Raw genomic sequence first — 72089 nt, forward strand, 5'->3', positions numbered from 1 at the left:
TAAATTAATAGTCTCACTTATGGAGTTCTCTAGATAAGATATATATATTCTTATATATTCTGTCCGGCAGAAGTGTGGCTAGTTGAGCACGACAGCACAATATTACTGCGGAGATCAAGCTGTGACACTGATGAGCAGTGCCATAAAAGCAGGGTGACCCGAGCGGGGGAGTTTTGCGTGTCACCGCTTACAGTATTACACTGCTGCTGGGGGTTTGCTTCCATCCTGGCCGCAAATAACGTGACTGCTTGTAAGGCACGTCTAACTGCGTTTGACAGCGGGTCTCTGCCAGCCAAGGCGTGCTGCTGAATATCACAGGGCCCCCAAACATGGTGCGTCTTGTCATATCTCCCACCTTAGTTAGCACCCTAGAAGAAAACATCAGGGAAAACCCACGTGCACTTAATTTTTCGCCGTCTGAATCTACAGTGAACCAATGCCCCAACTATTAATCTCTTGTAACGGTTCATACGCCCGTCATATATTTGTAAATATTTTGCGAGGCACACATTTCGTTTCAAGGAATATCTGACCACTTATCCAGCTGTGTATTTTTCCCTTTATGAAAGCAAGACACCATAGTAAAAATCTCGAGACTTCTGGAGGTATCGGTAGCGAAGGTGCCCCAAGGAGACAGCCCTCCTTTGACTTCTGGCTTTCCCCCGTTTGCCCGGCCAGCACGGCTGCGGAGAGCAGCAGCAGAGTGGCCACCGCGCGGCCGCATCCCAGACTCCATCTCAGGTGCACTGGCACCGCCATAATCAACTTCATTATTCCTCAGTCAGGTGGCATCACTCCAAGCGAATGAAGTAATCGTGTAAAGGGACAGTTTGATGGGGCCTGCAGTAAATATATTCTCAGGCCCGATGGTGGAGGCCTCAGGACCCGTGCTCAGGTTTCACCCTTCTCCTCCCTGATGAATAGCAACAGCCGAGAAAACCTTGTTCTCCTCCTGGAGGATAAAGTCTAGCTGCCTGACTAAGTGCATTACTTACAAGTATGTTGTACCTTTCACAGCCTCAAGGAAATACCAGATATACATTCCTGAGCTCTCCTTCCTGCCCCTTCAGTAACCCTTGTACCCAGCTGGTTTTTTTATGTGATATTTAATTTACCATTTGACCAAAAGACAAGCTGAAATTCAAAGTAAATGTTAAACACTTGCAAAAAATATGCATAACTGAGGTTAGGGAGCAAACTCCCTCCTGACTTAGTTTTGCTAAGAAATGGTCTAAATGTTATTCCTACTAGTGGGAGATTTTGGATATATTTTCTCAAGAGTGGCAGCAGCCAAAGCCCCGTGAGAACCCACTGAGAAGGACCCGATGCTCCCAACTCACTGAGGTCCTTCTGGAAATGGAACTCATTTTTTATTAGATTCTTCTCATAAGCAAAGAAATTAATTTCCCCCCTGTTTTCATAGTATAAACTTTGACCATTAGCCAGAAGCTAATGTGAAGGTCATACTGACAAGATTTGTCTTCCCAGGTATGGGTAACAAGATATGCTTGGAAAGACAGCCATGGTAGATACCACGGAAAGAGAGTTTCTCGTTGCATGTCTATGAGCTCTAAGGTATCCCAGTCCTAAATCTATGAAATCAATCACAAGTTCTCCTCTAAAAGTAGAGTTTCAATGTGACAGGCAAGGTGTGTCTCCAAAGCTGTGACCCTTAGCAACAGCAAATTGCCAGGACACTCAAGACATGATTGGAGGAAAGCTAAATTATTTCAGTTATGATTGAGGAATTATTTTTATTTAATTTTAGATTAAAATCATTTTTTACTATATAATTACAATGTGGAGAAATGGGAAAAAAATAGCAAGCAAGATAATTTGAAAATGAAATCTCTATTTCACATAGAAAGTAAGTTAGTTGAAATCATGAGGTGATTGGAAGATGTCAGCTTTCGTGACCTCAGAAATGTTTGTTTTTTGATTGATCAATACGCATTCTAAAATACGCTTATTTGTCAAACCAACATTCCAAAAAAAACATGTGATAGCACATACCTTTATAAAAGAGAACCCAGCATGTTCACTTTTACTTTATCCCCATCATGAGGGGCTTGATATTAGCCCTGGTTTTAACCCTGGCGGGTAAGTAACTTATCTGCTTTGATGAACTTAAAATAATAGATTCAGAAAGAGGTTTCAGAATCTTAATATGCTTTGATTACAAACATGAACTTTAACATTGTATAGAAAAAATTTATGACAATTTTTTTTGTTGTTTAGGGAAAAAAGGCTTTTGGCTATGTGCTGAACTAAAAGTAAAGTTAATTAGGAAGAGTTATGCCATATGTACAAGATGAGATATAGCCTCTCATACTAAAATACATTAACATTTTGTGGCTTTTTTTTTGCTTTGTCATTTCATTACTCTTTTTTTTTTTATTCCTTTTCAGGGAGCCAGCATCTTAATTACCGTAAGTAATTTTTCTATCAGCTAATATAATTATAATGAGTGAAATTCAAAATAGAATCTGAAAAGTATATCGATGTTTAATATAATTTTACAACAGCTAATTTTGTTCAGGTACAATACAAAAATGAACAAATTCATCTTTTTTGTTCCATACATTCTAATACAGGTACTTTAATATGTTCTGTACAATCTCTATAATGTTTTATGGGAACTATTTCTTTGCAGAACCCGATTTCAGTGAAAACAAGGTTTATACATTTAATTATGAAAGCGTGCTTCTCAGTGGACTTCCAGAGAAAGGACTTGCAAGAGCTGGAATAAGAATAAAAAGTAAAGTGGAAATTAGTGGTATTGGGCCAAAACTTTGTCTTATTAGGGTAAGAAAATCTATTCCATTTGAATGGTAAAATTCTCTTCATACTTGACTTTTTTTAAGCTTTTGGGAAGTAATTAAGTTTCATCATGTGTTGTGCTTAGTCAGGGAGAATGTAACTAACACTATTATTTTTATGCACTGCCCTAAACTCTATTTGCACTTTGCCAGGTAATTCTCAGCTCAAGCCAACCTTGGGCTTGAAGGATTTCTTCTGCTTTGTGGTCAGGGAGACAATAGAATGTAATTTGAAATGCACAATAATTTATTACTGGATCAATCCAATTGTTCCAAACTGTACAACCTAGGATTATTTAATCAACTGATTTCATGACCAGCAAACGAAAGGCAATAAAACATGCGACAGTATCTGGATGTGATTCAATATTTAGCATAATTAATGTCATCTGGTGGCTTCTTTTTCTGCAGGGTCCCGAATGACATTCTTTGTTATACTCAATTCTATATTTTTACTCCATGCTGAGTATTTACTAAGAGTTCTGATTATGTGAAAAACATTTTTGCCTTTAACAGAAGCGTATATGTGCTTCTAATGAATGTATTGAAACGCACTCCTCAATTGCTTTACATGAACTCCACTTAGTCTTGTGTATATGTGGAAGAAAAATGATCTTTTTAAAAGCTTTTATTTGGCAAATTGAAAACTGCAGATTAAAAAGACTGGTGACTGTCTAATAAATGTTTGTAAATGCTGTAGCCTCCAGCCTGAATTAGCCTTCTGTTACCAGGTATTTTTATAAGTTCAAACTATAATAGATCTGGACAGGAAACATTGCTTTTCCATGACCTTTGCAAATGGCTGGATATTTTTGCAAAAAAAACAAGGAAATAAGAGCCACGCATCTGCACTGGTGAGGAGAAGGCTTCCCTGGCAGGGAGGAGGCAGAAGCAGTCTTGTCTTCGCCCCACAACCCACCCCATTCCCACCGAAACAGCTCTTGGTCCGCCAGCGTGAGTCTTCACCGAAAATTTACTCCTGTTCCCTAAACTTTCCAACACTGCTTCACCTGCTCTCGTGCATTTGGGGAAAAGTTTCATTTTCAAAAATAAATACAGAAAGAATTTCAGGCAAGAAAAAGAAGAGAAGAGAAAAGAAAATCACGAGATTTGGGGGCAAGTTCTAAGCGAAAGGTAACAATACATTTATTCCCTTCTCCTCTGGGAGAAGTGTATTTTGCTGCTGTTATATTTAAATGAGGCAGTTCGGAGGGATGGTTCAGGGAATTAATCTTTCATCTGTAGCCTCCTAGTTTGCATGCAGCCCCAGCAAAAAGCCGCGCTCCCTGGGCGGTTTCCAGCTGACAATTTTTTCATCGCAAAGCCACAAGTAAGAATTGCCAGCTGTGTTCAAAACCTAGCAGACAGCGTAAGTCCTGACGGGGCCCCGAGGGCTGGGGAGAACTCCCTCGCCCCGACCCTGCAGAGCAGTCCCAAACCTGCCCGTACGCAATATGCCAGAAGCATGTCCGAGAGGCGGCATGAGGGATTTGCTCCCTAACAGCCTCCCCTGTAAGCTTCAGTTACTGGGGTTGGCAGTGATCTCCACCAACAATAACAAAAATAAATATGAAAGTGCAGTCTCCCGCGGTTTGCTGTATGAGGATTTAGTTTGTGTGGCTTTTTGAGAAATTAATCCACGTCTTGCATCACATCGCCAGCCTGAGGTGTCAGAGAAAAGTCTCTTTAAATTGTCAAAATATATAGAAGGGAAGGGTCCTCGGAGAAACTAAGCTAAACATTCCCCATTCCCGTGAGGTAGAAACCATTCGAGTTATCCATAGCTTAGCACAACTTTCTACTTGCTTGGATGTGCCCCGGGTTGAGGCTGGAGCGTGAAGTGCAGAGCGGGGTTGGAGGCAGGGCCTGAGCCTTCGGCTCCCCAGCGAAACCTGTAGGGAAGGACAATTGTAACCTGCTCTCCACTGCTCAGACTAATTACGACTATCTGGCCGGCCCAGCAGCCACGTTGTTACTGGTTTCTGACTGCTGCCTGTGCTCTGCGACCCCAGCGAGGGAGACGACAGAGTTCACAACAGGAGTTAATGATGCTTTATGCAGCATTAACTTTCTCCTGCAATTTCCTGCATGCTATTTCCTTCCATACTGCTTTTGGGTAGCAACCTGCTTCGTGCAGCTCTTCTCTGGCTCATTTCTTCATACAAGTCAACCTTCGGCAATATGGATTATCTACGAAACAGAACAGAGTGCAGTGACTGCGGAAATACCACAGTCATTTGCATTACTCTCTTTCCTTTTATATATGGAAATATGTATATCGATACTAACTACGTTAAATGACAAATTTTAAGTTTCCCCGTTGAAGAGGCTTCGCGTTATTTTAAAGCGTATTTTTGACGTGAGTAAAGTTTCCGTGCATTGAAAAAAGTTAACTGAAAAAATTAAAGAGAAATTATATTCCCCCTTTGTTCTAGGTTCACTCAATCGAAGCAGCAGAGTACAATGGTGTCTGGCCTACAAGCTCGTTCTCTCGGTCACTCAAACTGACCCAGGTGCTAACCGGGCAACTTAGCAATCCCATCAAGTTTGAGTATAGCAATGGCCACGTTGGAAACCTTATGGCTCCCGATTCTGTCTCGGATGACGGTCTGAACATCTACAGAGGGATTCTGAACGTGCTGGAGTTAAGCTTAAAGAAGATGCAGCATTCATACAGCTTACAGGAGGTGAGTTTTTTGTGTTGGCCATTGTGGTCGCTTTGTAAATGAACAAGCCTTCTCTTCAGATTCCTCTACCGCCTTTTCTGAATTTGTCCTTGACACAAACTTCACTAAGAAGAAACACCTACGCTTGGGAAATCGTCATTAAGTTGTTCTTATGGGACCACGTTTGACAGAGCAGTAGCTAGGCAGGACAACAGAATAGCAGATTTTTAATCTGGCTGATCAAAATATTTCAGAAAATACATTTGCAGTATTAGGCACCCTAGAAAATCTGGCTTGGGATTCTAGAGCAAGTAAATTCCTGTGAAAACTGAAGCCTACATAAAATTTGAATACTGTATTAAAACAAGCTTAAACATACAGCACAAGATTAAAGCTAAAATAACAGTAATTTAATTTTTTTACCAATCGTATATGCTTTAATCTCTCCTAGCTCCTCTTTTAGGAGGAAAACATTACATATGCCATGACATTACTGTAATAGCTTTGACAGTTGCAGTTGATGCTCTATTGGAATTTCCACTGTTTTTCAGGTTTTAATATCTTAGTCAAGGTAAATCATCTGGTATTACTATTCACCACAGAAATTGCAATGTGTTTAGTTCCTGTGAAACCATATTTACATTGATTAGACTACATCCGATTCAGAGATCAGCAAAAACCTTGAAATTATTATACTTTCATGTTATTTTTATTGAAAATGCGGACCAGAGTAACTTTAATTTTTAAAAATTTATTTTTATGTAAGTAGAGTTGTTTTGGGGAAAGGAACTATATAATTTAATATTTTCACGCTGCTTGTTGCGCATAAAAACCTGGGAGGTGATGTCGCATATTCTGCAGTGCTATTTTCTCCTATCTAGTTTTAAATCTTCATTCTTTCTAATTCAGTTAGCAATATGTCCTGCTCTCGCTGCTGAGCAATATATGGGACTTCACCTCCTAGCTGCTCTTCTGAGTTTTCTTTGCTTTTCTCAGACAGCAACTGATTAATGACCATTGGCATCCTTGCTTGACAATCTCAAGTCGCTCTGTAAAGGAAGATAAGTGTTATTAGTCCCAAAATCTGAGCTGCAGAGGGGTTTAAAGGACTAATTTGGGAAAGTCTACGTAACATCCTACAGGGTGTAGGGCAAGGGTAGCTGAGCTAGCCAGGAGCAGCACACAGCGAGGAAGCCCAGTGAGGAAGGAGGCGACTTCATCCTCCTGAGCCCGGTGGGCCGGACATTCCCATTCAAAATCTAGATGTCTCTACCACACCCTGCAGAGGAGCCCCACACCTGTATTTGCAGAGTACAAGTCTTTCAGAGAGCTTGGGCAATTCTTATTTCCAGCCCTTACCAAAGCCACGGTGTCTTCAGGAACACTGCTAAGCTGAAGATGAAGTGGGTATGTCTCGCCTCCCAGCCACCACATGACCGTTTTGCTGCTCTGACATAGCCCAGAGCTGCTCTCTGGAACAGCTATGCTATCAATAACAATAAAAAAATCATGAAAATAACCCTTCCTCCTAAAATGCAATCAAATATTTTCCTCTCCAAAAATCTCCTCACTGACTGAGGAGATTTAAGAGCTCTTATAAATATATATGCTTGAAATATTATTGAAGATCTGAGCTAAAACTGCCAACTCAAGAAAACCCACAATCAAAACCCTGCCATCCTGAAATTCTTTTTAATTATTACTGTGCGTATTGTGACAGATCATCTGATATTGCAAGGCCTGTTCCATAGGCATTTATAAGCTGTCTAGAAAAGCAAATTTGAAGGGCAGAATGTCATCTCCAACCTTAAAATACTTTGCTGTTGAGATTTTATTCTGACTGATCAAATTATTTTGGCACTTTTTATTAATATTCCTTAAATCGTATTTCATAATCGACAGGTCTACCTGGAAATTGTTACTTTCCTTTTCTGAGCCTCCAAATCTTGTCTCAGTGAAACTCTTGAGAATTCTGGTTCTCTCAGTGAAACCATGATTTGGCTTACTGGAAACCTGTACTTGTAAAAAAGAGATGAAAGTAACAATTATCCCCATTTTGCTTCTGGAGAGTACCATAAATATAAAAGCATTTATTTCTATCAGGAATTCTGAAAATACGGAATTAAACAGGAAAGCCTGTGTGGGGAACTGATGAAGCTCTGCATAGGTGTGGACTTCTCTGATCACGTTCTCACTTTTGCCAGGCTGGGATCGGAGGTATTTGCAACACAACATACGCAATCCAGGAAAACAAGAGAGCAAACTTAGTCTATGTGACCAAATCCAAGGACCTCAACAGTTGTGAAGAGAAAGTTCAAATGGCCACAGGTTCAGCATACACTCATCCGTGCCAGACCTGCCAGCAGGTAAATTAAAGTGGTATTATACGTATTTTATATTCATATACAGGGAGCCATTTAGCATCCAGGTTATCTCTTGCTTTGTTACGTTTAAAATGAGAGAAGAGCTAGACCTTCTGTATCTAGTTATCAACATTTTATTTCTGTATGAAAATCAGATCCACAGAGCATCAGAAGGCTGTGCTGCAGACTGTCATGTACTGCAGATGCACTTCAACTGTCTTAAATTTGCTGGCTTGGAAACTGTTAATTATCAGCATGAGTTAATTCACCTACTCCGTTGAGTAAAAAAGATAGTCACCATGTCCAGTTTCTGCTATTCAAGATAGGTACTGCAGCATCTTATTATAATCCTGTCTTTGAAATAAGAAATCGCGTGGCTTATGCTGCTCCTCTCCTCAGAATCTGTGTCTCCTTCTCAAGGGAATAACCAATTACTTATACTTGGGGAAGGGAAAAACCAGCTAACACTTCTTAGCGGTAAACGTAACGGAGCCAGGCAGCGTGCCTGACCTCTCCCATGGAAGTGTGCGCGCAGAATTCACATTAACTGCTCATATGGCCAATGAACAAAAGGCCCTGGAAAATAAGTGGGTTGAACGGGTGATGTAATATCTTCTCGTCACAGAATTTAGGAGTTCAATGACTTTCTATTTGCTTTGTTTCTTTGCTTTTTTTATATTATAAAGAGAAACAAGAATTCCCGGGCAACTGCTACTTACAATTACAAAATTAAATATACACGTAATGAAGCTGTAATTACACAAGCTGATGTTGAGGAAATCCACCAGTTTGCACCCTTCAATGAGATAACAGGAGGAAATGCTATAGTAGAAGCAAGGTACTGTACATATGCCTTTAATTCAGCTACTAACTCAGCATCTCGGTAATCTGGTCAGACTCCATAACTGAAATAAATCCTTTACTTCCACAGCCTATTGTTTGCCAGTATTTAATTACATAAAATCCCAAACAGTTCATAAAAACAACCTTCACCGTGCGTTGTAAATCTGAAACATGCACATCACTATCCAAATTTTGTTAGCTAAACTTGGCAGGGTTTGACTATTTTATTTCTCAGGGATATTTGATTTATGTCATAAAAGCCAAAACAAATGTAATTCCATCTGAAAAATTGTGAACTAATATATTTGCAGCAAAATACTTTGAAAGACAGTTACTCACTGAAAGAGAGTTCCCTGGAAAATAATAACGCAGTAAGAGACCCTGGAGACCAGTTCACAAGAAACCTAGATAGGACTTTAGATTCCGATACACTTCCTAAGTACAGAGGGCTGCTTGTAAATCCCCCATCAAAACAGTTTCTTGGTAGGAAATTGGGTTTTATTGCAAAAAGATTGGGCACAAAACATGTAAAATGTATATGCTTTTCCACAGCAAATTTTGCATATTTCTTTAGCAAGTTTGGGGCAAAATGAGAATATGGTTGTCTAGGAAATTATCCCCCTGCTCGTTTTTAGTTCAAGCCCCAAACTTGCAGTGTTTGAGAGTTTTTTCATCTGCTTCAAAATCGTCTATTGAAAAAATTTTTAGTTACCTGCTTTAGCGATGGACTCTGTAGACAGGGGCGCCCTACTGAAGAGGGAGGCTTTTTGCATAAAGGTCACTGTACAGAAGATATACCTCAGTCCCACTCCAGCTGCTGTAATCTTGCATTGCCCCACTAGCTTCTACAAGAATCTATTGGTATAATATAGTTTTGGAAACAGCAACATCAGAAATTTCATGTCAATAAATTGCTGATTAACTTCATTGGTATGATCAACATGTTCAGTTTGGCTAACCAGAAAAAAAAAAAGAGAACTGTAAAGGTGAGTGTGGCTTTACCATCTCACGCAATCAAGGTGGAGATAGATACAACTGGAGTGCTTTTCTCAAATCATAGGTTGTTGTGAGTGAGCATTAGTCTTGAGCCAATGGGCTGTTGCTGATTTAAGCTGTCCTGCAAGCCTGCACAGGCTGTCTTCCTTACTGTTCTCCCTCAGGTACTGAGCCCCCAGAAAGGGTAGTGCCTTTACTTTCCCACCTTTTCTCTAGATCTTTTGCATTGCCCAGCAGACGGGGCCAAATATAAGATAGCTGGGAAGATGCAGATGTGTCACACAAGTCTTCAGAAGTTATTTCTACAATGCACTTTCGGTGTTAAAAAAAAAAAAAAAAGAAAGAGAGAAAAATCTAACATGAAGGACTTAAGACATTTGGAGCTGAGTTTTCAGACCTATTCAGCGTAAGCCTCTTGCAGCACCTTTCAAAGCCAAGAGAGGTTTTACTATTGTTTCACCATTTTAATCCTATCTTTAGTATTCATTTGCTCTTCTCTTCAGCGTATAACATTTTCCCATCTCTTCTAGACAGATATATCTCTTCCCAAAACAATGATGATAAAGACATAATAGATTCACCATGTTCCGGAATGGGGACTTAAATCTGTCCAAGTGTACCTGATGTTATACTTTTTGACCCAAATGCCCTTTCAATAATATTGTATAAAATTTCAAGAGAGAAAAAATCTCTGCTGATTCTGTAGTGATTTATATTCAAATTCCAGTGGCTTGTCTGCGAAGCAGTTATATACTATTTTCTGCAGCAGTTTTCTGCAATCCATATGGAAGGAGTGGATAGAAATGATACAGAAGATCGTCGTAGAGATTCCAAAATAAACACGCCAATTTTTTACAGAGATTTTGAGATACTGTGTAGTACAACAATATTGCTTTTGGACTGTTTTCAGTTGTTCAGTACAAATGCCTAACTTTATTATAGGGTCCTAAACGACCTATTTTAAACATTATTGGTGGGATAGGATGCATCCCTTTTGCTGAAAATGTAGCAAAGATAGAAAATGTTTACAAAGAGAGTCTCTCATTGGAGTTATTCTTAATAACAAAGGTTTGGTGCTCTTTGAAAAATTTCCAAAAACTTGGGTATTTTCCGAAGACTGATCCTGAATTTATCTTGCCCTTTTTGTATGGGAAATCTAGTTTGAAACTTCATGGGAATCTTTTATCTTCTGCATTCCCCAGGACATTCAGCTTGCCTTCTCAGAGTATGGTTCTGATCATCGTCTCAAAATGTACCTATTTGTAAATATCTTTGCCCCTTGATAACAAAACCTCTTCAAAACAATTGTAGTTGTATTGCAACACAGGGAGGCAGAAACGCTGTTCTCTTTCTAGTTTGTACCCTGCATCTAGTGATGTTATCTCCCTGGATTCCTCCATTCCAGACAGAAACTTGCTTTGACTGATGTGCAAAAGCACATGGCAGAGGTCCCACCAAAAGAATTCCAGAATCGTGGGTCGCTTCAGTACCAGTTTGGCAGTGAATTGCTTCAGCTTCCTGTCCACTTATTCAGAATAAAAAATGTGGAAAGCCAGGTAAAGTTCAGCCACTGGACGGACTCTTTGTTGGGGGTTGGAATCGGTGCATGGGAGAAACAATGTGTGTGAGCTTCGTGCATTTGAATCTTCTTGCAGATAGAGGAAAGCCTGCAAGACCTCGTAGAGACCACGTCTGAACAGCTTGCCAGTGATGCACCAGCAAAAGCCCTCAAGCTTATGCACCTCTTCCGTGCAGCGAATGAGGAGAATTACGAGTCAGTGTGGAAGCAGTTCTCCAGTCGGCCAGCGTACAGGTACAAGCAATTCAAGTGGTGATTCTTCTGCTGGTAACGCTCTGTTGGAGACCATCTGGGATGACTGTGTTCGAATGCAGACCTGGAAAATGGTCCTTGCCTTTCCCATTTACAGGCGCTACATTTTGGATATAATTCCTGCCGTTGCCAGTCACCGTGCACTTAGGTTCTTGAGGCATAAAATGGAAAGGCAAGAACTCACCAACTGGGAGGCAGCTCAGACGGTGCTTGTGGCTCTGCACTCAAGCGCACCAACTCAGGACGTGATGGAGGAAGCAACGGTAGGATTCTCCAAACACTCTCAAACAGCTCTTTACTGATTTCGGCATCATATGTCACATTTATTCCTTTGACAAGACTGCAAAGGTTTTGAAAACATAAAGGTTTTATATCCTCTAGTGAGGTTGAAAGGAGTTTATTTCCTGACTGTCTTAAGGGGAGGAGAATGCAAATCAAAAGGGCAAAAATGAATCCAGAATGAAACAGGAAAGAGTAAAATACCTCTCAGTGACAGAGATTGTTGCTGCAAACAGTGGTTTCCAGTCTTCCTTTGTCCAAATGTACTTTATAGTTACATTAGATTAAATCTCTAACTGAGTGTCTACAAAGACTGGCAGTAAGAAATACATATTTGTTGTATCTGTGTATTCGTCCAGACTGACCTAGCAGGATGCGTGTAAGTCAGAGCAGGTCTATCAAAACCAAGGGAATTATGCCTCTGTGGAGGCAACATAGGAGAAAGTCTCATGATTTTTACAATTTTTTCCTATTCTGCAGGGTCAGATTCTACCCTCAGATGCAGGAACTTATCTCTGCCTAGCCTAGGTAGAGACCACAAATCTCAGAGCAGAGTTTTGCCCTCTGTGAAAGCTGTGACAGCCCGGCTCTTACTGCGCGGTAATGCTCTGCTTCCCACGCGAGGAAGCAGTGGGCTGGTGCCTCCTGTCAGCTCCTACATTTATATGAAATATTCCTGTCTGTCCAAAGTACTGAGGTCCATTCACAACGTATCTCAAGTTTTTTGTACCTATAGCTGAGGCAATTATAAAACAATGATGACTGTTTCTTGAATAATGTGTGTTTTTCCATTCCATAACTGGGCGATTTCCTCCCTTTGGATTACAGCCTATGCCAAATTTAAATCTGAAATGCTATAAAAGCAACAGATCTGCCTTCCAGATGTTACGTGGAATTACTTTACGATTGCATTGTCAAACACAGTAATATCCACTGATTAACAATAAATCCATCGATACAAAAATATCAAAAGCCTGGTTTTGCCTTGCATTTGGCAGAAACATGTTTTTTAATATTGTTGCCCCTTATTAATGGTGGTAATGAACAACTGCTTTCTTCCCAGCTCATCGTGAAAAAACATTGCCCACGCTCAAGTACTGTGCTTGGAAAGGTTTGCCATCTCAGCTACGCGTCACTCTGCCACAAACAGTGCTCTTCATCAGACTCCTGCTCTGAATGTCTCCAGGTAACCACATTGTTATTTATCGTTTAAAAGAAAAATTAAGCCTTGAGTTCTTTCTTCATTATTCAGAAACCTGTATTTCAGTTCACTACAGTGTTTCCTTTGGGAAAGGAACCCCAGTTGGTTAAATACAGCATTTTATCTTTAGATTAACACACGAAAGAGAGTGAAAAGAAGCAGCATATAATTCATAGCACTTTCTATCTGAGTATCTCTGAGTGTTTTATTGCCAATTATTAATGAAGTCCCATGGCACTGCTCTGAAATACTTTAAATATAGGTACTTATATGTACTTATAAATAAACTAAGTGACACAAAAGCCCATTTTTTTTCCCAAAGTCATGTAGCCTAGCCATTCCTTAGCCAGAAGCAGAGCCCAGTCATCCACGTAGACTATAAGCTTTTAACAATATTCTGCACTGCTTTTAATCAGCGGGCCTGAAAACAGTTTAAATAGGCGGTAAATAACATTTCCACCTTCTAGAGATGCATGTCATGGTTCACAGAGGTCGGCCACTCAGCCAGTGATAAAGAGGGAAAGAGAAATAACTGTTTTCAGTCTTCAACACTGGTTAGTCCACCATCCCCAGTGAGAGCAGGGTGTTCCCAACACGGTGTGTGCCTGCCATGACTTTTCTCCTGTAGTACACAGGCATGGCCGACATTCTGACGTGCATCTCCTGTGTTACAACTGCCACCAATGCTCTTGAGCTAATTAAATCTGAGAAGCCCAGTGCCAGGGAATGGAAATTCTTTCCCAAAGCAAATGATTGTATGGACTTATTCAATGCATTTCAAATGTCCATTCATTCAATTAGTAATATCAAATGGAATGTTTCTGCACCATCAATGGGTCTCAAATGTGATATTTGAAAGCATGGGAACTGCATTGAAGTTATTCTACAACTTCTCAGAGTTTCTATTAGGATGTACTTCTTTTCTCATATTCAGCCTTCAGACAAGTATTTGTAATCTTGCCACGTAAATGTAAGTGTGATCCAGTTGCTTACAACGAAGGCTATGAAACGGCCTGGTGATCTCATTGCCACCTATTAATCCACACTTAAAAGTGGCTGTTAGAGCTGAAGTTAAGAGCACCACCACTAGCCATATCTTCGGGAATCTTATTTAAGGGTCTGAAGAATTTAACTGTATCTGTCTTTTGCACCTGTCTTCAACCGTTAGACAGAGATATTACTGCGGGTTTCCCAACTCGCCCTGAAAGGCGGTGGGAACGAGGTGCTAGCCATTACTTTTTCTTTTAAAAATCTTACTTGATAACTTTAAGGCATAGTGATGAAGAAGCTGTTCATCGCAGCTTTCTTGGCTATGCTTGTTCTATGAATAAAATGTCCTATTCATGAGGACAAAAAGAATTCGAAAATATTTAAAATAAGTGAATTGAACAAACTGAAATTATCGAAGCCAAACCTCAGAATAGACTGGGGGATGGGATATAGATAAGAGCTGGAATTGAACTCACCAGAAGATTTGTTTTCTCTTTTCAGTTACTTCATGGCTTTGCAGGAGAGGCATTGAGCAAGTCTAACACAGAAGAAATTTCCCTGGCTTTGAAAGCCCTTGGGAATGTAGGACATCCAGCCAGCATCAAGCACATCAAGAAATTTTTGCCAGGCTATGCAGCCGGTGCCTCAGACCTGCCACTCAAGGTCCATGCGACTGCTGTGATGGCCCTGAAAAACATAGGCATGAAAGACCCGAAAATGGTAAGGCAACAAAGCTGCCTCCTTTGCACTTAGGATGTCCCAACACAAGGCTTCTAATCGATGATCAGTGATGAGGGGGAAGCAGACCTTTTTTTCAAATATGGCTGTAATATCTGGAGGCTTTTAAATACTTAACCATTCCTTAGTTGGCATGTCTTATTCCATTTGACATTAAGCTATAGTATTTCAGACTGCAACAAAAATCCCATTAAAAGGTTACACTCGTTACCCTATTACCCTGTTGTTGAAGACAAATCAGTATTTCCATTGCAAACATTTATTTTCCAAGGACATTAGACAGAAAGCTAAATTATTGACCAAAATGTGTTTAGCGCTACTTCAACTTTGGTATGTGAGAGAACGACAAAACAAGGTTTTCAGAGAATTGACATTTAATACTGAGTGTCACATCTAATCGTAATTCAAGACCAGATCTTATTGTAAATAGATACTAGAGGTTTGCATCCTAATTACAAATTTACAGACATTGTGTGGGTTTAAGTCATAAACAGAACATTTACTAAATGTGACTTTTGTCCCTGAACAAGATAATGATTAGATATCACGGACAATGGTTACACAGGCATAGTCTCATCCACCACAGACATCACTTTACAATCATTTTCACCTTAAAGCAATCTACTTCTAATAGGAAACCTTGCATTTTCAAGATTTTTTTTTCCTGGTACTGAATTTTTTTGTTTTATATAAGACTATTCTTAATCTAAAAAGTAAAATAAAAGCTTTCATTAAGTATTCTCCTACTAATCTGTACCAGTTTTTCCATTATACTTATTTTTTGCATATGACTTCCAGTTTGAGTGCACATATTGATCCACAGACAATAGTGTGACAGGGTATGCTTTTAAGCAAAAGAATAAAGAAACAATTTACTAGAGTGCAGGAGCTAGATGGGGAAAAGCGGGGGGGGGGGGGGGGGGGGGGAGGAGAGAATAGCAAGGGTAGGAGTTAAGATATTTGCTGGGGAAGAAAAAAGCCAATCTGGTGTTTGACAACAATGCTGTGTCTCTGATTGCCCTTTGGCCCAGCTTTTCACATGCGACCCAGACCACTGTTTGGTTCTATCTTCTATGCATTTGCTTTGGAGAAAATCAATCTGGAGCAAGTCAATGACTGTCGCCAGATTTTTCACTGCTCAAAAACCAGTTTAATGCCTGGTTTGCAGCTAGGTACACACCTATATTTGCATTAAACAGACTTAATATGTGGTCTGTCTTTTTTATTGTTTAATTTGAAAAGGTAGTTACATTTAGAAAGAGGCTACTGCATCCTTGTCACCCTTTTTACCTTGATATCTGATGATCAACATACTCAAATTAGTGAAAACAATCAGGGCATTTCCAAAGTTCATTGAAGTTGTCTGGATCAGACTGTTCATTAGAGACCATGGACGTGCGCCGTCCCAGGCAGGACGGGACTGTGCAGAGGGGCTGCCAGAACGGTGTTACACCATCCACGTCCATTTTGAAGTTGGGGTCAAAGGCTTCAGTGCAGCTCATGGAAGCTGGAAAGGTTCCAGTACAAAACTAGTCTTGATACTGAATATTGCTGGGGTCAAGCACATTGGTCACAAGTAGTACTGTGGAAATTATATTTGTTGCATGAACTTTCAGTTTTAAACTGCCTACATGACATAGGGATTTCTGGTAGTAAATTGGTTTTTTGTTCTAGCAGAAAGGGCTTCAGGAGATCAAATGGTTGGAAATAAGGCATACCTTTATGGGTAGGGAGAAGTGATCACTGAAACCACTTCTCAGGTATGTGATAGATCCATGAAATCTTTTACCTGGAGTGGTTCTGCTACAGGTATATTTTGCTATAGCTTAAAAAGGGATAATAGACTTGATGTAGAAGTCATCCAATGAAGTTCCTTGGCTTTGATTGTGTAGAAATTCAGACTACGTTACCATAATGCCCCTTCCAGCCCTCAGACTATGAAAACAAGAAAGTTGTTGCCATAATAATTGAATAATGCAAATTTTGACTGCACTAATGATGAAGAGATCATTCCTTGGTGATGAATGGTTATTAGCAAAATGTTCAAACATACTGTAAATTTGAATATATCTATCATATGCAGGTCCAGGCTATTACCCTTGAGATTTTTCTGAATCACAAAATCCATCCTCGGCTCCGAATGCTGGCTGCAGTGGTTTTGCTTGAAACCAAGCCAAGTCTTCCAATACTGATGACATTAGCCGATGCTGTGCTGAAGGAACCTAGCATGCAAGTGGCAAGTTTCATCTACTCTCACCTGAGGGCCCTGGGTAGAAGCACAGCTCCAGATCTTCAAGTGATGTAAGGAAATGCTGCATCCCTTCCTTAGATGAAAAACTTGTTGCAAACTAATTGAGGCGTTAATGTGCTCACGGAATTTTTCAGGGCTTCTGCCTGCAGAATGGCTATCAGAGCATTAAGTCCCAAATTTGACAGATCTGGATATCAGTTCAGCAAGGTTTTCCGCTTCAGTATGTTTAAAGGTAAGATTCCATAGATTTTGTAGAGAAATATATGCAGGTCAATGTGTGAAAAAAATTGTACGGTATGAGAACCCAAATCTCCTGGTCTCCAAGCCAGCTGGTGAGCTGCATGTTGTTCCTCCATATTCTCCTATGTTCAGTGAAAAAAAAAAAAAAAAAAATCTCAGTCTCTCCATTTGGAGAGTGTTTAGGTCCCTCTGCGTTTTGCATTGTACGCTGCCAGCATGAAATTACCGGAGGGCTTGTGGGGCTCTAACCCTCCGTTTTCATTAGCTGGTGAGGCACATGCTCCTGTATCAAATGCCGTAGACTCAGCGGTGCTTAACAATTTCATACCATTGTTCAGCACCAAACAAACAGAAGGGACCTAAATTACTGCTGAAGCGGATTAATTTCTGCCGGTGTTGAACACCTACAACTCTTGCCGAATTCAAATGCGATGCTAAATACTCTTCACCCCAACAGTAGTGCCCGGTGAAACAGCAAACTCTGAAAAGATTCAAGTGTGGCAATTCATTGCACCCATGAGCAGTTAACTCAGGCTTATTACCTAAAGACTTTTCTTGCACCTTCCTATCAGGATTCTTCACTGGAATGAGCAGATCCACGCATGGGATCTGGAGGCTGACCAGTTACATCAGCGGGTGTTGCATAAAAACATAGTCAGAGTAGTGGGGACCAGATTAGAAGACAGCTCTCGCTGGGCTAAAATGTAGCTATTTCCTTTTTCCATGTATGTTGTTTTTCTCAGTAGAGATTTTTTAAGCCACTCACCTATGTAAATGACCGTGACAGCCTCAGTGATTTGGCATATGTAGCTTAGCTGGCAGACTAGGGAGATTTTATCTGCAAACACAGCCTCCCTACACATGCTGTTTATCTCGGAGGACTTGGATGTTTTTAGCACTTTTGTTATTCACTGCTACATGTAAAGATTCTTTTCAAAGTAATCAAACAGAAAAGGAGACACTGAAATATCTGAAATCCACCGTGCTAGGTGCACAAGTACTTTTGCCTTCTTTTTGGAGGGGGGGAGTGGTTTGAAAGACTTTTGTGGATCTTATAGTTGCCCTGCTCCTGTTTCACATTTTTATATAACCATTTAATCTGCTTTATAATAAAAATAAATATAATGCATACCACAACAACCTCAGTAATATATGATACACATGCTTGCTGCCTCAGAGAGGGAGACGGAGAGTGCCCAAAGAAATACAGCCACCAATATGTACTGTATGAGCTTTTGTACCATTTAAAATGCATTCAGGGAGAGATACATTTTCCAGTAATAACGCAGATATGTGTTTCTAGTTTTAGGTACTCGTTTTCTCCTCTTGTTTTTGCTTTTAAAATGAAGCTATCTGAATTTTTGCACGGTGTGAAAAAAAGGGTGCAGTACGCATGAGGGTAGCTGGCAGAGGGCTGTGTGAAACGGATGACTTTGTTCTGGCTGTAGCCTGGAAATACAGCACGTCAGTCAATTGCTGTTACCCCTTGGTGAACACCAATGTCAGAAATTTGGTTACCATGCATATGTAACCTTTAAACCTCTCATCCTGAAGAATAAGTAGCAAGGTCCTTCTCTCACACGTGCTAATCTTAGATTTGGGTAACTCAGTTAACTAAATGAAGTCAATCCTCTATTACACTGGTGTGGGAGGAGGATCCATCCTCCAGGTTTCTGATTTGATTTGTCTCCACTAGCCACAGATGAAATGTGTTTCCGTAAGTCCATTCTGGAGGAGTTACCATAGTGACGGCTGTAATGCAGTACCTATTTCCTTGCTAAAAACAAAAATGTGCCCTCAGCATCACAGATCTTTGTGGTGCTAGATGCTGAATTTTTAATGGCCGGCAGTAATGTCAGCTGAATCTCTCTCTAATCTGGAATCTGTCACACTTGGCCACCACAAATAGCGCTTCATGCTCTATACGCTGCTACTATAATCAAAGGGATGACCCAGGTTCTGCTCGATGCGAGGACTGACAGAATCTGCCTCTTAATATGCAGAAATTCATATAATTAAACATGTATACTAATGTTCATAGGTAGCAAAGACTGCTGTCTTTGATCACTGATTTTTCTTTCCTCTTCCTTGGGTTAAGACTTTAGTCAGAGATATGCAGGTGCCATCACACTGTCACAGTGAAGTGGCTCCAGTGCATCATCTGACCACGTCAGTAAGATTTTTCATTGGTAAATATTTTCTTAGAGCATTAGAGCTATGTAATGCCTGAGGTATGGAAAATATCCCTGCTCTCTTCAAGTCGATTAATTCTGTATAATCATTTAATCATTTATGAGCAACACTTCTTATTAAGTATCAGTAGGTACCATGGGTTATTTTTTAACTAACAGTTTTCATAGATTAGAACACACAAAAAAAAAAAACCCACCACCTTAACAAATTCACGGAAAGTACTGTGTCTTATTGTAATGTTCAGTCCACGTATCACCTATGACTGTTTTGGCTAAGCTCATCAGAGAAAAAGTATTTTTCACATTTCCAAGTCTCAAGTTAGCTTATTAGTAATGCCTCGGTCTGGCATCACTTTGCTTTCTATTTTCTATAAGATCAGCATTAAAATGTGAGCTTTTGTCATGTCTCTTTGCTATCTGTTGAAGATTCTCCACTGATTCCTCTGTGATCAGCGGGGTGGCATAAATACCTGAATTTTGATTGTAGAAGCTGTTACTGAACCACGTATGTTGTAGGTAGATAGAGCCTAGTGCTTTGGGTAGCACCAAAGCTTCATACAGCAAAAGAGTGAAGGTGATGTAATGAAATGCCAGTTCATACAGATTTAGCAGACTAAGTGGATTGCTTTTCCAACAGACTGTTTCTCAAATACATGAAGAAATTGGAATCTGTCCTGAGAAATGAGAAATCAAAATCAGTCCCGTTAATCTGATACAAAACATTTAGTGTGAAGAATAAGTGAGGGTAAATGACCCCCCATCCAGACCCCAATCTGCACACATGGATTCAAAAGAGAGTGGGAAGTTGTTGACTCACAAGTGAGATGTTTATCTGAAACACAGAGCCTGGCACTAGACAAGTAATATGGGCACGAGTATTCATAACACACTAGATTTGTGAACCAGGTGATAATACTTTCTTTAAATCTGGTCTAAATAATTTATGAGAATTTAGGCGTTCTTCTTCTGGAAAGAGGTCAAAGACTCACTCCCTCTCATAATGCTTGAAAATATATATCCTACAATTCATCAAACATTTCTCTACAGGTACTGAAATGGTTGATCTAGATCTTCCAGGGCTCTGCAGTTATCCTGGCCGTACTTGATTCCCAAAGCTGATTTCTGGTGGTGCTGGGATTTAATCAGTTTATGGTGCCTATTAACATGAGGATAGCAGAAATTTAACATAGGGACTCCTAAAATACTTCCCTCTCCTCCAACTAGTCTAGGAAGAGAAGAGAGAGGAGGGTTGGAAGAAAGGAAGCAGAACAGGGGTGCCTAAGTACCATGTCAGCCTTGTTCCTCTTGAAACCTAAGGGAACTGAGAAAAGCCTTGGGATTACTTTAACTCAGAAAAACAGGACTGTATAGACCTGTGCCAAGATCAGGAAGAATACACGACTGCGCTCTGCGCTGATTATCTGTATCAGATCATTATGGATGATAAACATAAAATAGAGAAAATAAATAGGCACAAATTATGTTTGCTCGAAGTTCACTCAATAGTTAACGATTACCTTAAGAATTAGTGCATTTCGTGTAAGGAGTTACAGCATTTGGAACTAGACGTATCAAATTGCCTCCGAGTCATTTGAGAGACCAATCTACACCTCACCATCTGTCCTTATAGGACATCTATGTCACTTTCCCTAAACTATTAGCAAAGGATGGCAGATCTGTTTCCGTTTCTGATCCCCTTTGTCAAGTTGCCCTAAATGATGTCTCATAAAAGCATTTCATGAGCTGACATTACAGAATCTGACCGGATGTAAATGATATAACAGGAGCAATTGGAAAATAGCATAACCACCATGCAATGAGCAGGGGGCTTGTAATTTTGCCCATTAATAGTTCAAAACTGCAGAATATTCTGTTTATGACTGTTTATAACATCAGTTTTATAGCTGGGTTTTCTGGCCTTTGTCATATCGTGCTGTATCAGTTGAATTATGCAATTTGTAAATTGATACAATCTGCAGACTGTGGCTTTAAAAACTAACCGTGCTGTGTTTTGCTCCCTGTTTCTCTTCAGAGCTCCTTATGAGTGGGCTGGCAGCTAAATATTTGGTTTTGAATAATGCGGGCAGCTTAATTCCAACAATGGCAGTGTCCCAGCTGCGGACACATTTCCTTGGAAGAGTGGCTGATCCCTTGGAGGTAATTGGGTCTGCCAACAATTTGCCCTCTTGTCCCTTCTTATGACCATCATCCCATTGGCATTTACACTTCTTCCCACAGGTGGGAATAGCAGTTGAAGGACTGCAGGAGATGTTTGCTAAAGGTTACTCTCCTGATGGGGACTGGGAGACTGACTATGACTTCAAGGAAATCCTGAAAACGGTAAATTCTCAGGGAAAAGAAAATCTCTAAGGTATTGCTTCCCCGAATGTTATGAAGAATCAGACTTTCTTCCTCTTCTCACACAGCTCTCTGACTGGAAGGCATTCTCCAGTGACAAACCTTTTGCATCGGGCTACCTGAAGATGTTTGGCCAGGAGTTGTTCTTTGGTGGACTTGATAAAAATGCTATCCAAAATGCATTGCAGGTATCATTTCCACAACACCCCCACCCAAGCATCAAAACCTTTAACATACTGTTTCTTTCACACATTCTCTCCCTTTTTTTTCAACTTTTTAATTCAAGAGGGGGTTTTGGCTTTAGTATTAGTCAAGGCAAATAAGGTCAAGCTTTGGTCAGGATTAGCTATAATCATCGCTGGCAGACTTTCTCCTGAGGCATAGTTAATGACGCAGATCATGATATTCAAGTTCTGCTTATTTACGCAAGTTGAATTCTGTAATTGCAGGCATGGTATGGACCTGATGAAAAAATCCCTTCGATAAGGAGAATAATCAGTAGCCTCCAAAGTGGTGTAGGGAGGCAGTGGACCAAAGCTTTACTGTCCTCTGAGATCCGTCATATTGTGCCTACCTGCACTGGGTTCCCGATGGAGACCAGCTTCTATTACTCTTCTATCACAAAAGTTGCAGGAAATGGTAACGTAGTTCAAGACGAGCAATGCAAACATGCTTGTCAGGACTGGGGGGGATTTTTAACACTTTTTTTGTGCTTTCTTTCTAATAGTTCAAGCACAGATTACACCTTCTCCAAAGTCTGATTTCAGATTCACTGAGTTCCTGAATGCCAATGTTAGGCTGCGATCCAAAATGAGTCTAAGGTAAATATTTAGTATAAAAGAATCGTATTTCCAAGTGACAGAGGCCATAAAATCTCAAGAGCTGTCTGCTGTATGAACATAATTATACCCTCATTCTACCTTTTCAGCATGGCTAAGGAGATGACCTTCGTAATGGGAATCAACACACATATGGTCCAGGCAGGGCTGGAAGCACACACCAAAATGAACGCTCACGTACCTGTGAACGTTGTTGCCACTGTCAATATGAAGGACAAAAATATCAAGATTGAAATTCCACCATGTAAAGATGAGACTAACATAATTACTGTAAGGTAAGACATAGCACTCATTATCTTTCTACGTAGCAATGCAGAGTCTTTCCAAACAAAACAGCACATTCGCTTAGGGATCTTGCCTTTGACTGGCAGCTTGGGTAACTGACAATGATCGGTGTGGTTTATTTAATTTAAATGAAATGACATGTACCAAAGCTTTGCTTGAAAATACACTTTACTTCCTGTGGTCTTCCCCTGATAACCCCCTTTAGGAATATTTTTCAGTTCTTAAGACCCATAAGCTATTTGAAACACACATGGCATAAAATTTCAATCCCAATACATATATTTGGACTGGAGACACTAGGTAAGACGTAAGCCAGCTGAATCCTATCAGTTATAACACAGAACCCATATATATTTGCATTTGATGCCTTGAAGCATAGAGGACTTGGTGTTTCTTGTGTTTTTACCTTGTTTCCCTGTGGCTGCCATTTGGTTTTCTTGCCTGTTAGGTCTGGTTGATTTATTATCAGTGCATGCAATTACAATACACTCTGGAAAACTATTGTAGCCAGATGCCAAACAAATGAAAACAGATGGAAATACAAGCACAAAGAGAGGGAGGAAACAGAAAGAGTATGTCCAAGCAATCAAAGCAGTAGACCAAAGCTTAGAAAACTTTCACACACACATGAAAAAATACTGAGAAAGACAAGCTGAAAATTCATCACAAAGGAAAAAGCGTCACTGACAAAAGAAATCAGCTATTATACAATCTGCAGAAATGTTAACAAGTTTCTGCTCTAGGAATACAGCCGTAACAAAAGAGCTCAGTCGCTCGATCCAGCTGCAATTAGCACTCATGGCTGCTGGCCCAGAGAAGCTCTGCAGGTCTCTCAGTTTAGCCACCACAGAGGCTATCATTATTCTCGCTTGCCCTTCAATGGTCACAGACCATCCTATTCGGCATCTGACATCACATCCTCATCGCTGAGATGCTTCCTCTGCTCCATAAAACGTGGCTGTAGTCAGGTTCTCCATGCAGTGGCGGGAGCGTTTCAGCAGTTCATAGAGCGTCCGTTAGCTGTGTACAAGCTGCTGGGGCGACACAGAACAAAAGTTTTGTTCACGTTCTTGTGAAGACCAAGACAGTCCGTTCCCAAGGTCATCAGGGACAGCAGGCACCTGCTCTCACTAGCTCTCACTGTTGGAGAGGGTGAGGCAGATATTAATGAACTCAATAAGGATGCCGAGCTGAAATGAGAGTACTGGATGCTGGTATGGGGTTTAGAGCCTCAAGCGGAGCTAAAAATGTTAGCAGAAGGATCCTCCCTGCGAAGCAAAATAAAAAAATATTTTCCTCGTTTGACTTAAGGGGAAATCAAATCAGACACAAAAAGGGTTAAGTGCATTGCCAGAAAACATAAAGTCAGTATCGGAGGCAGGGGATTAGAGCGGAGGAGCCCCTGAGTTCCAGCCCAAGCCCTGCGCTAGACCCTGCAGCATTATCATTTATAAAATGAAGTAGTCAGTGGGAAATGGCTCTATAATGCCAAGTGTATGAGAAAGCTAATACTCACTAGCTAACTTTTAGCACCATCAATTTTTCTCCAAAAAGTATTCCTGTTCACTGTTACAAAACAAATGGTCAGTGGAAATCACACAGAGCAATGAAACAGCAATGAAACCGCAATGAGTGCAAGTGAAGGCAAAGCAATAACTAGAGAATGTAGCGTTGAATCACATCACTGAGGAGGTCAAAGAACAAGCAAAGTAAAATCTTAAAGGTATGAAGAGAAACAAGCAGACAGGAGAGAGAGAGAAAGGATACATATCTATTCTATATAGAACGAGTCAAAACTTTTAGTTTCACATAGACTTTCTCTTCCTTTTGCATACATCCACAATAAAGAACCTATAGAATTCAATATTTTAGAGATGTTCTGACGCCTTCCCTTTTTAACTTTAAATTCCCCGTTTAAAGAAATGGCTCTAGGAAGCTGTTGCTCTTTCATTTGTTTGTGAGCTCTGTTCAAAATATTTTAGTATCGGACACTTTGTCTTGATGGTCAGTGGGTTACCGTCTATAGTATCGTGTCATTAAAGCTAGTCAGGATGTGATATTATTTTCCCCTTCATCTCTCACATCCAGACGCAGGAAGCAAAAAGTCTTCAATAGCGCTAAGTTCAGTTATATCCTGCACACCGTACAGGTTATAACCTGTCACAGCTGTGGGATTTATATAAATTTACAGGAGCTGAAGAGAAACTCAGGTGAGCAATCGCAGACTCCGACGAAAAAAATAATGAAAGCTTTGGTGATAGAGAGATTGCATTCCCAAGACAAATCGGCACGTTACAGACTCGACTTTCTTTATAGCAAAAATCAGAGCAAAATAATTAATCATACCATGGAGAGAATATATAGCATGTGTTTCAATTCAACCCTATCAAAGTTAAATTTAATTAAAAATAATAGTTATTTTTAAGGCTCTATTAACATAATTATTTAGTATACTACAGATGGCTACTTAAACATACTTTTCAACAAAATTTACAGGAAGAAGTAAAAATCAAATAAATTTCAGGGAAAATTAGAGCCCTGTGATTAAAGTATAAATATGGAGTGCTGCCAGAGAATGCACTTTGCAAATCTATCCCACATTCATAATGACAGGCTACTGGAGTATACACATAATCTTGAATAGAGCTGGTATCGCGGGGCTTTTTTGCTTGTTTTAACTGTAGGATAAGCAGAAATTGCTTCACATGGGCATCTTATTTATAAGAAGAATTATGAAATTACAGCACTCTGTGCGACATGTATACAGCACGTGTAGCAGAAAAGGCAGAAGAGCCAGCGTACGCTGTGAGCTCGCGAGGCAGCACCGTGCGTTTGGGGACAGAGAAGGGAACTAACAGGCGCTCCGAGTCTCTGTTTTTATAACACCTTTGCACCAAGGTCAGACGGATGGTGCGTAGGAAAGGCAGAAGTTTTGATTTCACCACAGCAGAAACAGAGCTAACGCTCTGGTTGGAGGGTTGTCTCTTCCTTCTCATTTATTTAGATGCGATGTCATGCTGTGCTTTAAAACCTGGAAAAATAGTTTTTCTTTTTTTTGTTGTTTTTTTTTTTGTTTTAAACAGACATCAAGCTCTTCTGTCCCCATGTTAGGGATGCGTGGAAGGCCACACTCACCGAAACATCAGCGGGCCCAACACAGCTGAATTGCTTGTCCCTTACCCCTGCAGTGAATTTGGCTTATACTATAGCACAGCTTCTTCTCTTATCCAAAAAATACACTAATACATATTGGAAAATCTCCTTTTTATTTTTTCTCCCTTGTGTGGGATCAGAGAGAACAGATTCTTTCATACCATAGCTTTAGGCCTTCTTTGTGACTGTTTTTCTTGTTAAAGCACCAGAGCTGGCTCTTGTAGCCTATTTTTACTGTGCCGTGTGATTCTGCAGACATTGACATGTGTCACCTGTGATGCAGCTACATTTGTCGGCTCTCTGCGCTCAACAGGGAGGAATCGATCCTCCACTTTCATTAGGTGGCAGGAGTAGACTATTGGCATAAAAAATACTAAAAAAAAATTGGAAAAGAAACCCCAGGGCTTTCTGCTTGGAGACCCAGCCTGCAGTTCAGTGGTCATTTGAATTATTGAATGGGATTAAAATAAAAGCCATTTCCCTTTTTGTCCCTGTGCCCAGATGAGCCATCTGAAATGCAAGTTGATTTGTATTTTCTTTTATCCCCTCAGCTTGTTAGGGAGAATATTTTATATCAGATTCCATTCTTCAAGGTTCTCCTATCACCCAGCGTGGAGCGTTGCTGTCATGTCCTTATCTAAAAAAAGAGAGAGATGGAAAAGAAAACAAAGCCCACAGGTGACACGGGTTTTATTGAGGTGTTCCACATGAAGAGCAATTGTGTGCTTTACAGTGCACACAGCACGGTAGGAGCCTTCAAGAGGAAGAGAGGGCTATCAAATGAATACAGATTCATCTTTCAAATAGGTTAGATTGGAATTGCTCAGGCTAGTACAGGGTGGACCGTATTAAAATAGAGACCATTTTGCAGACCATCTTTCCATTCACTGTCACAAAGGCCACCTCCGTCGGCAGACCACAAAAGCCCCTGGGCAAGCAGATCAACTTCGTACTTGAGAAACAGCACATGGGGAATTTTGAGCGGAATGTTAGTGCTGCTAAACAGCTAATAAGGTAGAGTTAGCGCAAGGCTTGTCGATGAGGGAAATAGGTTTTCATCTCTCAAAAGCGTTCAGCATTCAGGATGTTTCTCATAGTTATCACAGCACTGTAGCAACTTCCATGAAGAAAGTGGGGTATGGAGCCAGATGGTCAGGATATTTAGCTGTGAGAGTCTCAGTCTCATGCTGCACCTTTTATCACTCATCCTGGATCCTGACTAACACCCATAGAGTCCACAACACTGGAAACAATGTACTGAACACATTTACTTAAATAGGCTCTTAACCTTCCTACACATCTCCCTGTGATGTCTTGCCAAGCCATGGCCAACGATGAGTACCGGTGAATTTAGATCAAGCTGGAGACACTGACTTTGATGATTTCAGCCTCCTTTCTATAATTCGGCTTTCACAAAATTTGCACAGGAATCGGCATTCAGTAGCCACCAGTCCCCAAGTTATTTTTTGAAGTTACGGCACTATTTTCCCAAATATAATGTCAAAGGATATGAGAACTCGGATTAGCAGTGACCACACAGAAGATGAGGTTAAAAATTTAAAAGTCCAGAAGATCAAGATAGGAGGCTCAAAAAATTAATAATGTAAACCTCAGCCAGACTTCTAAGTGGGCTGTTCTTCAAGGTGGTAGGCATACAGAGATCCCATCAACTGCAGTGCTTTTAACCTGTACGCATGATTCGAAAAGCCTAACTGAGCTATCTGCCCCTGAGATTGGTCCATGCCTTTATTCACTCTTAGCAGTCCTTGAAAATACAACTAAGAGGAAAGATGCTGTAAATATCTGCAAAGCAATTTGCAAGCTATGATACTTGTTGCTGAGAACGTGCTACAAGGCATTATTCAGTTCTTTTCCTCAGCAGTGCTTTATCAATACAGGCTTCCTCTAATGTTTATTCTGCAGGTCTAAGACATTTGCTGTTACACGAAATATTGGGGATTTGGCTGCTAGTAAGATGACTCCAGTTCTTCTACCTGAAGCAGTGCCTGACATAATGAAAATGTCCTTCGATTCAGATTCTGCGTCAGGCGAGACTGATAACATCAGGGTAAATGATGTAGCGTCTACCTATTCTTTTTTGGGCTTTTAATCAGTGGGAAACCATTTCTTTTCTCCATAGGAAAATGTACAATTCATTTCTGACCAATGCTGCTTTGCTCAAAATAAGTCAGGTTCAGTGTAATAACACAAATAGCCCTATAGGAACATTATTTTAAAATCTGGACCGTAATACATCAGACTTGCAACACTTTTTCAAAAGCAAAAGCATTTTCTTTGGTAATTAATTTTACACTGCCATCTACAGGATAGGCCCAAAATCTTTCAAATACTTTGCAACCATTACGCAAGCATCACGTTCCTGGGGCAGCCACAAATGTTCCACAAGATGCTCCATTGCTCAACTTGTAGAGCTGAATTTAATGCTTACAAGTATCCTGATTCAAGGATGGATGGTGTGAAATCAAATGACTTCCTGTGCTACAGTTTTCCATAAAAGCCAGTACAGGCTTTCTGTGATGGGCAGCATTGCGAAAGCATCGTCGTGACAATTCATTCAGTGAAAGACTGACAGAGGTGCAAAATACACTGTCCTGTTCTGGTTTCATTGTTCTCCTGCAACTCTGAAGGGTTTTCAGATAAAATAAGAGATGAACAGAGGATGAGTACAGCACTTTCCTATGAAGAAAATAGGTAAACGTACCGTCAGTGAGAGCAGTGTCCAATATCCTGGAACAAGCAAAGTTCTTCTGCTTTGTGCCCCTGTGCTGCCCTCCTGGAAAACTCAGCACTCCACAGTTATTCTTAAATTAACAGAAACTGAAAAATGGCACTAACTGGAGCATTTCCCAGTATTATTAGAATTTCCTTTGGAAAGAAAAGATTAGCGTTAAAATTCCAGTTTTTCAGTGGTGTTCATAAAAGTTTGGAATCTTGTGAGACATGATAAACTGAGTACAAAATTAATTGCAAACCCATATTACATGTGAAACGAAAGCTTATTATTACGTGTCTTCAGCTATTTGCTTCGTTGCTCCAGGAAATCATAGTTTACATTTCATGGATTTGATTCTAATTTTAATTAATTGTAATTTGTTCTTCTGCAAGCGTTGTTCGGCACACGTAAATGACATAGTTTTGAGTGTAAATTTCTAACATCTGATATGCTTTGACCATCTAGTTGCTATAGTCTCGCATTCATGTCAGACCTGACCTGAGACAGAATTTTCGTGGACTTAGATGAAGGTTCTGTTGTTTGACCCAGTCGTAAATCAAAGGAAAGAACTCCAGTCACTCTAGAGCACACTCAGATTTATCAAGAACCTGTTAACACTGTCTAATACTCCAGGAAAACAAAATTAAATATTTGGAATTGATTTGTGATATAATTTTCCATTCTTATAGCCTGAAGCTCTTTTTACTCTGGACAGTCTAATCAAGCCATTCGGTTGGTAATTTTGTCCGATTGAAAACCAAGTTGTTATATGTCATGGCCTTCCTATCACAAATAAACTGGTTAATTTGTCCTGCAGAATACATGTAATTATGGCTGAAACAGGACTCCTAACATGCAAGTATTCCTCTCACTGTTGTCCAGTTTAACTTGTCATGTGTATTGTCTAACAGGACAGACAGTCTGCAGAAGATGTTTCATCGGGAAATTCCTTTTCCTTTGGACACTCCTCTTCCCGAAAAGAGCCATTTTTTCAGTCCATGTGCTCCAATGCAAGTACCTTTGGGATTCAAGTGTGCATTGAGAGGAAAAGCGTGCATGCGGGATTTATCAAAAACGTGCCTCTTTATTACCTAGTTGGAGAGCATGCCCTTAGGTTGAGCTTCAAGCCAGGTAAACGCAACCATGCCCAAAAAAACGAGTAATGGGTGAGTGGGTAGGAGTGCGTGTATATACACATTCATATTAGTATATGTACATCTACATCTTTCGTACCTTAAGTACGATTTAAACCACCATTAGACCTACCAGGCCTGCCAGTATTGCAGCAGGAATCCCTTTCTCCCCCACTCGTCTGAGCAGCAATTTCCCAGCTCCCAGCAATGCCACTCAGCATGGCCAGCGTCAAGCAGAGCTGATCTGTGCCTGCAGAGCGTGTCTGATGCATCCTGAATCATTGGATTTGGGATGCAAGCACAGAGCAATTGGACATGGGCAGCAGATCTGATGCAGTGTCCTGTAGCTACACTCTAAAAACCCAGACTCTAAAAGGGAATTATGGATTAACCCTGCCATGATCTAGTCCTTAATGTCTTAATCCATGATCATAAGAAGTGAAAGCACAGCAGGCCACTGAATCTAGGTCTCCTAAGCATCAATCTAATGGCCTAACCATTGGACCATTCTTTACAATTCAAGAGGTGAGCCTCAATTCCTTTCCGGTGTCTAATTCGCTGTCCCATAGTGTTATTTAGTTAAGCAAACCAATTCACTTGACTTAAATCTGCTGATCATTCAGTTTATTGACTTGAAAAGAATCTAGTATCGCGTTAATATTTGAAAATTTGGTTATTCCTATTGTGCTCTTCAGCTATTACAGAAATTTTTTAACAAAGTTGCTAAATACCAAAAATAATCAATGAGCACTTATATTTTTGATTGGGGAAGAATGGCTAAATAAACTATAGCAAAACTTGGCCTGTTCTATTATTTAGTTGCTAATACTAACAGTAATACTAATTGTTGTGCAATTTCAGTTTACACGGAGGCACCTATTGAAAAAATACAAGTCACAATTCAAGCAGGAGACCAAGCTCCTACGAAAATGGTACGTCTAGTAACATTTGAAGATCCAGAGGCACAAGTGTCTTCCAAGAAAGAAGTAATTAAAAGAGTGAAGAAAATACTTGATGATACTGATGACCAGGTACTGCTGTAAAACTCCACCTCTAGATTTGTGGGAGACATTACACAAGGCTTAGTTATTTCTATTTCTTATTTTAAGTAGCCTCCTTTGTTTAGATGGTATACAAAAATTGGAAAATAAAGACAGGCTTTTGGGTAGACAAGTCTTTCTGCAGGTCTTTTGTTTCCATTCATCTCTTCTGCAGGTGAAGGACATTGGAAAGAACAGGGCGGTTTTATAGTTTTTTCTGAAAATCCCTTGTAAGATGCAAAATAGCCATTGTGTGCCCAAAAGGTAGTCTGCTCTTTCCAAGTACTGCAACTGTAGCAAAAAGGTATGACACCTACCTACACAAATGGCCCTGAAGTAGTCACAGCTACAGCACCGTCATTACCAATATTAGTTACACGTCATTGTATGATCCACAATTTCTACACATATTCATTATCACAAAAGAGTTTGGGGTATTGATCTGCTTACGTGTGGTTTTAACACATGACTATGAGTAAGGCTGATTGTGATGTACTGCAAGAATGCCGTCAGGCCTACATCTTGTCTTCTAAAGCAGCAGAGAGATGCATACCTCTCTGTATCTGATTTTACTCACAGCCTTCTGCAGGAACACAGAACAAAAATAATTTTGTTTTCCAATGGTACCATTGACTAGGGGACAAGAAAATCCAGAAGCTCATCGTCCAGTGCCAGCAGCACCAGTGGAAGTGCGGAGAGTACAACGAGCAGCCCCTCCAGCAGCGACTCTGACAACGGAGCATCACAGGGAGGCACCCAGACAAATCTGAAAGCAAGACGGTCCAAAGTCAAAGGAAAACAATTCTACCCCTTTGGGGACAGCGACGGTAGCAGCAGTAGCAGTAGCGGCAGCAGCAGTAGCAGTAGCGGCAGCAGCAGCAGCAGCAGCAGTAGTAGCAGCAGCAAAAGCAGTAGTAGCAGCAGCAGTAGTGGTAGTAGTAGCAGCAAAAGCAGCAGTAGTAGCAGCAAAAGCAGTAGTAGCAGCAGTAGTGGTAGCAGTAGCAGCAAAAGCAGTAGGAGTAACAGTAGCAGTAGCAGCAAAAGCAGTAGTAGCAGTAGCAAAAGCAGTAGCAGTAGTAGCAGCAGCAAAGGCAGCAGCAGCGAGGACAGCAGCAGTAGCAAAGACAGCAGCAGCAGCGGCAGCAAGGGCAGCAGCGGTAGCAGCAATAGTAACAGCAAAAGCAGGAGTAACAGCGGTAAGGGCAGCAGCAGAAGCAGTAGTAGCAGCAGCAAAGGCAGCAGCGGTGGCAGCAGCAGCAGCAGCAGCAGCAGCAAAGCATCTGGTATAAAGCATAAGGCTAAGAAGCAGTCCAAGACCGCATCATTTCCACATGCCAGCGCTGCCGAAGGAGAGCAAAGAGTCCGCGAGCAGAAGCGTAAATCACAGAGCAGCAGCAGTAGCAGTGGAAGCACCAGCAGTGGCATCAGCAGCAGCAGTGAAAGCGTTGGGGCTTCCCATCGCCGCAGCAAACATGACAGACAAACTGAAACAAAACATGTCGATTCCCAATTTAACAGCCACAGTGGTTACGACGTTTCTCCGGAATGGGTAAAATTCTCTAATGCTTTGACTTGTGCTAGGAGGTGATCCTTACTGAGCTGTAGGTAATAACTTCTTTTGGAATTTTACAGGTATATCACCTTCCAAAAGTATACCGGCTCCGTTTCAGGTCTGCTCACGTCCATCGGGTAGGTCCCTAATTCAAGTGCACATTCCCTGGTGGTTGCAGTTGATATGATCAAGCATATTACTGAAGGGCTTTGGTTCGTTTCACTTGAGCGTTCCGTACTGTCCAATATCAACATTGACAATGGCCAAAATAAGCATATTGGTTACTAAAATGCTGACTATTATACTACGTCCTTCTTTTGTTGCAGCACTTGCAATCCCCAAATGTTGGTTAGGACACTTTTGGGCTAGATGCTGTACAATGCAGCCAACGTTAAGTTAATAAAGACCATGGGGTAATTACAAAACAGCATTATCGTCCAATAGGAATAGCTGCGTCCGCGGTTTTTAGGCAATCATAGCAGAATCATCATATATGTGGATTGTATCAGAAATCAGGTTTAGTATGCATTATTGCACAGAGATATTTTAAGTATATATTAGAAAGATAATAATGTTGTGGCTTTTGTAGGTGTTACCTGTAAAGTTATTATAATCCTTGCCTATGAAAGAGGAAGATGATTTACAGTGTTTTTAATTGAATTGTAATCTCTTTTTTATTTCTAAAAAATACGGATATGTTTGACCACTTATTAAGTGTCAGTTTTTATTTTCCCTAACATTAGACCTGGACAATGTGATGTTGCCATGCGCAATCACTGTTTACACAGCCTTCCTATCAGCAGAGAGGTCCGGGCGGATCCGAGGCACATTCCTACCCAACACATTTCGTGCCTGCATATGATAATAAAAATAACACTCTAGATATATCTAAGTCTGTCTGTCACCTAGAGAGGGAGGCTGATAGCTCTGTTTTTGATGTCTGCACTGTAAAACGAGAGGCCATGCCATTTTTGTTTCCTAGCACTCAGATCGGAAGGTATCAAGCAGCTCATCGTCATCTTCCTCTGAGTCGGGAAGCAGCCACAGCAACAGCAGCAGCAGTGGCAGCAGCAGCAGGAGGAGCAATCACCGCAGCGGCACCACCAGCAGCAGCAGCAGCAGCAGCCACCACCATGGAGAGGATGCTGGCCACAGCTCAAGGAGGAGCCACGTGAGCAGAGGAGTCAGCATCCACCACAGCCGCGGTTCCAGACAGACGCGCGAGGTACCGCCACCTGCGTGGTACAAAGAGCAGCCGGGCTTTGCTGGCTGCTGAGCAGCAGCTGTAGATGTGGTGGCACTCGAACCAGCTGCGGGGTTTAGGCTCAGGAAGTACGCTGCAGGTCAAGTTTGTAAATGGAAAGTCAAGTTGAGATATTTTCCCTCCACGAAAACATTTTTTTTCCAAATTCCCTTGTCTTTGAGGTTGGTTTTTTTTGCTGGTTTCTTGGGTATATTTTCCTTCATTTCTAAATGTGTTTGCAGTATGTGAAAGCCAGAGTTTGGAAATTATAAACATTTAAGGCGATGGGGTTGGAAGTCAAAGGGGAAAGAATTCTCTTTTTCCTATGAAAGCCTAAAATGCAAAATAGATTGCATTAAGGTTAAAGTGGGGAAGAAATAAGTAGGTTTTATTTAAAGATTATTTTTTTAACTTGTCGGCCTAATTATTTTAAGATGTAGACCCGAGGTCATGAGCACATGCAGAGTATAACTAAAATCAGACTCTCCACGGTCATTACTGATCAGTAAATGTAAAGTCCCATTAAGCACAGATCATCTTTATCTTTATTACACACTTAGTATCTATAATTGTACTCAGTAAAGGTATCTACATAATAATAGAACAAATAGCTCTGCAAATGCAGGCGATGTCTATGGGAACTCTGCTACTAAGGATTTCCAAATAATCAATTGGCTTGAAGTAAAATACAGTAAAATATGTTGTGAATGTGTATACTGCTATGAAGATAGCTAGTAGGTACTGTAGGCAGCTATTTGAAATATTAAAATAATGCACAAAACCTTACTGAGTGGATAAAGACAGTTTGGAAGAGTCTTGGATCCGCATCAAAACAAACGCATCTTCGAAAATTCCCGGTGGTAATGAAATAATCGAGATCCCAACCAGATTTATTCTTAAATGTTGGGGATATAGGAATACATACCACAAACTAAACAGATGAAGGACGAGGGCTTCTTCCTGCTATCAGTGCACTTAAACCGGACCGTAGGCTCTCCAGTGAATACACAGAAATACTTAAGCACAGATGGTCGGGGGTTGTTTTTCAGCGCAACTTCCTGGGAGACGTAATTCCACCTGGCATTACGATTGTGGCACAGGCAGTAAGGAGTGACAACAGAAATCAAGGTTATCAAGCTACAGCATATGTTCGTTCTGATGCTGCCAAAGTTGATGTGCAACTAGTTGTGGTTCAGCTGGCTGAAACCAATTGGAAAGCGTGTGCTGATGCTGTAGTACTGCCTCTGAAAGCACAGGTAAGCACACAGGCAGCTTCGCCCAGAGAGACATCTAAAAAGCCCAGAATTTTTTAAATAAGCCCAGAGCACCTGCTGATTAGTAGAACCCAACAGGAAAAGCATATGCATTTTGAAAGGTTTCACAAAGTTTGTGAAATTTCAGAAAATGTTCCTATCTCTCACCACTCTTTTGAATTAAAAATAAAAAATAAAAAAGTCAGCCACTTCAAAATCTGGCACGAAAAGATATTGACTTTCAAGATACATCAAAATATGACCAGTAGAAGTATAAAAAACGTTTCCAAAACTGACTGCTTCATTACTACCTATTTATTATCTGCTCTTTTCTGAGCTTGCTTGTCTGGGAATCTGGCTCATTTTCTCTATATATTCATTTCAGAAGACTCATAATTCAAATGGATTCGAAACGTTGTATTTCTTAGGATTTATATGAAAAGGTAAAAAAAGTAGAGTTGGGTAATGGGTTGATGCTTGAGAGAGCATCATAAATGAAGGAACAGGTCCTTCCTTTTCTTTTTTTTTTGCATCTCCCTGTGCTGTACTTCCCATGTACCTTTTAATACAAAAGGTCTTTGCATAACAATTTACAAATCTCTGCTTTTCGCAGCAGCAATTAACAAATTCAGCATATTTCAGTATTGAAAAAAGTGGGGTGGGGTTCAAGTCAAGAGGTATGGGAGGAGGCTAGTAGAAATTACAGTGCAGTCCTCTTCTGAAAAAAAAATACATATTGATCATGAATCCCAAGACTTGGTAACTTAAAAAATCAACGTGAAGTTGTGGGAAAGAAGAAAAACTTGCATTTTGAAATGGTCAAGGGTGGTTCTGTGTTTCTTTCCATAATTTGGGTGACTTTTTCCCTGTTTGTAAAGGCCAGACTGAGATGGGGCAAGGAGTGCCGTGACTACAGGATAGCAGCCATGGCTACCACAGGTCAACTGGCGAAGAAGCCGGCTGTGCAGCTGAAGGTGCAATGGGGAAACCTTCCATCCTGGATAAAAAAGACAAGCACAGCGTATGTAATTTGCTCTTCCCCAAGTTGTTATGTTGCATTTCCTACGCTAGTTGGCTTTATAAAAACACTGAAAGAACTGAATGAAATTTTTCAACCCAAATGTGTTTAGGGTTTGTTTTGAATAAAAAACACAAGTTCAATGGCACAAAAGCATTTTGCAAATGTGTTCCGCTTCCTCCACATGTTTCATATTAAAAGATATCCCCCAAATATTTAAGAACTTGACATGCTTAATTTTATTTTCCATATTAAGTGATTTGATATTTCAGTTCAAAATGCCTTTGTTTTGAAATGTTCTTCTATTCGGTATCAAAAAAAACCCCAACCAGTTAAAATGAGCAAAATAAAACCAATGTGTTTCCTCTGGATAAAATCAACCATTTAATTTGACCAAATGTATTATTTCTTTGACTTTTCCGTTCTTCCATTGTTTCCCTGATTTTTCAGAACTGCCAGTAGTACTCATCCTCCCACATCTGCTTGTGCTCACGTACCTGAGTTTGTCACATCTTGTTTATCTCTAGATTCATGCAATATGTTCCTGGGGCAGCGCTCGCGTTGGGCTTCTCAGAAGCACATCAGAGAAATCCATCCCATGAATTTATAGTAAGAGCAGCTGCAACATCTCCACGTACAATTGATACAGTAATTAAAGCTCCTGGGGTACGTGCCAATTTTTATGTACCTTTTGCTTACCTTGAATGGATTTTTAACTAATAACATTTTGATACTTAATGTAAAGAAAAAAAAAGCAAAGCGTTCCCTTTTAGAGAAGCTGCTATATACCTGACTATATTACATGGGTCCTGAAATACATACAAGAGTACTCTTGATTCTGTGCTGCTTTGGTGCAACGTAGCAGTAAGTTGAAAATCAGACTCTGTAGTCTATACTATTCCTATTTTCCATGCTGAGAACAGCGGTTAGGCCCACATTGTCTCAAGTATGACTGCTCTGCATTCACACCTTTGTTCATCTTACCCAGCATGACTAGTTCTGTGGGATGTATTGGGGTCTCAGAGCAGATAATGGAGGCCTTGAGAAGACCTTGCACTTTGTTGCCACATCTATCTGTGTTGGCACTCAAGTCCCACATCTGCAGTGACCATGAGACAGGTCCGAGCAAGTTATGACAGCCACGAATACAGCTCTGCGTTAACCAAGCTGGAGCGGTTGGTTACACTCTCAGAGCAGCTTGCACCGGCTGGTTCTGCAGAGTCCCACTGATTAATTGGTCCTTGTCCACCAAATCCCTACGCACCGCTTTGAAAAATTTCCCCTATGGATCTCTGGCGAATTAATAGCAGCTAGCTATTCGTACACTGAGAAATTAGTGTGTCTTTAACCTTCCGTGGTGCTTCAGTACTGCAGGATCTTTAACACGTGATAATGAAGAAGTAGGCACACTCGGCCTTAATTTGATTCTCTTGGTAAACGTAATTTGTAGCTACAGTGAGGGATCTTACCCCAATGCTCATCATGCCAGTTTTCAGCCTGTAATGGATGCTGTTCACTTTTCCAGACACAGCCATCGACTTGCTCAGTTATTTAACTTGCCACCTTATTTTTTTAAGAAGTCACTCAATTATCACTTAAACTTCATCTGTGTTGGTTACTTTCCAATGTGCTTAATAATTTCTCAAAAAGTCAAGAAGTGTGACTAGGAGAAAAGACAATGATTCCTCAACAAAAGCTTAAGGTTTGGGTACATCCCGGAGAGGCTAACACAACTGTAATTGTATAAATACATCTTCAAGATGTTTTTTTCAAGATACGAGTCTTTTTTTTGTTTGCAGTCATATCAATGTAGTTCCATTTATCTTAATGTATTTTCATTTCTGCTTTTTCAGGTAACGCTTTACTATCAGGCACTCCGAATGCCATTCACTCTGCCCTTAGGCCCATCTCCAACTTACGAGACTCGAGATATCACTGCCTGGAATGTATTTCCTGAAATAGCTTCGCAAATAGCACAAGAAGATCAATGTAAATATTACTTATATGCTTGTCTCATGAATAAGCAATGTTTGTAGATCCCTCCTCTGCCGTGACTGGGCCTTGCATTTCCTTGTAGTGGTCTTATAGGGAAGCGTAGCGTCTCTAACCCTGCTTTCTCAACAGCTCATTCCTTCACTTAAAAGCATGTTTGGTGGTAGGTGAATGAAGACACTTCAAACTGATATAAATATTCAGAGTTGAAGAATCACTCCTGTCTGCGAGCCCTAGAGGTTGTCTTTTGCCCCTTCTAAGAAGGTGCCATCTCTGCATTGAGAGGCATCAGATGATGGGTACAAGACAGACCATGTACTTTCTGCCCTGTTTATTTTCTTCAAAAAGGAGTCTTTTGAGTCATGTGAGGCTGGTGCCTAGCACTTCTGTGGGAAATGTGAACTACTTTTTATCATGGTTACTATTTTTAGTTTGTCAAGAATATGGTACTGTTCAGTCCCTGTTACCTTTAGTTACTGATCAAAATCAGCACTAATGCATCTGGTGGTTATTCTGTAGTGCTATCCTGCCCTTACGCACTCTGGTAGCATTGAAAGCTTCTGCCAGGGAGATGTTGAAGTTTCTTTCCTCTTTGCCAGGTAGTTCAATCTCACAGATGTGGCCTTCAGTACTTTGCAGCAGCACGCATGCCATGGTCACATCTGCCGTTTCTTTTCTGGTTTTGTTTTGTAGCCACATGTGAAGTCAGCGAGGGAGATTTCAAAACATTCGATCGTGTGAGCCGTACATATTCTTTCAATAAAAGCTGCAACCTGATAGTGGCCCAAGACTGTACTGAACACCCAAAGTTCATCATTACTACAAGAAAGGTTGATCCTCAGTCTTTCTCAAGAGAGGTTCACATAAATACAACCTCAGCGTAAGTGTGGTTTATCCTGAGGGCTCAGGAATTAGGTATAAAGTTTCAGGTGGTTAGTCGGGGGATGGGAGATGTCTAGCTCCTAGGTGAAGCTGGTTTGCAGTCAGATATCTGGGGAAAGCTGGGATTTCCAGAAGGAATCGTCAGCTGAGAGCCTTTGATTTGGTTGCTCTTGTCTTCAATTTCACAGCCACCGTTATCTGATAACCTGCTCATTAAGTCCCCACGCTGTCTTTTCTTTAAAGGTTGAATCGCAAAACCTAACGTCCCAATGAATTTTGCACTTTGGAAAGAAAATAGCTCCTTCATTCATTCAAAATTCAGATATTCAAATTGGTTGTCTGCTAGCTTTGGTCACAAATCTCTCTGCTTTTTACATTTTAAATTAACCTCTAGTTTCTTCTTTTTTTTGTTGTTTTTCTTTTTCTGAAGGAACATCACAATCTGTCCAGCTGCAAATTCATCTCTCCTTGTGGCATGCAACGAAGAACCAGTTCTATCGCACGGTGGAGTTTCTGAGTATGAAAAAGGTAAGCTGTGATAACCATTTTCCCAGGACTGACCTGGAAACTAAATATCTTCAAGATGTTTTTGTAAAGTCCACAGAAAAATCTCAATGTGAAGAAAATACAAATGGAATTAATTCAAGGAAAAACTAGACACTTAACTTTCTTAAGATTTGTATTCATTTTCATTTCTGTTTCCTATAGTATATACACTCTTACTTTCCCCCGCCCTAATTGACAGGTAAATAAAGCCCTTTCTTATATATATGGTATGTCCAGGTTGGTGATAGTTTAGAAAAAAAAGGGTTTGTTATAGTTACAGTTAGATGCTTTGGCTCAGCTGTTTAGCTGGAGCACCACCAATGTCATTATCATTTTGAGACTTAGCAGACTGGATGCAAAAGTCAGTTCCAACTATAGGGAACAGCAGCAGAATATTTTTACAAATAAAGAGATAATTTAATCTATTTTTGCTCTCGCTCAAAAAAAAATCCAACTGTAGCAGCAAAAATGATCATTGTGAAGGAAAATGCATTATGGTGTATTTTGTGCTACTCAGTTTCTCCATTAATTTGAAATTAGGCAGATCACCTTATGATCGTTCTGATTCACTATCTTTTTACAGACAATATTAAAATTTATAAAAATGGCACAACAGTTATCGTGGAAGCTCCAACACACGGACTGAAGAATGTGACTTTTGATGGTGTGATCCTTAAGGTATTGGGCTTACTTTCAAGGTTACTGCTTTCTTTCTGTTTAGTACCTCGGCAATGTAACAGACCAACACTTCAGTATTCACTGCAAAGATGTGCTATTTTATAGGTTACTGTTGCTTCATGGATGAGAGGAAAGACCTGTGGAGTTTGTGGAAATAATGACAGAGAAAAGCACAATGAACTCCTAATGCCAAATCATAAGCTGGCACACAGCTGTTCTGCTTTTGTTCATTCATGGGTATTGCTAGAAGAAACCTGCTCTGGTGGTGAGTAGATCTGAAAACAATTTATGCTTGGGGAAAATACAATTTCACTTTTCCTCTGCCAATAGCTAGAAAATATTTTTTTTTAAAAGCAGCAGATATCTTTTACTGAGAAAAGACAATAGCAATATATATCCACTTTAATTTCATTAACCACTGACTGTTTAAAACACTGCCTGTGAATGTAGAGAATATATACTACAGCAAAAGTCTTTGTCTCACGTGCAGTTCAATGTTAAATAATTGATTATACTATAATTTCTTACACTGAGTAGCTTTTTTCTTGGAGAGGCAAAATCGGGCCTAAGTAAGTGTGATTTTTACCACCAAATCAAAGCAGTTTCAGCTGTTGTCTGCAGATTTAATTTAATCAAAGAAGTTGCAGGCTATGAACGCGGTGTCAGATCTTAAGATTATGTAAATTTTTGGAGTGCACAACATTTTGTTTTCGTTCTGCACCAGCTGAGGGTGCAATGTCAGGGAAATATTTAGAAATACTCCTGAAGTAAAAGAGCTTCCTCTCACATGTAGCTGGAAAAATAGTGATGGTATCCCATAACATCAATACAGTTTTGTTCTGTAGGTCTCCATTTACCTTGGACCTGAGATAACTTTATTGAAGTTAATGGTTGTTTTCTCCTTGACTTCAGTGGCAGCAGAATTGTACTTATCTGTGTCAGGAAACGGAGTCATAGCTGGGATCCTGTTAAGTGACATTATACCTTTCTAGTGAGATAATTGCAGCATTATAAAAATCATCCAATACAAAAATTATCCTTGATGTTATTACATAAATGCTGCCTTTTTTTTTTTCATCCATTCACTACAGTTGACATTTTTCCTAATGCAATGAAGTAGCCATTGTGCTTGCGGTATCTATTCTTAATAGCTTTCAGACACGAGAGGTTATTTTCTGTGTATTATGTAGTTCTAAAAAACTGGGTATACATGATTCCATTTGCGTTATATTGGGCAATTAGATTTTAAAAATAGCTCCCCTTTCAGACTCTTTCCCCTATCCCCCAACTTATTATCATCCTATCTCGATAACCTCGCTACTGTGAAAATGGTTTGTCAGGCACCTGTGTTTTAATAAAAGCCGAAGAGAAAATATGGACCTTTATTATTGCGAGGATCGATTGGGATTTATTTCTACAATTTTAACTACCTTTCCTTTCCTCTTAGGGTGCAAGCTGCAGCGCGGTTATGTGAAGCTGAATCGAAATCCTACTATTGATGGAGAGGAATCTACGTGCTACTCTGTTGACCCAGTGCTGAAATGTATGAAAGACTGTACTCCAATCGAAAAAACTTCAGTTAAGGTTGGCTTTCACTGTTTCCCAAAAGGTACGATATTTTTCTCTCTCTCTGTCACGTACTGTAGGAGCTCTGTCAGAGAAGGCGAAAGAACAAAACAGCACAGCCACGCACAGACCTGTATTGCTCCAGCTCCTCTCTGAGCTGCTGTTTTTAATCCCATTAGTATTTGCCGTAACTACTGACAGTACTGGCCAGCTAAAAGCCAGTTTAGATGATGGCAGGTAGCATCATCTGAGAAAAACATTTGAGGTGGTAAAAGGGGCAGCAGTGATCGATAAAAATTTTTTCACGTTTTCAAGATCTCCATAAAGTTGAGATAAGCAACACCGAGTCCTTTTATGCACATTACAGCCTGCAATTTTGTGTAGACCAGGGCAAGCAAGGCAATTGAAAGTCAGTCAAGTAGTGTGACATGACTGCTGTGATTAGGCTGCCATGCTAGGCCGCTGTGCAATACATCAGCAAAAAACACATTGCTGAAATGCTCTCTAGATTGTTCCAAAAAATGGTTTGGTTTTGAAGGTATTTTATACACATACACTCGTGCCTCGGATCTTTAAAAATACTGGGTCTTTTTCTCCTTTCACTTCTACCAATTTGTCATGGATGTGATGCATTGTCTAACACAGGTTCACGCTGAAGTTATATCAGCGTGAGAGGAGAATCCGGGCTGGAACCTACAGATATTTCTGGTGCATTCTTTCCTATATCTTTTAACGCATTACTCAGTACGTATATACCTTAGAGGGAAACCTACCGCTAGGGAGTATCTACTGAAGTCGTCTGTTCTCTGTGTTAACCATTGTTGGCCAAATCCATTGTTAGTTGGGATAATCCAGTGTGGTTTCACTGAAGCCAACGGACACCTGTGTCGAGTAATACTGGAGAGGAGCAGAGTATTCTATGTCTGATTTTGAACAACATCTGTGTAGAACTTCACACTTTGCTCGTGTTATTAATATCTGCAATGTGCTGAATCAGCCCATAAAAGCAAGGAGTGTCTTTCGATAACAGTCAACCATCTCCAACAGCCTATTCAACAAGTAGCACAGAGAGAGTGCTAATAGTTTTCTGACGGCTCCCTGCGATGTGAATAGATGCATCCTTTTATGAAAAGAAAAACCCACCCTCAACAAAAAAAAAAAAACTTCCAAAATCTTGTCGTATCCATATTTCACAGATTTCTTTTCTGTATCCGAGTCTGTATCTCTGAAATGTCATCACCCCAGGCCACTCACTGCCTCAGAATATTAGGCTATAATAAAGCTGTCTCATTCTCTCACAAAAATGTGTGAGAAAAGAGGAAAATCAGAAAAAAGATATGTTAGTTGTCGCAGCCAGTGCTGCTTTTACAGCAACTGCAGGCTTCTCTGGTTCATTTACTGAACCAGAGACTGGGAAGTCTGCTAGCAGCACTCCTAATCAAGGGCTTTTTTATATTTATTTATCCTGAGGAGAAGGAGGAGGAGGGGGAGGAGGGGGAAAAAGAAGAGGAGAGGGAGGAGGAGCAGGAAGGCAAAAGATGCCATTTGTAGTTTTTTAGCAAGATGATTGCTTTTTCTCAGGCTAAGGATCAATAGGAATACAAGGCCAGCCCTTAAAAACTGTTCTTTTTCTTTCTTTGTTCCATGACTTGGAGAAGCAGCAGAAAAAAATCCTCATCTTTCTCAAACTGAGAACATGTATTTGCATACGCTAGGCAAAGACCTTTTCTCAGCTCTTTATTTGAGAACTCAGACCTGATAGTTTGCTGTTTCAAAAGAGAGGGACCCCGTCACTGTCACCAGTGGAGCCAGGATATAATGAAGTACAAGGATGCAGAATTTCCCCTGTTGTCCTCAAATCAGTGAGACTGTAGTCTTAAGATCTTGACCGAGGCAGACATCACTCCGAATTTAAGTCCACGTATCAGTTCACATTTCAAACATGCCACAAGCCCTACCCATAGGGACAGCAGTTACTCAGCCATGGTACAGTTTGCTGAGGGAACTATTTCCTACTTGGATATGAACGTGATCAGACCCACAGCATGCCCAAGAGTAAGAGACATAACAAGAATTAATGTATATAAAAAAGAGAACCCAGACATTTTATAGCATTTCTCATTTCAGAGCTAGAAAATATATTTTTAAAAAGTATCCCCAGCAACTTTCTGGGAAATATTTATTATCCAGTTTATTATGCAAAACCTATGCTTCAGGTCGGACAGTAATTTAGCCAAGGAGATTGTTAGCATTTCAGGAGATAAGTGACTGATAAAACCTGAACCCATGCAGTGGTCTCCAGATTTCCCTGTGATGAGAGATGGCATGTTATAAATGTATTGTCCAACTAAGGGATAAAACAAATGGAGGTAAAATTATGAAAGCTTTACCCATTCTCATTATACAAACTTAATCTAAATGGATGTCCTAATATTCTTCTAGATGCAATGATAAACCTTCAACTAGCTAAGAATATTTATTGGGAGGATGAATATCATTATTGCATTTAGATTATTTCAGCATTAAGGGATATGGCTTATTCAAGCTGCTGTTGATAAAGCAGTGTGGTAAGGTTAATACTGCAACTGACAATGCTCTGCCAGATTTCACAATATATGGGAAACTTTAATTAGAAGTTTATGAACCTCTGAAAATTCTCCAAAGGGCTTATCCTTCAGAATGAACTTCTACAAATAGTCAGCTGAAATACGCAGTGATATGCAGCGCTAACGTAAAAAGAGATTGCTGGTGTGCATTGGTACGTGGTGGTCTTACATTGACGGTGGCTACCTCCAGCATTTTTACAGCCTCCTGTCTCTTGTCTTTGTGCTTCATGAAATGTTATTCATTTTGTTTTTCGGGAAGTATTATAGTAATTATATCATGGATGAAAATCCTGCCCCAAGTCAACGAGTCAGTTAGATGTCAGTTGTGCGGGCAGGGTTTCATTCTTTACTTGATGAGGGAGTTGGCAGCCATCAAAACACTATTTCCTTGAAACGTGTTAATTTGCTTGATGTTAGTTAACAATGGCTTCGCTCTTCTGACAGATACAGCTGTAAGCCTGCTGGAATGGCAGAGAAGCGGCGATAAGAAATCTGCATCTGAGGATGTTGTGGAGTCTGTGGATGCCGACATTGATTGTACCTGCACCGGCGACTGTAGTTAAGCTAAACGCTTTAGTGTTGTGCTATAGACATACTATACAAATAATTGAATAGCTGGACAGATAAGGAGGGAACGGAATAGCTGTAGTGAAATATTAAGAAATGTGCTTGAAGAAAATAAGCCTACTGCATTGCATCCAAAGTCAAATGCATTATGTACAGTCTGCACTGCTTAATAAATATGTTGTTCATTAAATAAGTATTCATGTGGTCTCTCTCTTTATTTTTCCCTATCAACAAAACAATCAGGCCAACTATAATATTATCCAGAAATTCTGCCTCCTTTTATCTGAAATATAATTACAGCAGTCCTCTCTTAAAATTATGTTCACTAGGTGATGAAAGGAAAACATGATTATGGCTACTGCTAACATTCCATTGTGCAAAGAATTTCATATTTAGCATACTAAAGACACAGTAAGCATTTGTTTTCTTTTATGTTTTCTGGTAAAGTCTGTTCTTGGAACCATTCTGCAAAAAAATACATTTTACTCCCAGCAAGACCATTAGCCTTAGTACATTCTACAAAGGAATGAATTGGACTGCTAGACTCCCACTGTAGCTTTCCAGAGAGCTATAGTGTGTGACACAGTCCCCATTTTCATTTAAATTTCAATGGATGTGCTGTGGCTTCATGAGCTAAAAGTATGAATAGGACCTTTTTTTTTTTTTTTGGTTTACCATCTCCTATTGTACTTCTATGAAAATGATGCCTTCAAAAACTTCAGGGAACAATAATACATCAGGTAGCATTCCAAATACTCCCAAAAGGTAATATATAGAAAAATGTGTAAGATCAATAGCATCATAAAGCTGAAATAAAGTACAGGCAGGACAGGTAGACTGTGTTTAACCAGTGCAGTGTCAATCTGCCAGCTCTCCCTAGGCCTACGCAGAAAGGCAATTCCCTCCCACCCCAGGGGACCAGGAATAGGTGGCACCTTCAAGCCCTGAGCCACCTTGTACACAAATCAGCCATGCAGTGAGCCGCGATATGTTTTCCACAACAGGCAATAGCAGCCGTGAGCACGCTCGTCCAGGAGAAGCCTTAGCATGGGCAAGGTACTGCTGAACCCTAATGCTGCCAGGGAACCGTCATTAAAGAAAACACTAACTGAAAACTGAGCTATCGGAAAGATGATTGAAGACTAAATAGCTGAACAATTACAGAATAACATTTCTCAGTGCTTTTCTTTCAAGAGCAGAAACATGAGTAACGTATAGTACTCCTCTCACTCTCTCTCAAGTTGCAGCTTGCCACCAACTCGAAATTAGAAAAGACCCCGTTTTTTTTTTTCTGTGTACTGCACTGACTCCATTTCTTCCAGAAGAAAGTAAGCCATTATGAGTTTGTTCAAACCAGGGCTCACGGGGCCGAGCCCTGACACCTGGTACATACCCTCTGGCAACCATGTTTGCTTCTGCCCCTAAGCCTCTTTCCTGAGGACAACCTACAGAGGGCAAAAGGGGGTTACCTGCCTCTTTCCCTTCCCCCAGCCTTAATGTCATCTATGCATTGTACTTGAGAACCTTCATGTGCCCTGGGTCAGGGCATGCAGACAGCCAGTGCTCTACTCAGCAGCTTTTTTTCACGTAGGTACGGTCAAACTAAGACCAGTAACACGAGTTCTCACACTGCGTTTTTATTTGTAATAAAGCATTCACAAACTCCCTGTGCAAAAGCTGTGTTTTTCTAACTCATCAGAGGTGCTACACTGCAAAAAGGGTAGCCCCAAACAAGAGGGGAGATGAAGAATATTGCATTCCACTTTCCTTTAAAATCACAGTAATATTACACCTGGAGAGCCCCTTTCTTCCTGGTATTGTTTTCACTGTGGCTTACGGGAGATTTGCCATTGACTTTCACGGGATCAGACTGTCATCTTTAATCCAACACCTTTCTCTTTAATCCGCTTGTTTACAAAAGAGAAACTTTTGCCAGTCAACCACTTCAGATAAGACAGAGGTAGCGAAGGGATGTAGTGGGAGAAGAAAAATGAAGTTTCATGCTCAACTACTAGAACAGGAATTTAGTAACAGCGAAGAGCCATTAGTAAGGGAAGTAATTCTGCTCGCAGTAAAACACAGTCATCTACACAGAAGCATGACACTAATTAACAATGATCAAGCTGGGATGTACAGTACAAAAAATACAAGGAGCACATAAAGGCAAATGCCTTCTCCCAGAAACAATTTACACACTGTTAAAGTCATTGGAAAAAACTTGAAGGCAGAGAGTGACCAGCAGTCCTAAATTAGTTTATTCTACAGTGATGATACTTAACAACACTACATACTGTACAGCGTTAAAAAGCAATAAGCCTGCCAGGTCGGGCCTGTCCCTGCTGAAGCCCCACTTTGGGTCCTGCACCAAAGAGACGGCACCTCCGGCGCCCCAATTAAAGGGAGCCACCAGAACAGCTACACATCTCTTTCTGCTAAATTGCCATGCCTGGGAAAAGGTCTTCTGCCCATGCTAAAACCACGCACGCGTGTCTTTCCCTAGGAGAAGCTCCTCTGTTAGCCTGGTGGTGGTGGTGGTGCTCACGGGCAATAAAGGCCCCAACAGCAAGGTGCTGCGTGCGCCGGCCTGAGCCCAAAAGTCCTAAAGAAACTCGCAGCCCACGCGCTGTCCCGGACGCAAGGAGAGAATGGCGAAAATGCCCCGCAATGTCGGAGCATGGCCGGGGAATTCCCTCACCATCGCCCTACCAGTCACGCAGCCCGGCCGGCTGGGGTGCCGTCACTGGCAAAGCCCCAGCACACTCCTTTCACTGGTCCGCGCGGGGCACGGGCGAGACGCAGCTCGTATTATTTCCATTTCTAAGGGGCAGCTTTCGTTTCATCCAGTTCCTGTTCGTTAGTGCCCTCTTGCTGAGAGAGCTGAATGCCTTTGACTGACTGAAAGACTCCACTGATGTTGCAGCTGTAAAATCCAAATATAATGAAAGTTAGTAAAGCCTGAGGATGGCAGTGGGCACGGCAAAGCAAAACACTTAGAACCAGCTCATTTTGCCAATGGAATTAAGAGCATTAGCAGTACAAGTGTGAAAAAGCCCTTCTGGAGTTTCTAATGCACCACATAGACATTTCCAACCCATCTGGGAGGATATCTGCAGTCCAGATTTAAACCTCATTTGGAAATCATGCCTGTCCTATTTTATAAAGCAAACCAAAGTTGCGTAGCTTACCGGGTATTAAAATGTGTACTTCACAGCCTGAGCTTTTATGCGCTCTACTTTTCATTCCTAGTGCTTCTCAATGATGTGAATTAATGAACTCTGGACTTTACTGTAGTAATCAAGGAATATGACCTTGCAATTACCATACCCAGTATTGTTTAAAAATACGAGTGTCAGAAAAAAGATGCAGGCCTAAGCACAGGCCAGGCTTGAGCCCTAATCCTGCCTTTGCAGCTCTGTAATGCGATTTTTCATGAGGCTGGGGATTTCTGTGCCTCATTTTCCGCGTCGGAAGGATATGACTACTTACCTACTTGATGGAGTCAGAAATGCTTATGAATTTACAGTCCCATACGTCTTTTGCAAGTTCTTCAGTGGTTCTAGAGATGAAAAGTAAATTTTTCCACTAGATCTCCTAACCACACGAGTATATTTTATTGCTAAGTTGAAGGTTTTCATTTACAGATTCATCCAACTGTAAAATAACTTTACATTTGGAAAAAATCAAAACAATGTACTTAATTTGTTCATGGTCAGCTTTGGTTAAACCTTAGCGGATTATTCATAAAAGCCTAGAATTGGATCCTGCTATTACGGTGGGATAGGCAAAAGGCTATTGGAGACACAGTCTTTTATGTCCTCGACAAAGACAACAAACCTTTTGTCCATCAGACCCGGCTCTTTTGAGTCACTAATTTTAAATGATACAGTGACTCTCAGGAAAGCGTGGTCGTTCGACTCGAGAGAAAGGAGCTGCAGCGTGATAGGAAACGACAAAACCATTAATATCAGACCCCTCCTGGAAATGAAATGCTTGCTTCACAGCATGAGCATTAAAAAAAATAACACGTACAATTCTAACCCCACTGAAGTCAATGGTTAAACTCAACAGAGCTAGGCTTTTACTCAGCATGTTTGAATGAGTTATTAAACGAACTTTAGTTGTCCCTAAAAATAAATGTACTGTGTGGATCTAAGCGCAGCTGATGAATAAGAAACCTCGGGAATCTAGCAAATACAGTAGTTAGGGCTAAAACCAGAGACAGCCCGGAAGGTTGCACAAGAGAGTAGCTATTAGTAGCCATCTGAGCTTTACGCGGTATCTCCAGGTCTCTCATGCCATCTACTGGCTTTTTTGTTTTCTAACACTGGTTTAAATCTTTTTCCTCCACGTTTATTTATAGGTCTGATACATTCCAGGCAGTTTTATATAAATTCTAATCAAGGTTTTGGGTGGGTTTTTTCCCCTCTAACCTCTACACTTGATTACTATGTGGTTTTGTTCCTGTAAGTACATTACAATTCTGTACCTTTCTGAACACCATTTCATATTGTCTCTGGAGGAAAAAGACATTGCCTAAGACATTCTCATTTCTGTTATTGCTGGATAGGCAGTAATTACATTGCAAGCAGGGCAGGGAGAACAGTTTACTAAGAAAATCCAAAGCTGTTCGAAAATAGCACTTACGGTTCTTCCTCAATCAGTGTGAGAAGGTTGTTATTTTCGTACCTGAAAATGCTTTAATGCACAAAAAAATACCTGGTTTTCCTTCGGTTTTCCGTTGCTGGTCACTTAGCTGTAGTTCACAGTGAACACTTATATGTCCTAATATTATTATTTTCAGATGAGTTTTGGGAAGCAGGAATTATATATAGATAGATCTGATCACGGCACTTCCCTTCATTATCTGTAGCCTGTTTCTTCCTGACGTCCCAGCTCCCCTTCCCTATTTATCTGTGTCCACTGACCTGTTCAGCTTCATTCAGCAGGACAAACGTGGGCGCTTCAGCACACCTTCACCCAGCTCCCAGGAGGACCAGGCAGCCCTGCAGCTGGGCACCCTGCCCCATCCGGGAGCTATTCAGGCAGCTTCAAAATTCACATTGCACCCCATGTGAAAACATCAGCCCGCTGAAGCTTTTGGAGCTTTACAAACTTGCTCCCTTCTCCTCTCTCTGCTTTCCTTCTGCAGTATCTTCCACTCACCCATGATGACAGACAGGCTAAGGGCCAGGGACACGTGTGACACGGTCGTTGTTGTAAAGGCGCGCTATTGATGCTAGGCAACGTTGGAGTTCAGGGCCCAGAAGGAGTTTGGACATCCAAGACCTCTGTGGATTATCCTGCAGTACTCCAATTGCCATCTGCATAATAGAGGCAAAATTAAATCTGTCTTTACACTAGCAGATGACTGGGATTCATCAGTTAGTCCAAGTAAACTTGGGACCTGTTACTGGGTAGCCACATTCTCCATCATCTTTGATGCATTTTGCCTTTAGGTAAATCACGAGTGCTTTGGAGAAAAATACTAGTTGGAGACTTGCACCATCAAAACCCAAGTCTTGCATGAACTCTGCCAGGGTCCCTATAACAAATATAGTGCTAAACTCGGGTACTGAAATAATAATCCTCAGGCTTTTGCCACATCTTTGTTTTGACTCACTGGGAAAATGGATCACAGTCTCTTCATTCTGAAGATTCAGGGCACTTTTGTGACTCTTAAAATCTTCTTCGTGGTGACAAACACATAAAATGTTGTGACTAGCTCCTCTCAAACCTATCTATATCTCCATTATTTTTTACATTATTTCCTCCATGTATCATCTTAACCTTTGCAAGTAGAAGTAATTCAACATTCTTTATAGACATTCTATGGAACAATCTTTAAGTGCCTTGTTTAAGAGTGGTCATAGCTGTCTCTCATGCAGTTGAGAATTTACTCTAGCTAGAGCTGCTTTGATGCTTTGTTTTCTTGCCAGATGATCAAAAGATAATTATAGCAAAAGAAATACAGCCAAGAATTTGGGCTGAATAAGCTAACATGCTAGAATTCTACTTAGATTCCTGCTTATGTGGTCAAAACAAAACTATTAATATTCAAGATCTGTTTATGACCATGAGACCTCGGGGATGATATACGGATTAGATTCACTATGGGCATAAGAGATTGATGCAGGCTCAGGCTGGCACTAGAACTGGCAGTCAAATGTGTATCTCACCGTGCCACTAACCTGCCTACGTTAGTTCAGACTCAATGCAGATACATTGGCATCACTGAATGGTGTTTCATCTTTGTGAAATGTGGCTAAATCACTTCCATTTGATACTAACTTGGACATCTCTACACCCTGAGTCATAGTGCCCCCATTGTCTCTGGTACTACAATTCACTGTATTACAAGACCTCACTTTCATGTGTGTGAAGCCAGAGTACCGTAGTCTCCCCAGAGCCATGTACTAAATTCCACATATTTAGGAGAGTTAAGCACTTTAGGTGGGATCTATGGTATCTTTCCCCTCCAGCCTGGTGGCTACCTAAACTATTCAGTAGGAAATGCTGAAGAGGTCATCATATACATCACGTTTCCCAGGGCCCTGGACTCCCTTGGAACAGGCTTCCATACCTGAAATCACTTTCTAGGTTCTGGCAGCTATATTGCCCCTTCTGAAACGCAGCTGAAGGATGATGGGGAGGGGGAGAAGTCTCACATCTTAGGTGACTTTTCAACCCATTCAATTTTTGTATGAATACAGGTGGGAACCACAGTTGCATCACTGAATGAGCATAACCACAGATACTGTGGCTTTTCCAGCACTTCCGAGCGGAGGCAAAGCTGTTCTTTAGGATGCTGGATTGCTGCACAGATTGTGAAAATTAAGCACCGATAGACTTTGCTACTTAAAGGTATAGAAGGGAGTATTAAAGATTTCAGTCTTGAGTATAAGCACCAACATCATATCTAAGTCTTTACCTTCCTCTGAAGCTGGGCATCACTCTCTACAACGCTACAGCTCCGCATTGGAAAATCCTGATGCAGGCAAAGTGAAATGCTCCGGAGGAATTAATTGGTGACCTTCCCTGACAAACCAAAATAAATCTGGCAGGCAGGTTGCCCCCTTTGCCAAGTCCTCAGATCCCCAGCTGCAGCCGTACGGATTACACAGCTTCCTGGGCCGGGTAAGGTTGCCAGCTCCAAGTCCAGCAACCAGCCAGCTCCCCCGCGCTGCCTCCTGCCTTCAGCTTGGCTCCGCGGGCCGCGAAGCATGCCCAGGGCCAGCTGGTTAGCACCAGGCAGACAGGGAACCTGGCACTCCCCCCACCTTTTGGCCAGCTGGTGGATCGACAAAATGGATTGCTCCACTCATGAGAAATGCTGGGATGCCGACATCTCCCTCCTGCGCAGAGAGAGATGCAATGTGACAGCCCGGAACTCCCCTGAGATGCCGTTCCTTTTTGCAGCGCGTACGGGCTGCTCTCTGCCTCACTTTCTTCACTCACGCAGGGGACAGAGGAGCTTTTCAGGTGTGGTGTGATGAGGTTATTTCTTTTATATTTTTGAAAGGAGCCCAAAGCAGTAATTTTTTGCACATCGTCCGGCGTCCCGTTCCACCTTTCTCTTGGTGGGTAGGCACAGACCAGCTGAATGAAAGGTCAAGGTTTAGGTTACCGGCACAGGCAAAGCTCTGTGCTTTGTGTGCTACTCAGTCCCACTAAATCTGCAGCTTTACATGAACAAACACCTACAGAGAGAATCATGGCCTGGCCAAGGCAGAGTCGTAGCTCAGACTATAGTATTGATTTCTATCGTGTCAATATAAATATAAATATAATTAAGAAGGATTTCTCATTTCTTTCAAAGCTTCTACCACCAATTCTAAGGGTAAATCCCTTATGGTACAAACATTTGAATGTCACCTTCACTCACCTGCTGCACGTTTTCAGCATGGCACTGAAGAGTGGTTGAAATGTACATTTTGCTCCTCTTGAACTCTTGCCTTATCATTAGCATCCTTTTGGACAACATTCCTTCCCTAAAATTTTTAAGGGTTTTTTCAATTATTTATATATGCGGCTGATTTGTTTTGAGATTTGATGATCAGGACTGTATGCCTGCACTGCCCCATAGCTAACAACGATATAAATATTTTGTGTAATTGTGTCCACCCCTTCACCGTTGATCCAGTCATCGAGTCCCCTTTTAACTGCAGCTCTATATCGAGCACAAGTGTTGCACTGCCACAACAGCTTACATTTGCATAACCTCCAATAACCTCTGTGCTGTAGACAATGTGAGATTTTCACCACTGCTATTGTATTTGTTTAACCAAGCCGCCAAAACACATATATTAGCTTGGGAACTCCTTCATCCAATAAGGCTCTCATTACACTCCCACCGTTCTACAAGCACTTCGTCCTCAGGCAATCAAGATGGTAAAAAATAGTACTTTTTTAAAACCAACGGCCTCGAGTCAGTGGGTGTTTGAAATACTGATGAAGTGGGACCACCCAGGGTCGCCCCCACCCCGGAAGATACCTGATAATTTCCGCGTTACATCATCCTTGAATTTTAACCATTTCCTCAATAGTTGCACTGAAATTATTGAACCTCACTGTTTTCCTCCATATCAACACGCACTCTAGGGAAAAAAAAAAAAAGAGTTGCTGCTGCTGCAAAATTGTTGGCAGATCTTTTTAAACAGTGCATAAGAAATAAAATACAGCTAGTCTGCCATATTATTCCAATGACTCAAGTCTGAAAACTGCAATAATTTTTCTGAATGACAGACTGAGAGGTTGCTTACTTGGTTATCACACAGCAATTTCACAGTTACTGGGTTTCATTACCCCCTTCCCTCCCCAAAAGATTTCCTTCATATGAAAAGACCTTTCCTAGTTTAAGTTCTTCTCTTTGCCTGAGTTCTCCATTATGCTACTTGTAGGGCTTATTTTTCCCTTGTTAGGCAGAAAGCAGGGTCGTAATGAAAGCGCTATGTAATCAAGTGTGTCTCAACAAGCTGAACGGATTCCTATAGCAAACCCCCAGGAAACCTCACTGCAGCCCCCTCTGCTCCCAGCAGCTGCTGCTGTGCTTATCTTCTAGATAAGAGACTTGGTGAGCTCCTCTACGGCCTTGCCTTTGAGGGAGCCGAGCAGCGGGAAAGCAGGCTTCTCACACTTCACCCTGACCTCTAGGTGAAGAAGTCTTCCCTGTACAGTTATATGCTCACAGTAGAGGCTGATAAATAGACTGAACCATAAATCAGAGTAAAATAAAACCCATTAGCTGTGGTCTCTGTAGAGGGCCCTTCTCGCCCGGCTCCTGGGGGTCCGTCATTTGCAAACCCGCTGCCACTAGAGGGCAAACGTGACCAAGCCATTCATACCAAAGAAATGTCTTTACATTAATATATAATTCATTTTAATTATGGCGTACTGTGTGAGAAGAAACCTCGTTGTCCAGCTGTACCTTCAGAAAAGATGCAGTAATGGTATCTTTTACCAGGCACGCTAACGTCAGACACATTAAAAGTATTCATAGTTGCAACTGTGCCAGAACACATTGCCACTTCGTTAGACGTGGCCCCCAAAATTTTATAAATATGCAAGTCAAACACTCTTCTCAAATATTCAAGCAAAAATCTGGTATACCTCTTGATATGATTCAAACCGATGCAAGTGAAAACAAACTGGACACACTTCACCTTGAGGAAAAGAATTATTTTGAAAAATATATTCACAGTAACCAGTCGGAAGGTTTCCAGGAAACTGTTGAGATCCCACTCTGGGAATCTCCTATTAAAGGAGGAGGTGATACAATGAAACACCTAGACTGACTCCCCTCTACAAGGCACTTACCTGGCTTTCATCTCATTCTGAATGAGCACATTGGCAGTTCAAGTCTCGTTCAATAGCTCTTTATAATGGCTTCAGGGTCTGTTTCTGGAGTTAGTCATTATCACATAATATGGGCATTTAGCTATTCAGCGTTAGGATACAGAAGGTAGTTTCTAGTGTAACAAAGCGAAAGGAAGAAAGTAAAGAACACACACAATGTGTAGGGAATAACTCAAGATGTAATTTAAACTACGAGGAGGAAATAATATTTTTTTGATAATTTCTTGAAAGGTTTGTGCAGGTGATCTTCCTAATGGAAAGAAACAGTAGGCTTGGAAAGATCCTGCAGTCGTACAAGCCTGCAGAATTGGTATCAAAGCTCAGACGCTGGTGAGTCTGTTCTCCCCTTGATGTTAGCAAGGCGATATTTTTCTTCAAAGGGAGGTCCAGCTTCATAACTGCAATGAGATGCAATTCCACTGACGTCTCTGGAGTTGCACCTGCCCCCGGTAGCAGTAAGTGTGACCCCCCCAGCGTCAGGATTTTATAAAGATTAGCCCAGCAAGCACATAAAATATCAAAAAGCTACAGGAAATTGTCAGCATTTTCCTTCAGCTCCTCAGAAGGGAAGTTGTCAAAGTAGCTGTCTGCTAAACATATCATCTGCCTTACTGTAGAAAGAAGGATGTCAACACTGCATGTCAAATTCAACCCTGAGATATATTTTTTAATGGGCAGGATCTGACTTAGACAGATCCCAAATCTCTCCGCAATTACCTGCATCTGTAGGAAAGGCACAAAAGGATTTATCTTAAAGAGCTCTAAAACTATTTTCCAGTCTTGCTTTTTGTGACAGAAGCAAAGTAAAAATCTTAGGAAAATATTTTCAAAGGCATTGTTTGAGGAGATTGTAAGTTTTAGTTGTTCCCATGCCTTCACAGCAGCAATAGTGCCGTTCAGGTGCAGTTTGGCCAATGATGGTTTGCTCTCAGCCACCACCTCTCCTGGGGGTCTGGTGACCCTTCCCCCATGAGTTCCAGCCCTCTGTCAGCACCCAGACACCACAACACACGATAATTTTCAAGAAAGAGACTACTCAGAAGTGGGCTACTCCACCGGAACTACTGCTACTACAGCCTTTTACCTTCAGAAAAAGTGTTTGGGATGATGCAACGGGAATTGAAACGACTGTCTATCTCTACACCCTTCCTTAGCCAGGGACCCTTCAAACATAGGAAGGGTGAGCAGAGAAATAGAAGCACATTAAGAGAACGCTGGACAATTTCAAGATGTTTCAGCTTAACCAGTGTAATGTATCGAGTATGCCAGTGGTCGCCTGACACGGCCATCAAGGGACATGCCATGGCAGTAGGAAAGGACATCACTTCTTGAAGCCAATGTTCACGTGGGCGCAAGAGGCAAATTAATTCGTTTCTGCCAACACAGACTATCATCTTTTCCCCGCTAGTCTTTCCTCCCGCTCAAAACATATTTCAAACATAAGCAGTAATGTGGCCTAAAGCCTAAACTGCTACAAGAGCTCTAGCTTCCAGGAGTCCTTCCCACAGGTAAAAGGAAGTCATGTCAGCCAGGTGTGAGAGCCGCTACATTTCATAGCTGGTTTCTCAAGTTCATTTTTCACATCCCACTGCAGATGGTCACCTCAGAGCTGTATCCAGCCAATATAACCAATTAATTACGCTGTATTACCCCGAGAGCAGGTCTACAGATGCAAGTCACTAATGATAGCGCTTTCAGATTACGACATCTGATCCTTTAAATCCTTTTTTGCGTGTGTGTGTGTGTCATTTTTACACCTGCACAAAATATGTACAGAGCTCTAATGTGCCTTAGTACAAAAACTTCATGAATGTTCATAGAGGGGAAAAAAAAGGAGAGCCAAACCTTTATGGTTAAAGGATTTTTTTTTTTTTTTTGCCGTTGTAACTAACCTTTATTCTCTCCTGAGTTGGATTCACCAAGCATACAAAAATGTGCTTTGGTGGGCCCGGGAATTAAATCTCTGGACAGGTTTTGCAAGTGACCCTATGGATTCTTAAGTGGAGCACTGAGGAACTGTTCATAGTTAAGTCAGCACTGTGCTAATATTGAGGCATGAGACAGCATCATTGGCTGCTTGGCCAGCACACCTCGGTTCCTTCCTTTCTCCTTCTTTCCCTACTTAGACATGAGAACAAAAAATTAAAAAAAAAAAAAAAAAGATTGAGTGTTGTAGAAGGTGACTGTCTGAAACTGTATGAACAAGATTTTCTCCCTTCTTGGGGAATTCTCAGCTGGGTGTGTAAACTCCTGCCATTCTGGATTAGGCTGGATGCAGCAATTCATCCTAGCCCTTAGCACTTTTCCTAAGTTTCTGATATCTTCCTCTGCTATCATCAGCCAATTTGTTCTTTAAGGGATATGTATGATTTCAGCACATGTTAAATTTTTAGAAGGGGAAAAAAAGACTTTGAGGTGTCACATGAATTATGTTTTCAAAGCATGGTTGTCCCTAATAGAACAAAATTATGGCAGAAATGGAGTACCACTGCATTCTGCTTCTCAGCTGATGTGCTCGTGTAAATGACCTGAACACCTTCTTCAAAAGAAGGAAATGTTTTCTTCATTCTAGAGGAAAGGAATCTCCAGTGCCGAACAAATGGGCAACCTTCCAGGAACTGTTCCCCAAGCCGCCTCTCTACAATAGCTTCTGGTTGAAGACAGCACAAGAATTCAGATTTTCACAAAGGCATTAGGTAGAAAAGCTTTAATTATTAAAAGAGTGTGAATTAAACAGATACTGTGCTGCACCTACAGTGCCTTGGTGAGAAGGCGCTCTGTAAACAGAATTATTATTTCATCAACACAGTAGACTCCTCACTTAATGGCTCACAAACTGGGCCAGAGATGAGACTCGATGTGAAGAAATCAATGACTCAAAGCAAGACATTCAGCAAATATGAAACACCTAGCGCTTAGCTCTTAGGATTGCATATTGTCTCCTGTGGAAGTGACTCATATCACGCAGGGAGAAAATAACACTCCTGCTGCTGTGTCCAACTGTATCCATAGGAGATAAGACTGAACTGGTGCTTGCTAGCACTAGACTCCCATACTTTAGGGGTTTTTTATTTGCTTTTTGGTGTTCCCCTTCTGTGCTATAGCTGCTAAATAAATAAGTACTACTACTTCATATTTCCAAAATGGTCTTAGTAATTTTTTCTTCTTTTTTTCCTTTTTTTTTTTTTTTTTTTTGTAATTTATGGTATCAAAGTGACTATTTCTTCGTAGTGGTAGCCTTATTTTGGTGTCCACCAGATGCCTACATCAATCAGGATGACTCTGCTGTACCGCAGAGCAGAAGCACCAAAGGGCATCCTGCAAAATTAAATGGTGAGAATAATGAAGTTCTTCGCAATTCCTCTCCGTTCTAACCATTACAACAACTCGAGAGAGCAGAGAAGATATTTTCAACATGTGGCTATAGGTGCATGACTCTTCTTCAGACAGCTGGCTAGAGGGTAAATGGCAAGAGCAATAAGTATCTATCTCGCCTCCCCAGGAGTGAGCATGATTCATGGCTGAAGAATACTTTATTTTCCTACTCGCCAGCATACTGAGGCTTTACTGTGAAATTACTTCTTAAGTTTTCCCCTTCTCTTCAGTGCTAATTTAGGGATATAAAACTCACCACGCCAGCTCACTTTTCACTGAAGCGATTTCAGCTTCTCTTCCAGATTCTCAGGGAAAATCTCGGCTTTACATTCATCAGCTCCTAATGCAAAACAGCAAATCTGACTCTGCAGAGAGACGTTCCTGGTGTAGTCGGGAGTATCTGCACAAAGGGGGAGAGGTGAGTTAAATTGCAGAGGAAATCCTTCATTAATAGTGCCAAAGGACTGTACAAAACCTAACTAATTCTCTGAAAGGAGGAAGGATTAATATCCCATTTTACAGGGAGGAAAGTGAGATAACAGAGCAAACACCCAGGAAAATTAACAGCCAGGATCACTGCGGCTTCAGTTCCACATCCATTCCCACGGGTGGAGAGCCAAATTTGGGCAGAATCTCTTCCATTTGTGTGGTAGTTTGTATTTGTTGCTATAGAAGGAAGAGCCCAGCAAAATTTCTCTCAAGCAATTTTCTTCAGAATACCCTGTCGCTTCTCATTTGGATTTTTTTCCCATCAACACGCATCTTTACCAAATAGGACAGTTAACAGTTAATGTGCCAGAAAACAATTATAAATTACACAGAACCGTGTTGAAACCAGACTGCCACCTTTCGTGTGTTTTTGAAGATAATCTGTCTTTCTGACACACCTTTCTGGCTGCTTTTTGTCAGGGGGAATAATACAGTACATAAATACACTGTTGAAAAATGGCAGCTTCCAATGCCTTCCTCAAAAAAAGCAATAACCTTTTTCTACACGTAATTGCACTAAATTCACCGAGAGCACATAATGGACAGGAATATAAAATGAATCACAGCATTTCTATATGAAACAGCTGTTCCATGAACTGGCCATGATGATTTTTGACTATAGGACTGCATCTGTAGTTTGGAAACAATTAGCCAGAAGCAATTATTTATCTTGAGTTGTCACACTTGTTTTATCAGCTCTTTGGGGGGTTCTCGTGTAATCATAGAACTTGCAGACCTGAAAAAGTCAGATTTTCCTGCTCCAGTTGGACCCAGGAATAAAACGCAAATCAATGACAGCGTGTTTAAATAAAATTTATACGATCCGATTTCATCCGTCATTTTCTTCCTTTCCTTGTTAAGACAAAAATACTACATGCTCTCAAAGGCTCAGGAGATCTCAAAATATATTTAGTAGTCACACCAGCATACTGGAATCAGGAGAATGCAAATAAATCCCATCCTTCATTGCCTCATACTTTCCACTCCTCTAATTTGCAGTGGTAAATTTGAAATCGGAATAGTCTCATTTTTCAGAAAGCACTGAGCACTCCCCGGTGCCTTTTGCAGCCACTGGGACATGCAGCTGTGACATTCAACACCTATGCAAATCTGGGCCGAGTTATCTGCTGGGAGACAACTAACGCAGCTGAGAAAAAGAGTTGCTTTTCCATCTCACCGGGGAATGAAATCTCTGTAGTGAGCTGCTGGCTCTGTTAGAGGTAACTCAACAACATTACGATAATGTAAGCAGCCTTAGGAATAGGCTAAAAGTCATTAGGAAGTTGGTTTTCAGAGCATATCAGGAGACGATATATGGCACCGGCACGCATTCAGGAAATCATGTTCAGGTTTTATAAACCACAAATGCAAATGAGGGCTGGCAAGCTTTGTACTGTGAACACATAAATAGATTTAGCATATGTAAGCCATTGTGTAGCTCAACTGGAGAATTAATACTGTCCAGGAAACGGTATGCCAGCGTAGTAAGAACTTTCTGAGTAGTGTGAGGTGAACAGTACCCGGGACAGTCACGCCAAACTTTCTAACTTCACGTTTCTGAAACAAGAACCAAGACACAAATGTCTCACCTGTGCTGTTGACATTAGACACCGTTTTCCAGGACATCCTGAGCAGTTAGCCAAGCGCAGCAGAGCTGCACAAAAGAACTTGCTGTTGCTCGTTTTTAAGTTATACGGCTGCTTAGGTATGGGCCACAGCCTCTGGGCAGTCGCTTTGAGCACTCAGCAAGCAATAAGCATCACTTTGAGGGAAACTAGTAAGGTTCAGACATTAACAGCTCAAGCACATATTAAAAGGCTATTTCCTTTCAGAGCCGAATTCGAACCACACAGTTCTTTTAAAATTAACTTCTTTATTTTTTCTATAACCTTTTTTGTTTTTCTCCTTTTCTTTCAGAAGCAGCTTTTGAACACGCAAGCCGACTGGGGATCTGTTTGGCTCTCCCTGTCGAAACATTCCCTAGCCTCCTGTGCCGAATCCTGATGCAGTGGGTCCTGCAGGCTGCCCGGCCGGCGTCCTCCAAGAGCGCGAGCTCTGCTCCCGCTCTCACTCCGCTCCTGCTTTCCGGGCACAAAGCCTCTGACAGGAACCGGGCTCTGGGGCCCAGCTGCTGTGGGTGCACAGGACAGGCGAGGAGCTGAAACACACCTCCTCCTGAATGCCGAACACGAATACTCTGCCTCACAGCTCAGGGGGTAATGAAAACTGAAGACACAAAGGGATTTTGCACTAGATTTCTGAAAAATCCAAGCTGAGCTGACAATCTAAGCACTTCTCTGTCAACAAAGGCTGTTTGGGATTTACAAACTAGCTGTCCCTCCTGAAGAGTCTGATTTATTTGGTGTGCTTTGAGCAATCTTAATGCATGCCAAGTTTTTATTCACAGCCATGGCATTTTGCATAATACCCGAGTAGAGTATTTGCTTAGGAAGTGGTAGACCTGGATTCCAGGCTTTTCCCTGCTGAGGAGGACTGAAACTGCGGCTTCCACCTCCTGCAGGAAAAGGCAGGAGGGACTGGGCCAGGCAGAGCCTACAAAGAAGCACAAAGCTGGATCCGAGTGGAAGAGAACCGGAACCCGGTTTCTGCTCCCTGGGATGTTCAAACATCTAACGTTAGATGGCATCTGGATTATAAAACAAATACAAGCCAGAAATAATCAAGGACACAGAGACTGGGACCAAGAATACATCACTCTTGGCCAAGCTCCATAATCACTAGGTTAGATAATGATGCCAGTCCTCTTGGCAGACCTTATTTGCAACGTGCTGATGCAACTATATTATTTCGGTTCTGCAGCAGCTTGAATGCCACGAGGTGTGTGTCCCTGTACTGCCCCTCCATGGCACAGTGCAGACATACTTTCTTCTCTTTTATCGGAGCAGTTTGGTACAAACTACCTTGCCGTTCCCCGGGTCAGAGAGAAGTTATACGTAACAGTAGGTAACATTAACGTAACTACTACTGCTTCATTATTATTATGCATTTCTAAATTGGGACTGTACATATCCTTGGTATCCATGGTACTGCCTGCACCTGGAGCAGGAATCGTTCCCATTTAATTTCAAAGATGTTTCATGATTACAGCAATCATCCGTTTAATTGGGGCATTATCCCCCTGTTTCAAGTAATATTTAATTAGGTTGCAGAAAAAGGAAAGCAAAATTGAGACTCCCTTACCCAGGAATGAATACCCTAAAGGATTTTAGAATAAACATCCTTGGGGATTTTAGGGTAAAGAGGATTTGACAAGGAATAGTAAGATGTTAAAATTCATCTGCCCTTGTCTTTATTAACGCATCTCACCCTCCCTGCAACGGGGATGAGATTTGCCGGACAGCTGCTTTTCCAGGCTGGCACCTAAGATTAGGGAGCACACAAGAGGCACTGCCTCATATCTCCTCCCTGGATGGAGCCGTTGGTGTACAAAGCCTTCTGCCTACAGCCCGGAGTTAAGTGCCTGTCGGAGGGAAAGGACTATTGAAGTGGCTCTGAGCGCAGCAGCTTTCATGAATCCCACCTTTGAGCCCTACAGATCCGATGGAGTATCAGGGCACCCAAGAGTTAGATACCTCAACTCCAAGCATAAAAGGTTTGTATCATCTCCTTAGAGAATTAGCCCTCAGTTTTACTCTGTGCAACTTCCTATATCTAACTGAAGCAGTTTGAGCATAGGTGCGTTTAAACCTGCTAGGCACTCGGATTTCATAGGGATGGAGAAGTGCCTAAGAATCAAGCATCAAAGACAACCAGAGGACCTCCTAGGAGAACATATGTCTGCTCTAGCTAGTTGTCAAGACAAGCCACTTGCCCAACAATAGTCATAAGTAGTTGTTGCAAGGGTTAACCACCATGCAATTGGTCTGAGTGGAAATGTCAGACGTTTGCAAATAACCGGGAGATAGAGCAGTTAGTGCAACATTAAAAGTAGGTCACCTCAGTTTCCTCAATAGACACATCTTTTTTTGACATTAACCTGTCTTTGACTCACAGCCCACAAAAGTTAGACCATTTCCAAGGAAGTCTGCCGTCTGCATGCATTGCTTGCACAGCAAGATTGGAGATCCATTTCCAAAATTAGGGTCAAATTTATAAAGCCAAATACAGTGCATTGTCTCTTATTGTAATAGGATTTTTTTCCTCTGTACTCTTTCCTGTTTAATGCAAAGCGAAATTCCATTTCATCTTCAGTAAACCTTCCAGCTGAGATATAATTTTGACTAATAAAACCTCCATAAATACAATCACTTTTATTCTGTATGACTGCCACAGTCAGACCTTGATAACACTTGGCATGACGGGCAGCAGCAAGGTAACCATGGACACTGCTCTTATAGAGAAGAGGTAAAAAATTACATCCCAGTAATTTGGAGATACTTCTTTTGTCTTGAAAGGGAAAGTGAAAAAAAAAAAAAATTTACAGCTATAGCCCCTTGACAGATGCCATGCCTATTACTGGTAAAATTTATATTCTTATAGTTTTAACTGTCATGTTTGGAAACAGCCTGAGGTCAGGGCTACTGAGGTCAGAGTGCTGCCGGAACAGAATGATGGTCCTTGTCACCGAGGCCCAGAGTCAGAACAAAAAGACAAACAAGAGCGGAAGAAAATTGGTTTTACCTCCATTTTTCAGGTAAAGGAAAAGAAGGACGAGAAGACAAACCTTTAACTAGTATAAATCTGTACAGTCTCATGGACTTTGCCACCTTTGGAGTGACTGTTTTTCTCTATCTGTTAAGAGTAGTACAGGCCATCAAAAAGCATTGGACTAGTCAGACCAGCACAAGGAAAACTACACCCATGTCCCCACTAGTCTTTTGCGTTACTTATAAAATTTTTATAGACATATTTCGAATAATCGTTTCTATAAAGACTGATCATAGAGCATAGGGTTTTTCTGACATTTTTATTGTCTACAAAAACCTCTCAAATTCTGGAATTCCAGCAAATCGCATCCCCTAAAGAGCACATCGATTTTCCTCGCCAACTTGCATTCTCCTCTTTTTGCATGGGAGTCATAAACTAGTATTTGGGTTGACCCAACTCAAACCAGCTGTTGGTTTTCTTGTTTGAGTTATTTTTCTGCCACACCCTGCTCGTGCCCTTTCCCTTTCTCCATACCGACAGCTTTGCCAGAATAAATCTTTCCTGCTCAGCCAGATGCAAAACCAGCCTGCAAACAAGGTTAGCGTCCTTTTTTGGTTAGGTATGCCTGGCCCAGACTGCAAAGTCCTGGCTAGAGTGTCAGACTGCTTTCACTTTTCTTGTTACGTATTACCAAATGTCCTGGTTTGAGGTGTCTTTGAATCTTTAGGTCATCTACCTGTAAATAAGCCAAAATTTTGATAATAATGCTAAACAATACATCTTCACGCGGTACGATGCGTATACTTTGCCTCAAATATGTACAAGACTATCTCCTCTCAGTCCCAGACAACTTAAAAGAATCTTTCCAAGATTTCCTGGGTAATCCAAATCCGGACAGATTAAAAATGATACAAAAGATGTAAAAGGCAATAAACCCGTAGCTCACCATAGCCACGGAGTGCTCCCTAACACTTGTTGGTTTGCAGTTACTTCTGCTGCAGTGGCGAGAGGGTGTCTGGGCTTTCACCTGGAAACAAAGACTGAAATATTATCTCTGCTGTCGAGGGAATGTTTTTATTTCTGGCGTTCCCGTCACTTGAAAGTTCATCACCTAGCCTGCAGATGGAGAGAGAGGGCTGTGGTTAATGCTCGCTGGCGTTCCCCACAGAGTTACGTGCCTGAACTTCATCTGAAACTCAGCACTGCGGTTCTCACAGATAAAGCTGGACGCAGACATATAGTGTGGCATACGCGTAACTGAACAAGTATTTCCAAAGGCACATTCTAGTCTCAGCCATCCAATTGTAACTTGGGAATATGGGTTTGAATTTCTGTGCGTATTGACCAGAAGAGCCTCAGACCAGAAATTTCTTACCTGATAGGAACTTCTGAGGGTTGATGCCATGGAATGAAGGAATTCAAAAAACAAAGTTATTTTCTTCTGGTTAGTGACTGATATCACTCCATTGCTTTTACAGCACTGAAAGTCTGCTCAGCATCTCTGACACTTCTGTCATTTCTGAAGTCAGGTGGCTGAGACATGCATGTTAAAAAAAGAACTTAATTTTAGTTTCTATTTTCTGACCTCTTATAATTTTGAACCCAAATGTTGATCCAGCAAAGCTGTCATCAGAAGAAAGGAAAGTGGGTTTTGGCATACAATTAGAAAGGATTTGCTACTAAACCTTCAAATTATTTTTTCCAGAGAATTAAGTGAAAACGTGTATTTGTATATAGGAAGAGAGGTAGTGAGCTATAAGTATCCCTATATGTAACCTTATCCCAAAAGCACTTTTATAGACAATGATTATTCTGTAAGAAAGAGAAAAAAAAAATTGAACTCAATGCATTTACAGACAAATCCAAGAGATAAGCAGCATGTCCTGCTTGTTGAAGTTTTCTTTGTTAGAGAAAAGAAGATTGGAAAGCCCTGCTCTGAACTGAGGACATCGGCTCCACTGAAGTTAACAGAACTCCTCCTACTGGGAGCAGAAGTTCATCCTGCAAATAACAAGATGACAGCATCTTCACTCGACCCCTAGTTGTGTTACCACTAACCGCCCCTCCGTGCCTTTGGCATGACACTGAAATGCCCAGTGAGGGATGTATTCAAAATCTCGTTGCCTTAGCTTAATTTGAGTAACTTTCTGAGAAATTTTATAATATTTTTCCCACCCTGCTGAGATTTTAACAAAAAACATTCATGTCTCAGGGATGTTTTGACAGAACCACCAGACCACTATCACCAGTGCAGTCCTGCCATGTGTTTAACGAGAGGGACCGACAATTTCTTTTGGATAGAGCACGTTATCTGTAATGAGGAGATTATAAACTGCACCCTAAAAATCCACAGAAGTTCTTTTAAAAAATTTTCAGGCAGGTTTGTCATTCGGTTCTTCTCACCAAACAGATTTATACAAATTTTTAGTGATCTCACTGTAGATGATGAACTGATCAGCAAAACAAAACAAAACAAAAAAAAACTAAGAAAAAAATACAGAAAATGAAAAGATAGTTTCTTATATATAGTTGCAGTGCAGAATGACCAGCTTTCTGTATAGTTATGTATAGTTATACATTAGGTAGCACTGCTACAATCCTATAGAAACAGGACTTTTAAATGAAAGAAAAGGCAGTAACTCTGCTCAGAATGAAATATACCAGGCTCATCATAGGTGCTGTAAATACCTTCCACAAACAAGATTTCATAAATACAAGCATTGGGTTCAACCACTCATTGATAACCCTCATTGTGTGTTTCTTGAAAATGTTCCTTTCAGGGGGTATTTCTTGGGAAAATTGTTCCTTCACACAATATTTGCATCTAAAGAAGTGTATTTTTCTACTCTGAACAAACTGGGAGATGAAAAAAATCAGCTTCATTATGTCCCATCCCTTCTTAAAATTATCACTGGAGAAAGCATGGGATTTCAGTAAGATTTTAGCTGATAACAGAATGGGATGTAGAAAAACCCTCCCTGAGATGCCTGAAAGGGTCTAGCAGTAACACTAATTCTATGCATATACACACACTAAAAAATATAAGTAGATTTTGAATGACAGAAGTCAAGGGTTCAGAGCCCATTCTTGTGGATTTATAACAGGATTTAACCAGTATGAAATTTAAACCCAAACCTTTCAGCATCTATATAGCATCTGTATAACCATGGCTCATCCTTTCTTTTTTTAGGGACATCAGGTTTGCTGAGACTCACTTTGGCTTTCCTCTCACAAATACCTTACAGTCCCTATTTCATTTAGTATATCCTCTTTAGAAAGAGGTTTGTGATGTTTCTCTGGGTACCACTTGCTCGCTTCCACCTCTGCATCAAAAAAAATGGACACTAAGGATGTTTCCTTCCCAGTCTGGTCCGCAGCTTTGGACTGCGAAGTAATCAGGGGTTTGTATTTGTGTCGCAGGGTAGTTTGTCCACTGTGGGGGCTTAGATTTCCTTAAACCCCAAATCCAACAGCTTTGTAACAACTACCTATACCTTTGAATGAGCAGGAGGGAGTCAGTGAGTGCTGGGGTCTGGCATGGACTTCCCTATGCTCTGCAAGTTTCCTTTCAACAGAGAAATGAAACTACCAGCAGCCTTATAGGGACTGAAAATAACAGAATTAATAACAGATTCCAAAAATGAGATGTCCTTCGCTGTTACCAGTTGCAAAGAAAGAACAAAGATGCATTAACCTGGTCCAGCAGTTTCGTCGTTGGGTCATAATATGTTAGTTTACGTACAGCCCAGGCCAGTCGGGTAATGTGATAAATGTTATAGAGGGCAACGTCTCGTTTCAGTAGCTCAAACCCGATAAGAATCTACCTTCATAGTTTGTGTAGACTTCACAAACGTGAGTGACTGACTGACTGGTTACACCGATTCTTTTATGGACACAGTGCAATTGCATAGCTTGGATCCTTTAAAGAGAGGTGAATATTATTTGTGCAGCCATTATACAATAAACCACGTGCTAAGCAAATCTTCTTGGGTTGTATAAGAAAACGTTAAATTACATCACTAAGAACACCCGGTACTAAGACACATCTGGTTTCTTCTTAGCAATATTACTCAATATATACAGAATGCAGATATTTCCTTTACATGTTAATTAACACCTCACTCACAAGTAAGTACCTGTGTAAGCATAGGTAGCAAAGTACTAACACCTCAAAAGTCAAGAGGCCCTCAGGAGGGTGGAGAGAGAAGCCCCATCTGTTCAGAGGTCACCTCTCCCACCAACCGGGATGACAGCACCTGAAAAATAGCAAATCAGCAAATGGACAAATTAAACACTGCTGTGACATTCAAACTTCTCACAAGTCTTGATGTTTTGCTACAGTTGTGTCCTCACCGACAAATACATCCTTGTCCTTGTCCTCTGCCAGTGCTTCATTCCCATAAGCAACTCTTCTTGTGACAGGGCTCAGAGAACAGAAATCGCACTCCTTTGTCTTCTCAAACTAATGTTACAAGTGAGAAATAACAGGAAAGTCAGAAGTAAAGAAAAAAAGAAATTAAAAACCCCCACAATTTCATGCAAACGCAGTCTGTGGAACATGACACCAACAAACAGAACTACTGCAGATAGTTCCACTGCTTACACAACATGCAAGCAAAAACTTATCAGAATTGATGCCGTGCAATGTAAAATCTCGGGGATGAGAAAATGAGCTTGCTTTATTTTCTGCATTGTGGTGATCGGCGCAGGCCTTGGCCCAAGAGAGCTGTTTGCCCTAAAGGGCGGTGCAGCGGTCACCTTCCCAAGATGTTACCAGGTTAGTGGTTTGAACAGGCACAATGACTCCTGCCGGTGTGACACACAGCTCTCCAAGGACCCACCATCGATGTAAATTGTAAATTACAAACGTTTGTTCCTAAAATTTCTCTTTAACTTCCACTATGTTCCATTCAAGTATTTTCCCAGCACACTGAATATTGTACTGCACATCTCTAATGCTTTTTTTTCTTTTTTTGGAGCATGTCTTTTACCCAAAATACATTAAAGTAATCTTGCCATTAATAGATTATGAACCACAGATACAATTATCAGTTTAAGCAGCAGCAAAAAATAAAATCAATTTTTTTTAACGTTACGCTAATCCTCTCATATGTAGTGTTAGAAAGAATAACATCGCTTCCTGCATCTTTTAACAAAATGACTTAGAACTTCACTTTTATGATTCTTACTACTTTAACAAAAAAAAAAAAAACCAAACCAAAACAACACAACAGGTTTAAAATGGTGAAAATTATGGTTTAAAATAGCTTTATTGTCTTCAGTGCACTATAACTTTAGCTCAGATGTTATTCTCCTAAACTTTAAATTGTGCTAATTTTTCTCTCTTCCATATATTTTTCCTCAGGTATAGATCGTGCTTTTCCCCCATCTTTTCCTTCTACTTCAAGGCTGATTTTTCCTAGGGGCAGCTTTGTTCAGCAGCAAGCAGGCAGTCATTTTAGCTTCTTTATTCTGCCTACCCCCCATTCTCAGTTATATTCTGTATTTTGTGGATATAAAGGATACGCCTAAGGTGAGTTGAGACACTATTCATAAGATCTTTCCGCCCACCCCCACCCCAGTTACAATAATCAGAGACAAGGTGTCCTTGTTCTTTCCTTGCTACCAGAACACTCAGGATTGACAACTCTATACCGACTTGCTCAGTTAATCATACATGTTCTGGTGGAAATTATTACCTTTATTACAAAGCTGTGTATAGATAGAACTAAATGCTCATCTTTGCAATAAGAATGAGCTCTTGTGTAAAATAATTACTCCATTATCAGGTGTGCTTTAAGTATTGTGAAGTTGCTAGTCATTTTTCCTATTCTGTGAGGATTATAAAAAAGAACTTGAATTTCCAAAGTAGAGGATTTAAGACTATCAATTATTTCCTTCGTGGGTCCCTCCCTTTCCAAAAGAAAATAATCTCCTCTGAAGAAGGTGTCATTCTTATGACAACAGAGGGAGTGCAATATCACACATTCAGTGAAAACGTTAGACCTGATTCAAAGTCCAAAAATTCGAAGTACATGGAAAATATCCTATTAACATCAGCGAGCTGTTCGTCAGCTCCACTGAACAAAAGCTTCTGCTGGCTTAAGGTCCTGCTGATAGCTGTCAGGCCCTTGAAAGTTTTGACGTCCTGATTCCAGTTACATCAGCTCCCGGAGTAAGATTTATACAGCTTTTCTGCTCATCTTTACTGGTTAGGTATACGCAAGTCCTCCTTCCTTGCTTCAGAAGCGTGTTTCATACAGCTTAACTTTTAGATATTTACTTCAGCTTGTTAAAATGATCAGCATTTTAGGGACCGTGCCGGCAGTAATACCCAAACAGAGTCATATCCCTTTTAAGATACATAGATTTTTGAAACCAAAGAGTTTCCCCCATGCCTTGCAATCCATGGGATACTAAACCTTGAAAGAAATGACTGTTGTGTAATTATCATTTTCTGCAAAAGACGACCACTAAAATAACTTACAACTCTGAATGGTAGATGTAGCCGAACTCATTTACACCTTCAGAAACATCAGGAAACTCTTTGGTTCAATAAACGCTCTTGAGAAGTGATGGGCTAAACAAGGCTTCCCTGCCAGGTGTCTTCTTTCACAAAGTGAAGCGTCACAGGAGCACGTCAAGAAAAAACCAAATTAAGACACTTAGAAGCACCAGGTGTAGACGGAAGAGGAATAAATACCCCGGGACAAGAACACAAAACAGGAAATGCAGCCAGGAAAATGACAGTTAGGGAACGGGCCTAACAAGTACAGCAGACAAAGGAAAGAAAATAACATACGCATGTCGTCAGGGAAGGTGCCTTACATCCAATCCCCCACAGTCCAACCCAACTACTTCCATTTTTTTGCATCCAGAATCATCATAGTAAAGGTTTTTGATTTAGAAATGGAACCTAAACGGAAATCACAGCTGAAAACAGAACTACACTGGAAAATATCCCAGTCCAACTGAGTACTGAATATTTATCCCCCAGAGGAGAAAAAAAAGGCCTTAATCAAGACTAGTCCCAAACCCGCAAACTTTCAATCCTCTCTGCTCAAAGGCAGCAAAGAGCAATAATTCAACCCGCAAGAGCCAAAGCTGAAATATTTTCTCTGCCTGTGCCCAAAAAGAAGGATCACAGCGAGCGCTACCTAGCTTTTTTCACTAGGGATTGATTGTTGGTTTGCTACGATCTGCAAGTAATACTGCCGGCAAGCTTCCCCCGCAACCCTCACACCCGCGGCGGCACTACGAGTTAGGATAAAATGGGTAACGTCAGCCAACCCCAGGAAAGCCAAGCTGTAAAAGCAGCAGCACCTATAGCATCCATCCCCCCATTCCCACTCCCCAAACAGCCCCGTTGACCTTGGCAGTGCTATCGCGGCGGGACCGCTCCCAGCTCCTGCCTTACCCGGTGCTGCGCGGAGGTGCGGTGTCATACGTGGGGTACGGCACCGCAGTCAGCACGAAACACTGCTGTGTTTTGGAGGAGGGAGTCTTTCTGGACACGTTGGCTATAGTCTTTTCTGGATAGTCACCGTTACTTTGAAGGACACACCGATATTTTGATCCCAGATGAACGCGTTCCGCTCCTCCAGCTCATTAATGCCAGTCTCTTCTACAATAAATAAGCTCTGTAGCTGGTCTTCACCGGCCTCTCCTGGATGATTTATGTCATCAGCTCGCAATAAGTCATGCTGAAGTTTCCCTGCCCTAGATTCCCTCCAACATAGTAACTAGTTTGGTGACTTCTTTCCAGTCTTTCAAATCCATTATTCAGCAAGCCGGTGCTGATGATGCACTTTCAGCCAGGTTGCTTTCATCTTTCATTTTATTAAATGCAAATTGGATTTGAAAATGAAGGCGGACACTGCTGTAATCATACTGGCAGGTAACAGTGTTTTTCAGCTGTCAACAGAATTCAGCCTAAATAGATCATGGCACAAGAAAGAAATTGTATCAATGACTTTGCTTTGCTTGGATTTAAATATTACATCAAACCTATACTGTCACAGGGGACAAAAAGTGCGCACAAGTTGCAAACATCGCATTCTTAGTCTATACCCTTTCTCTTTTCCCGCTCCTTAGTGAATCCAAAGGGAGTTCTTACAGAGTGAAATTTGTGCATTTTTTACCAAAAAGGTAGCAGGGTGATAATAAACGAGACAGCGCCAGTGCCACAGGGTCCCGCTTTATGTTACTGGTTTAGATAAACTAATTAATTAAAAAGTTAAGAGCGTGCTTTACACACAAATGCTCTTAAGTTCCAGAGAGTTAAAAGTAAATCAATAGAAAACACCTGATACAGTTATATACCATTGATACCAATTTGCTGGTCTGTGTGTTGTTTTTAATAAATAACATGATGTTCTGCTTTTCTCAAAGTAACTATTAATAATTAATCAATTGTATTAACCATTTCTGATCTATAGGTTATGATACCCTTATATAAAATATGAGACAGCTGTGGCACAGTCAAAAATATCAACTAGTATTAACCAAATGTTAACAATTACTCTGATGAGGCCTGATTCATGACTTGGAAAGTGTTAATTTTTCCTAATGTTGCTAACATTTTAATACTAAGGAACATGTCAAAGCTTCTTCGTAATTAACAATGTAATAACAATTAATAACAATGTTCTTTGTTATTAATATGAAAATATGCTGAGGCTTTAGTTAGAGAGGGTAGTAGATAGACGGTTAACTGTAGTTTTTTGCAAAGGGGCAGTTATTCCCTACAAGGAGGAAGGCGATGCAGCTACAATTCCTCCAAAGAACAGGCTAAACCCTCTGAAATGTCTCAGCACAGAACACAGCATTCAGCACAGTCACAGATGGAAAAATTTTGGTTTTTCTTTAAGTGGTGGCATTTTATTAACAAGTGGCAACGCCGTAAGGTGGG

The 72089-nt window shown here is 40.9% G+C and overlaps 1 protein-coding gene across 1 annotated transcript; it reads left to right on the forward strand.

The window, feature by feature from the left end:
* Window positions 1-2060: 2060 nt before the first annotated feature.
* Window positions 2061-45011, forward strand: LOC309672160 (vitellogenin-1-like; the record flags this gene model as incomplete). Its single annotated transcript, XM_082483585.1, has 35 exons — window positions 2061-2100; window positions 2409-2429; window positions 2654-2805; window positions 5255-5506; window positions 7690-7851; window positions 8535-8686; window positions 11093-11243; window positions 11343-11500; window positions 11616-11781; window positions 12861-12983; window positions 14490-14708; window positions 16810-17027; window positions 17112-17209; window positions 21442-21566; window positions 21648-21749; window positions 21836-21955; window positions 22217-22406; window positions 22495-22588; window positions 22696-22881; window positions 27968-28112; window positions 29690-29909; window positions 30773-30942; window positions 31589-32500; window positions 32587-32640; window positions 33486-33728; window positions 34796-35002; window positions 35878-36020; window positions 36545-36683; window positions 37871-38006; window positions 38703-38889; window positions 39322-39419; window positions 40021-40115; window positions 40221-40380; window positions 41563-41724; window positions 44732-45011. The coding sequence occupies 35 exons, from the start codon at window positions 2061-2063 to the stop codon at window positions 44848-44850; spliced, it is 5919 nt and encodes a 1972-aa protein (XP_082339711.1). The 3' UTR covers window positions 44851-45011.
* Between the last annotated feature and the right edge of the window lie 27078 nt (window positions 45012-72089).

The sequence above is a fragment of the Vanellus vanellus genome (genome assembly GCF_965231255.1).
Source record: "Vanellus vanellus genome assembly, chromosome: 5".
Classification (NCBI taxonomy): domain Eukaryota; kingdom Metazoa; phylum Chordata; class Aves; order Charadriiformes; family Charadriidae; genus Vanellus; species Vanellus vanellus.